We start from the raw sequence: 71,925 nt of genomic DNA on the forward strand, positions 1-71,925 counted from the left end.
TATGGCATCGCTGTCAAGGAGTAATTAGCTGGTGAAGTGGATTTGCTTATTGTAGAGTTAACAAAAGTTATCACGAGCATTGTAATGTTTATCATAAGCATTGTAAAGCAGATGTCTCAACAAATGTCGACCGGAAATTTTTTTACGAGCAGTTCATTCATACCTATACAAGATCGCTGTGAAAATACAGACCGGAAGTCAAAAGACAACGAGTGCAGCCTTGGAAAGGGGCGGGGCTACATAAGGTCTATAGCAGGAAATGAACCAAATCTTTCCTCAGGAAGACAACAATGCACCCCTGATGCGATACTGTAGTAGACAGTTGAATAGTTATAATTTTGTCCCTGATATTATCAATCTTATGAGTGAATAAATTCATAAAGTCATTATTGCTGTGTTGCTTGGACTCTTTTGGGCTTGAAGCTTTCTTTTTCGTTAGTTTAGCCACTGTTTCAAATAGATACCTAGGATTATGTTTATTTTCTTCTAATAGGTTTGAGAAATAAGCAGACCTAGCAGTTTTTAAGGCCTCTCTGTGGCCCCGTCCACACTACTGCGTTTTCGTTTAAAAACGGAGACCTTTTGCTACGTTTGCACCTCCTGTCCACACTAAAACGGGAAAAACGAACTAAAACGGAGAAGTTTAGAAATGCTGCAGCTGCGTTTTGAATATCCGGAGGGCGTTTTAGTGTGGACGAGACAAAACGGAGGAGTTTACAAACGATGACGCAGAGGCTCACGCTCGGCTCTATGATTGGGTGTTATCAGTCATGACATATCCTTCCCTGATTCGTCATTCACTGTTTACACCGGCACGCGCATGCCCAGTGTTGGTGAATGGTCACGTGATCCGCGTTTTCAGTCGTTTTAATGTGGACGGAGATCGTTTCTAATACGCAGATAAAACGCTGGTGTGGACGGAGATCGTATTCGTTTTAATTCTCCGTTTTTAAACGAAAACGCAGTAGTGTGGACGGGGCCTGTATGCAATCGAGCTCTCCTTCCATGAAATCCGGAATACCTCTAGTTTAGTTTTCTTCCAGTTGCGCTCCATTTTTCTGGCTGCTCTCTTAAGGGCCCGAGTGTACTCGTTGTACCACGGCAGTGGACTATTTTCTTTAAGCGAAACAGAGCAACTGCGTCTAAAGTGCTGGAAAAGAGAGAGTTAAAAGTTCTATCATGTAATTGAACAGCAATAGAGAAAGATTAAGGTGCACTGGGTTCCCGCTTGTTCTGTAAACATTTGATAAAGTTACTGTTTTCATAGCGGGCACCCGACACATATCACTGAGAGCTGGTATCAGTTGTTTTTGGTTCACCTCGAGCAGATGGAGGAGGGTGTGGGTCCTGGTGCTGTGGCACCAGGAGGAGGAGGAGGGCGAGCAGTGCCTGCAGGCTTTGATGGTAGAGCGGCCTGCCATTTTTGGTTGGTATCTGGGGGCTTGCAGCAAGAGTGGGATAGTTTGGTTCCAACAGACACCAGTCATGGCCTATGTCCTTTGAAAGTTACTATAACTAATTATATCATGACCAAATACAACCAGAAACAAATGTTTAGTCTTGCTTGTGAAAGATGATTCCTCAAGACCAGTTTTCAGTTGTGTGGCGATTTGTACAGCCGCAAGAAGCACACGAAACAGGCATTTATCTCAATTCTAATTATGAGAAGGATGAGAAAGTTGCCCTCTACAATATGGCGGCGCCGTCGACATGCGCTCCAGCGGCCAATAGGGCGTCTATGTATTTATTATGTCTATGGTTGTTATGACCAAAATATCCTGGGAGCGAACGCAACAGGGAGCGAACGCTGCACGATCTGTCATTCTCGCACCTTAGTTTTTGACTGGAAAAAAGCAAAACCAATGTCTGGCCAGCAAAGTTTTGGTGGATGGGAGTATTAACCCACCAAAACCCAATTAGAGTGATTGACAGTTTACTTAGATTACATAAACAGATTTGTGAAATACAAGTCTATGGATTGTAAGCCGCCTAGGGTGGATGGAGTGAGTAATGCGACGGTGGCTGCCACCTGGATCAGAAAGGAGGCCCCAGGCCAGAGTAAGCTGAGCTCTGGACCGATGGCTAAAGCTTCGGCTCTGGATGTCTGCGTAGTGAATGGAGTGGTGGATGTGAAGCGAAAAAGTCATCTAACTATGTCACCTGAATGGAGTCATTTGATGAAGTAGGGACGCCGGCTAAAATATGTGAGTGAGAACGTAAATATGCACCCCAAATCTCGTCTAAATCAATCAAGAGGGAAGAAACTAAACGGCATTGTTGGAACTTGTCCTGAGGGGAATATACAAGTTGTGAAGACTAAGCTGGTGAGTGTTTTTTTTCTACAAAATTTTCATCCGACTTAGACTCTGAGACATTGGCTAACTATCTCAAGGATATTTCCCTGGTTCGTTGTTTTGCGGTCTCCTCGTGCCAGGATAGATGTCTCTGGGCGGCCAATCACATGGTGTACTGGCAAATGGATGAAAGTCTTTTGAAGTTCGAAGTGCTTTGCAATTAAAACTCGTTAACAAAACTTTGCAGCAAAACTTATCGCAGAACTGAGACTCACAGAAAAGAAAAAAAACTAAGAAAGGAAAGAAAAGTGAGACGAGTTGTTGGATGGCATTGAATGGAAGCTGTTTAATCCATGGATGTTCTCCTGATGTTGTTTGGGTTCGTTTGTCTGCTAGTCTACTATATTGTTACTTGTCTATTTGGTTACTCGTCATGCTTCTCCAGCACAACTTTCAGATAACTCCCAGATAACTCCAAGATGACTCCAACCCTTTGTTCGGGTCGAGAATTTTTAATGCAAATGTTTGTCCCACCTCATTGAAGAGTTCAGACCAATTAGACACTGTGAGGTGGCATTTCCTTCAGCTCTCATCGTAAATCATGCGTTATCTTGGATCCCCATTCTCTACAGCTTTAGCAGAATACAGAGGATACAGTTTAGACATGACTATTATAAGAAAGAACACCAAACAATTTACACAGATTTCACTCAAGCCATTTTCTGAATTAAGAACATATGATCTTACTGATAGGAAACAAGATACACTTTCATTCACACATCTTATAGTTATAACAATTACATGACTTTAATGTGATCTAAGCATAATAGGTTTGTTGGCTAGTGTAGACTAACTGGAGCCGGGATCTTTATGGTTCTGGAATGTTGATCTTAGGTCCGGAGTGTTGAATTCTGTTTGAATGAAACCAATGGGAGATTCATTTGTGTTTAGTTCACCCTCAACTCCTACATGTGTTTTCAGATTTTTTGACACACTGAATATCGTCAGTGTGAACACTTGAAAGGTTTTTCTCCAGTGTGGCTCCTCTCATGTGTTTTCAGATTTGATGAATGACTGAATCTCTTGTCACAGTGTGAACACTTGTAAGGTTTTTCTCCAGTGTGGATCTTCTCATGTGTTTTCAGATGTTCTGACCGACTGAATCTCTTGTCACAGTGTGAACACTTGTAAGGTTTTTCTCCAGTGTGGATCCTCTCATGTGTTTTCAGATGTTCTGACCGACTGAATGTCTTGTCACAGTGTGAACACTTGTAAGGTTTCTTTCCAGTGTGGATCATCTCATGTGTTTTCATAGATGATGATCGACTGAATCTCTTGTCACAGTGTGAACACTTGTAAGGTTTTTCTCCAGTGTGGATCATCTCATGTGTTTTCAGAGTTGATGACAGATTGAATCTCTTTTCACAGTGTGAACACTTGTAAGGTTTTTCTCCGCTGTGGATCTTCTCATGTGTTTTCAGATATGATGAATCACTGAATCTCTTGTCACAGTGTGAACACTTGTAAGGTTTTTCTCCAGTGTGGATCCTCTCATGTGTTTTCAGATGTGATGAGTGACTGAATCTCTTGTCACAGTGTGAACACTTGTAAGGGTTTTCTCCAGTGTGGATCAGCTCATGTGTTTTCAGAGATGATAACTGACTGAATCTCTTGTCACAGTGTGAACACTTGTAAGGTTTTTCTCCAGTGTGGATCTTCTCATGTGTTTTCAGAGATGATGACTGACTAAATATCTTGTCACAGTGTGAACACTTGGAAGGTTTTTCTCCGGTGTGGTTCTTCTCATGTGTTTTCAGATTTGATGAATGACTGAATCTCTTGTCACAGTGTGAACACTTGTAAGGTTTTTCTCCAGTGTGGATCCTCTCATGCGTTTTCAGATGTTCTGACCGACTAAATCTCTTGTCACAGTGTGAACACTTGTAAGGTTTTTCTCCAGTGTGGATCCTCTCATGCGTTTTCAGATGTTCTGACCGACTAAATCTCTTGTCACAGTGTGAACACTTGTAAGGTTTTTCTCCAGTGTGGATCATCTCATGTGTTTTCATAGATGATGATCGACTGAATCTCTTGTCACAGTGTGAACACTTGTAAGGTTTTTTTCCAGTGTGGATCATCTCATGTGTTTTCATAGATGATGACAGATTGAATCTCTTGTCACAGTGTGAACACTTGTAAAGTTTTTCTCCGCTGTGGATCTCCTCATGTGTTTTCACAGATGATGACTGACTGAATCTCTTGTCACAGTGTGAACACTTGTAAGGTTTTTCTCCAGTGTGGATCCTCTCATGTGATTTCAGATTTCCTAACTGACTGAATCTACTGTCACAGTGTGAACACTTGTAAGGTTTTTCTCCAGTGTGAATTCTCTGGTGTATGATTAAATCTTTCCCTGTTGCAAAAGTCTTCTCACACTCGAAGCACATGTACTCTCTCACAGCAGTGTGAGTTTTCTGGTGTTTATGTAAATATGATAGCTGTGAAAAACTCTTTCCACACACAGAACATGAATGTGGCTTGTCCTTCATATGAATTCTCAGGTGTGTCTTCAGGTCTGATGCCCTGAGAAATGCTTTGCCACACTGATCACATGAGAACGGCTTCTCTCCGGTGTGGATCATCATGTGAGCTTTAAAGTGTCCTAATTGACTGAAATTATTCCCACATTGTTTGCATGAGAACGGCTTCTTTCTGTGGATCATCATATGTCTCTCACGATTGTATTTGTGTGTGAAACTCTTTCCAAACTGAGTACAGGTGAAAGATTTCTTGGCTATTGTTTTCTTTAAATATGTCTTTTTAGTCCTTGAGTCAAAAGGATTTTCTTCAGGTTTGACATGATGTTCCACCTCGACTTCCATCAGTTCTTCTCTCTCCTCCTTCACTTCCATCTGTTCTTCTCTCTTCTCCTTCACTTCTCTCAGTTCTTCTCTCTCTTCCTTCACTTCTCTCAGTTCTTCTTTCTCCTCCTTCACTTCTCTCAGTTCTTCTCTCTCCTCCTTCACTTCACTCAGTTCTTCTCTCTCCTCCTTCACTTCTCTCAGTTCTTCTCTCTCCTCCTTCACTTCTCTCAGTTCTTCTCTCTCCTTCACTTCACTCAGTTCTTCTCTCTCCTCCTTCACTTCTCTCAGTTCTTCTCTCTCCTTCACTTCACTCAGTTCTTCTCTCTCCTCCTCCACTTCTCTCAGTTCTTCTCTCTCCTCCTTCACTTCACTCAGTTCTTCTCTCTCCTCCTTCACTTCTCTCAGTTCTTCTCCCTCCTTCACTTCACTCAGTTCTTCTCTCTCCTTCACTTCTCTCAGTTCTTCACTCTCCTCCTTCGCTTCTCTCAGTTCTTCTCTCTCCTTCACTTCTCTCAGTTCTTCTCTCTCCTCCTTCACTTCTCTCAGTTCTTCTCTCTCCTTCACTTCACTCAGTTCTTCTCTCTCCTCCTTCACTTCTCTCAGTTCTTCTCTCTCCTTCACTTCACTCAGTTCTTCTCTCTCCTCCTCCACTTCTCTCAGTTCTTCTCTCTCCTCCTTCACTTCACTCAGTTCTTCTCTCTCCTCCTTCACTTCTCTCAGTTCTTCTCTCTCCTCCTTCACTTCACTCAGTTCTTCTCTCTCCTCCTTCACTTCTCTCAGTTCTTCTCTCTCCTCCTTCACTTCACTCAGTTCTTCTCTCTCCTTCACTTCTCTCAGTTCTTCTCCCTCCTTCACTTCTCTCAGTTCTTCTCTCTCCTCCTTCACTTCACGCAGTTCTTCTCTCTCCTCCTTCACTTCACTCAGTTCTTCTCTCTCCTTCACTTCTCTCAGTTCTTCTCTCTCCTCCTTCACTTCACGCAGTTCTTCTCTCTCCACCTTCACTTCCATCTGGTCTGAAATAAAAGAAAAATTTTCAAATGTTGTTTCAAATGTCAAAAAAGAGAGAAATATATATGGAGATAAAAAATTAACCCAGAACAACAATAATTTATGTATTTTTATAAATTAATTATACATTCATGGAACTTCCCATTAACCCTCTTGGCGCCACGGTCAAGTTTACTCGACAAGATGCGTCACTGAATAACGGACGATTTTGTCAAATTGGGTGTCAAATTTCGTTCGACATCCCCTCCACTGGATGGCAGACATGTCATACTTCATCCCTGACTCAAAAAAAGTCATGTTTCTATACAAAATGTTCGAGTTACAGCGCATTGAATCAATGCGATCAAAAGCGGAGCTAGTGTGAGAGTGAGCCATTTCATCAGAGCCTCTCCGCGATCGCGGCAACAGTATTGTGGTGGAGACTTTGCCTATTATCACTGGGTATGTTAGACAAGGTAGAAGTATTCATAGTACAGATAGGGGGTAACGTGAAGGCAGTAGTGTTGTCAAAAATATCAATATTTCGATAACTATCGATACTGAAATATCTGAACGGTACCAATACTAATTTCCCAAAGTATCGATACTAGCCGAGCGGAAGAGCTGGGCAGATCGATACTAATATCGATACCAACGTTGGTATCGGTATTGATCGATACCAACACGAAAATATTGATACTTAAGTTTCAGCTTCTCTCGTTTTGCGACCTGACCGTTTTTGTCAAAATGCTGCTGCTGTTACAGAGCAGAGCAAACTCTCTGTAATCCTAGTGCTGCTCTCATCCCCCTCTCCTGTGTTGTACCGTCACGTGACTCACCACTAGCGCGCTCTAGGACTACCACCAGTCAGGCGCATGCGGCCGCGCATTTCTAGACTACAGCAGCACAATCAGAGACGGAGAACTTGTGACTTTGTTTTTTTAAGAAAAAAAATCCTGAAAAGAAGTGCACTAAAGAAGATAAACATTTTTTGTTAACATGCTACTTGAAAAGAGAATTTGTTTTTACAAATTTGTTGTATTTTTTATATTTGTGAAGTAATAATTTTGTAACTTTGTTTAAATAAAACAGAAGTATCCAAAAGTTGTTTCTGAACAAAAGCTGTTGTAGTACTGATTTTAACTGATTAATAACCCAAAATGCAAATCACAAAAACAAAAGTCATGAAAATTCATTTAGATTTAGGTTGAAGAGGCATCCACCCTAATTATTAAATAGTATCGGTATTGGTATCGGCGATACTGGCCCGGTATTTACTTGGTATCGGATCGATAACAAAGTCACAAGTTCTCCGTCTCTGATTGTGCTGCTGTAGTCTAGAAATGCGCGGCCGCATGCGCCTGACTGGTGGTAGTCCTAGAGCGCGCTAGTGGTGAGTCACGTGACGGTACAACACAGGAGAGGGGGATGAGAGCAGCACTAGGACTTGGTATCGGATCGATACCAAATCTAGCGGTATCGCACACCTCTACCGAGCGGTTACTTTCACTTCTCTCCAAAGGCGCGTTGACAAACACCACACGTTACGCACTCGTCTCATTCACTCTGGTTAAATAGCAAAAGTGAAGTTAATGTCGTGGAGTAGCGCGGACATGTATTTTAAACACACTGCGAGCGAGCAAGTCAGAGAATAGCGCGGACACGCATTTAAAACACCGCGAGCAGACACGTCGGAGAATAGTGCGGACAGTAGAGATGCGCGGTTGGCGGTTACAGTTGCGCATTCGCCACCATAAACAAAACATGCGATCCAACATTTGCTTCTGAATCTCAGTTGCAGTAGGCGCGTGTGAAGTCCCAGTCCAACTCTCTCTCTCGCTCGCTCTCTCATTCCCGCCGGTTATATGTCGTCTCAACCTACTTACTCACCGCGCGGCTCCGTCCTTTCTCTCCCGCTACAGACTTCGCAAAATCACGCCCCCCTCGCCACAGTCAGGTTTGCCGAAGTGCGTTTAATTTACTTATTTTTATCCTTGCGTGCCGATCAGAGACGGAGTTCACTGCTGATTTTCTGAGAGCTTTCTAGTCTCGCGGCTGTCATCAGCAGCGCCTTGTATTGCCCAATCAGCGGATGGCGGCCGGGTGCGGTTTTGAAAATTGGTCAAAAATGTTGGTGCGGTTGGATGGCGGACGGATTATGAGTTTTGTGATGTGGGTGCGGATGAAATAATAGCCCATCCGCGCATCTCTAGCGAACATGCATTTAAAACACACCGCGAGCAGGCATGTCGGAGAATAGCGCGGACACGCATTTAAAACACACCGCCAGCAGCAGACTGATCTCATGAAGTAGCGCGTGTATGCCACGCCAATTTGTATTTCCATTTTTGCGTGCTATCAAGACGCATAATCGCTTTTCAGCGTGTTTATGAACGCTGTTGACTTAGCGTTATATAAATATATAACTTACCTCAACCCGTCCCTAAACCTAACCGTCACTGGGGTTAATGGCATTTATGACTGGAGATTTGACTGCGTGTACAGACACGCGGAATGACGCGGACGTTAATGGCGTAGACATACACGCATAGACGCGTATACACTCGGATAGCTCAAAATGCGCAGAGACAACACGCCACCTGACTCGAAAGTTGCGTGTATGTTTACGCAAAAGTCATGATGTCATGTTGGCCAGCAGGCATGTTGGAGAATAGCACGGACACTCACTTCACACTGTGAGCGTGCTGCGGGCACCCAAAAGATTGTATCAATATCCCTCACATCACTAAGTTTTTACAATTATTTTAGAGGTGAAAACAGACCTAAAGAACAGGCTCCAGGGGTACCATTTAGCAGCATATATGCTCAGCATCAGGTGTGTTTGTTGTTTGGACAGACCTGCCCCAACTGCTAAAACAAATCTTAAAGGAAACACTGTAACTTTTTCACCGTTTTCTTAAAGTTAACATAATATACTCTTTTGAAATTAAGATGTCAAAATTGAACGTTTTAGGAAAAAACCTCTGGCGCCTAAAGGGTTAATGAGATACACTGCTCTTCCAGTTATTATGTTGAAAAACATTATAGGCAAAAATCCCACGTTTCTGTAGTGAGAACTATTAAAGTGTTAATTGCAGGTTACATTTTTCACGAAGATAATACAATGTGCTTTTGCCGTGTTTTTTTATACCAAAATGGTGGGTATATTATGAAACGTTGGTACTTTATACTCCCCTCCCTTCCACTAGGCTGGGCGTGACGTCATAAAAGGGACACCAAGTCTAGAGTTACCGTTAGTCTAATGGCAAGGAGGCTAGCCATGATTTCTGGCAATTTCCTCCCCTCTCTTACGCCTGACTGGCTCAAAATTATAGGGCTGTGGTCCATCAAGAATTTGATGGTTTCCCACCTCCTCAGTCTCCCGGTCGTTCTCCATAGTCAAGCCACTAACAGTAGGAATCTAGAAGAGTATGGGTTGCTAGTAGGGTTGCCACCTGTCCTGGTTTTACCGGGATTGTCCTTCTTTTTAATAACCTGTCGCGGGAAATTTAAGCAGTCTCCCGGGTCACTGAATGTCCCGGTTTTCGAAAGGCTACGTGAATATGTATGTTCAAACTGTGTAGCGCACAGTCACGTACACGGCAGAGAGGGAGAGACAGAGCCGGAACTTCATCTTTGCAGCGACTCAGAAAACACGAGTTTATTAATAAATCAATATTTAAATTAAATGTCTACTTACTATTTTTTACACATTCACTTTTGCCGCCTCGGGTGGCTATATTATTATCCTGTATAGCCTATTTAAGTTATTAAATCAATATAAAGGGGCGATTTGTCCACTAATGGCTTAATAAACAACTACTAGTCGACTAGAAAAAACTTTAGTCGGAGGCAGCCGTTATTCCAAATATTTTCGAGCCAGCAGGGCTGAGCGCGCGACCCAGAGCGGAATGAGCGAGCTGAGGAATATTCAGAAATGCGCTCTCTGCTCACATGCTCTGATCGGAACAAAGGAATATTGAAATAATTATTCATTAGTTTATATCTCGTACACTGTCCATCATTTTAATCCAATATCAAACACAGTAGCCTATGTTATGTCTATTTTCATTTTTTTTTTTTTAAATAGACCTGCCTTGCCAAATGGATTTCTCTTCTTTTATTTTTTTTACATTTTGATAGCTGCACTTTTATTTTCTGTTTTTTGAATTCCATGCCAGTTATGACACAGCTGCACTTTTATTTTCTTTATTTTTTAACTTGCTGCTATGTTATTTGATGTAGATAGTTAGTTTGTATTTAGATACTACTTGTACATCCTTGTAAATTAGAACATTTTAAGCTTGTTGCGTATTTCATTAGCATTGTGTTGGGGTGATGGGGGCAGTGGGGCTTAAATCCCCCTTGTCCAAAGTTGGGGAGTGACCGAAAAAAATTGAGAACCACTGCGTTAAATCAAACAACCATGTAAACGTTGTAATCCTAGTTGCTGGTCCCTTTTATGACGTCATCACCCAGTAACCGTAAAAAACATGTGACCTTTGAAGAAACCCCAATAAATGTTATTTTAACACATTTTAAGAGAAATGTTGACATACATACTTGAGCACTTTAATTTACACATTAATTTGTTGTGGTGGTTAACCTGCAATTTACAGTTTAAATGTGTTTGATCAATCACATAATTATCTAATGTGATATGAACATTAAAATACACAATACTGGCATATTCTGACACCAACAGATTGATAATTAAATTTCATTCAAAACTTTCCAAAACGTTTGAATTATTAAGGCCCGTTCAAGAAACAAAAGATCAGTTGAATTTCACTGTGAGAAAGAACACAACTGTTTGAAGTAAAGCGGAATAGATTGTACATATTGAAATTATTATTATTTGTTATACAAGTCTGTAAAAATGTGCACAAAATTTAGGTCAACGTTCTGATAACATTAACAAATTGTAAACCATATACAAAATACATGTAAAATAAAGCTATTTAGTTTGACTTGATGTTGACTAGTTTGACTTGAATTAATATGAAACTTTACTGACCATTTTTTGAAGAAAAAAAAAACGACTTTTGCAGCCATTTCATAATTTATCTGTTTATCTAAAAATTAATATATGCTTGAATGTTTCTAACATGAATGTTCTCCAGCATCATGAATGAATGAAGAATAAACACCAACCTCTCTGTTCTTCAGGATCTTCAGTGTGTTTCATTCTGCAGGGTTCTGGATCACTCATGTTCTCACTGTCCTCTTTAATAAACTCAGTCTTTACAGATTTCAGCTCTGCCTGATGCTCGTCTATACTTGTAGCTGATGCGAATTTACAAGCATTTATTGGAGAATGGCAGTGGGAGGAGCTTCACTGACAATGAATTACAGTGGGAGGAGCTTCAATGATGATGAATTACAGTGGGTGGAGCTTCAATGATGATGAATTACAGTAGGAGGAGCTTCAATGATGATGTAATCTGCCAAAATTTCGAAGTTACTGAGTTTATTTATATGCTCATGGACAACAAATTAAAATAATGTAAATTCTTCCAAATATAATAAAGATAAGAAAAAAGTTGAAAGCATAAAAAGAAATAAGCATAGGCTACATTATAGTGACCAACAAATTCTCACAGTCTGTTCACACTAACGACATGAGTTAGTGTCAATTTACAGGCCATCTGAAGACATCAGCATAATAAAAGAGGAGAAAACAAGAACTATTGTCATGAAATAAAGAGTGTTTTCAGCAGATCTGTTAATATTGATGATCCTCAGACTATCAACACTCATTCAACAAGCCATCAGGATCATCAGCAGATCATCTCACTTTATTCTGAGTGTTTGTTAGAAACACAATATTTGAGTCAGGATAAATGATAAAAGCCTGTAAATCTGCTACATATTGAAAGATGTTACTGTTTTTCACAATATAGGCCTTAAAATGGATAAATCATCAATAACAAAATATGTCAATAACCTATCTTTACGATCCTCTACAGGCAATTAACTACAACACCATAATATGTGAATCTAAATATAGTTGGACTTTATAATAACTATTAATTGCAATAAACGGAAGGGTCAAAAGTATTCATATTCATTAGGCCTACTCAAGTAAAAGTAAAGATACTAGGGTTTAAAAAGACTTCTGTAAAAGTTGAAGTATCAACTCAGGCTTTTCCTCATGTAAAAGTGTAAAAGTAGCCCACTGGTTTCAAAACTACTTAAGTATAAAAGTAAAAGTAATGTATGGATAAAAATTCCATTAAGGACAAAGCTTAGACCGCGCCACAGTGGCCTAGTGCACTCAGTTTCTATGTGGGGATATTTTTTGACCCTATAATGTAGTTGCAAACACAAACACACACGCTTTCTCTCTCTATTTAACACTAACATACTCGTCTCCTCTTCTCTCTCTCTCTCTCTCTCTCTCTCTCTCTCTCTCTCACACACACACACCCTCTCTCTCTTTCTCTTTCTCTCTCTCACACACACACACACACACACACACACACTCACGATTATCTTTGCCACTTATCCCGCGATTGTCATACAGTATAGTAAAAACGGCTGTCCTCAAATCAATATTTGACGCGATTTAACCCGTATTCTTGAGCAGAAAACTGTTGATTTCTCCGTCGCTTACCTCGTCTCTAGGTTTCCCAATTCCCTCAGAGGAGTTTTGCCGCTTTGCACAACCAAATATCACTGCAGCCTCTCACAGGTTAGAAGGAAAACACAAAGCCAATCAGTTTAGCGATGTGTGTTCAGGGGGCGGGACTCTATTATTATCCGTGCCTGTTATCGGTCAATTTTTTGAATGACGACAAGCCAGAATGACAACATACCTAAAAGAAATGGTAGTAACGACGAGGCTATTTTTAAAACGTAGGAGTAGAAAGTACAGATAATTGCGTGAAAATGTAAGAAGTAGAAGTAAAAAGTCGGCTGAAAAATAACTACTCCAGTAAAGTATACCCAACATTTCTACTTAAGTAAGGTAGCCTAACGCTGACACCTCTGGCAATAAAGTAATTCAATCACATACAGATTTGTACAGAAACGGACAATGATCATAAAACTCCTTACGTTTCCTGTCACACTTTATTAATATTTGTCTATATTCTCATGCATAGATTTGAAATTCCCTACATTCATTACTCATACAGGGGAAATAAAGTGTTAGAATAGACATTCATTTTAAAGTAATTTTCAGTAAATATAATCTGATCAAAGATAATGTCGACAAAGAAATAAAGGTAAACATGAAAATGGCAACACCAACGGTCCGTGTAACGCTTCACAATTCAATTTTCGGACCATACAATACAAATGCAAAAATGAAAAATGGAAACCAGAGATTATTTTTCTTGTTTTTCCAGTTACATTGTCAATGGACAGTTGCCTTTGGTCCGTGTACTTTTTCGTTCATTCATTAATCTATTTCGGAATGAAAGATGAAATTTAAAAAGGGTGCAGCTTGGTTTTTTGTTTAAATGAAAAAAAAAAAATGAAAAAAAAACCCAGAAATTGCTGTATTTTGTTTTCCAAATGTATTGTTGTCATCAAATAATAGTATTAGAAAACTGGACGACATTTACGATCGTTTTTTTAATCTGTAATATTTATTTGCACGTTTATTGTATTTCATTTGACTCAAAGCCGGCGCCAGCCGAGCGCTGATGAGGGGGCGTTCCCATTAGTTAACGCATGTCACCACTCTTTTGCCATGTTCAATATTCTCCCCAACACTTTTTAAAACATCTTCGCGGCACGGATGTACCAATACAAATTAATACAACATTTCCAGTTAACTTTCCGACCATTCAATTTGTTCGCTTGTCAAATTAGAGTCCAAGGTTCAAAATAGCCCCACACTAACACAGAAACATAATGAGGGTCTATTACATGCAAAACGAAGCATTGAGAACTTTGTAAGTGTACAGACCATTTAATAAGAAGATACTTTATAAAGACAGTTCACTCGAACGACGTGCTGAGTGATCTGAACTGTATGAAGTTAGCGAACTTCTAAACTGTCTGAACGGCGTTTGTGGATCGACTTATCGAGACTATTTTCTAAGATGGCTCCTGTCTGTATACACGAGTTCACCTTTAAGCGTATGGTAATCAATGCATTAAAACAAAAGTAATACATTTGTGAGAAAATAAGAAAAAAAACATTATGGGAGTGACTAACGTTAACTGGCATACGCAGACATGATCAAATCTAGCAAAGAATCGAATGAGACAACAAATCAAGCCCCCCAAAAGGAAAAAAATTAACGTGCAATGCTTAAGTCGCTGCCAGTTCAAGGAGTGCTGAAATCAATCACTCATCATTAAAGTCATTTATTTGGCTTCGTTGTGGCTTATAACTTTTGGTATAAAGGTAAATATTTGTCATTCCTGGCCATAAGATGTTTAAATAAAAGTAACATTAGACATGAAAGTTGTAGGTTGTGTTTGTATAATTCCGTATCTTATTTAGCTGAGGTAAATTAAACTCAATTCTCGCGTATCCTTGCTTGAAGATGAATGAGACGGCCTAGCGGTTGGTTGAAATTTTAAAGGCTGATTTTCTCGCTTCAGGGCGGTGATGAGTACACATGTAGTCCAGTGGTTGTCCAAACACCCTAGGCACAACCTTAAGCAACCAACCTAAGATGGTTGGTTACGTTGTGCCAACGTTACACTAAAATTCATGTCAACGGTCATATTTATACAAATAAATGGATGTCTTTGAGGTGGAAAAGATCTTAGCTTCTCGTCAGGGTCCGATCAGACGTACACATGTTTCCCTCATGCAGAGAGTTGGAGAACTGCAGGCATGTGGAAATGTAAGTAATTCTCGACACTCGTCATTCATGGAGTGATGTGTGTGTGAGATCGGGGCCCTTGAGCAAGTGGCCCTCAGAACCTGTACACGTGGTACGTGCTGATCCATGAGGATGGGAACACCCAGGGCGGGAATCTCTTCAGGAACGACTCCAGCTGCTCGGAGCGCCGGTCTGAACCGGAGAAATAATGAGCTGTGATGGCCAGAGAGATCAAGCCCTCGTCAGGAGACGCGTCTAAGGACTGAGAAACACACATCAACTCTCACAATAAACACCTCCACGCTCCTCATGTTACAGCTGTGCTTCTTTGGCTCAAAATCCACCTGAATCTCAAACCAGAAGTTCCAGGCAGGAGCGTCGAGGCCGTGAGAGTAAAATATGTAGTCTTCTTCGCTGGGGTAGTAGTACAGCTTCCCGTCACCAAATGCTTGGGACATCAAAAACGCATCGGCGCTGGGCAACACCAACAGAGACATGTGACTCGGACCTGAGCGAGAACAACAGGAGACACTGAACATTATTCGTCATTAATAAACACAGGGAGTGAACTAAACCTGTCAAACACACTCACTGGATTATTGAATGCTGCTGATTATTTCATTTTATTCACTAAAAATCAAGGCAAATATTTTTTATGGATAAGAAGTTTAATAAATAACTAAGACAAATGTATATTATAAAATATATGATTTATCTTTAATAAAAAAAATACAACAAATGCTATATATGTAAACATTTATTATATATTTTATAAAAAAATATAAAATTAATTTAATTATAAAAAATTATAAAATTTAATTCTAAATTTACTTATCAAATAAAAATTATTAAAAACAGTTTTTGAAGAATAGTCATCAACAGTCATTATTCTTTTTTATATTTATGCGTGTGTGTGTTTTTTAATATATTTAATTTTAGTCACTGAAAATCAAGGCAAATATGTGTATGGATGTATGGATGGATAAAAAGTTTAATAAATAGCTAAGACAAATGTATATTATAAAATATATGATTTATTTTTAATATAAAAATACAACAAATGCTATATATGTAAACATTTATTATATATTTTATATAAAAAAATATAAAAACAATTATCAAATTAATTTAATTATAAAAAATTAGAAATTAAATTAGAAATTAAATTATAAAATAAAAATTATTAAAATATTAAACTTGTATTTGTTTTACTAGTTTAAAAATGGGAACATTTGTAATATATTAATTTAAACTAAAAGCAGATTTAATAATTAAACTACAGTCATCTGTAACGATTATTTTAGTAATCGAGGAATCGGACGATAATTTCAACGATTAATCTGTAATACATTCTTATGGGTGGTAAGGAAAATCGACCTAAGCAAACAATAGCCTTTAATACATAATTACAATAACAAGTGGTTTAAATAACGTATCAAAAGCAAGTAATAATATCTCTGTTAAAACAGATCATGCAATAAATCAATCATCTTATGTGCATTAGAAATCTGGCAGACATTTGCTTCCTGATGAAATCTCACCTTTGACCTCAAAGGTCATGTTAACTGTTCCCCATTCAGTGTCCTGTCTGGATAAGAGCTGGAACTCCAGCGGAGCGTCAGGAAAGGCTTCAGGAGCCGGAAGATACCAGTTCTCCCTGAAACAACAAGAGAAAGACGTCACGAGGTTCAGGAAGTACATCCTCCAATCCTCCGACACCACACACTCACGTGATGGAGAGCCATGGGAAGGGGCAGTAGAAATTCTGACAGTGTGTGTGGATGCTGTCGTTGATCTCAGGGATATGAGGAGTGATGTGCTGCATGCCGGTGTAATCCAGACTATTGATCCAGAATCCCGAGTCTGAGCTCTGCAGAGATCCGTTCAGCGCGTAGGACCTGCGTGTGATGTGCTGAAAACACACACACACACTCACGATTCATTGGATTGGGACACATTTTACTGAATAATGCTTTGTGCTTTGACAAAAAAAAAAAAAAAGATTAATATCTCTACACAGTGAAAACTCCAGTGTAAAATTAACTTCCCTGGGAGTATATGACACACACTCAAAAGTAGGGGTTTAACGATATTCAAGCAGAACCGAAAAAACGCAATACACCACCCACGATATGTACCCACCACCCACGATATGTACCCACCACCCCATGTTAATAACATTTTATTCACAGCAATCATGCAAATGACCATAAAAGCTTATTATGACACATAAAAACAAACTAATTTCCAGCTAATGCTTACTTTATTTCCTGCTTACTTTATTTGGTTTGTACGGAGCCCCTCTAGTCCCACTTTGGTCAAAAAAATTTATTATAACTATCTTGTGGCCTCAAGATAGTAACTCGTGGCCACAAGATAGTAACTCGTGGCCACAAGATAGTACAGTAACTCGTGGCCACAAGATAGTAACTCGTGGCCTCAAGATAGTAACTCGTGGCCACAAGATAGTAACTCGTGGCCTCAAGATAGTAACTCGTGGCCTCAAGATAGTAACTCGTGGCCTCAAGATAGTAACTCGTGGCCACAAGATAGTAACTCGTGGCCTCAAGATAGTAACTCGTGGCCTCAAGATAGTAACTCGTGGCCACAAGATAGTAACTCGTGGCCACAAGATACTAACTCGTGGCCACAAGATAGTAACTCGTGGCCTCAAGATAGTAACTCGTGGCCTCAAGATAGTAACTCGTGGCCTCAAGATAGTAACTCGTGGCCACAAGATAGTAACTCGTGGCCACAAGATAGTAACTCGTGGCCTCAAGATAGTAACTCGTGGCCACAAGATAGTAACTCGTGTCCTCAAGATACTAACTCGTGGCCACAAGATAGTAACTCGTGGCCACAAGATAGTAACTCGTGGCCACAAGATACTAACTCGTGGCCACGAGTTACTATCTTGAGGCCACGAGTTACTATCTTGAGGCCGCGAGTTACTATCTTGTGGCCACGAGTTAGTATCTTGTGGCCACGAGTTACTATCTTGAGGCCACGAGTTACTATCTTGAGGCCACGAGTTACTATCTTGTGGCCACGAGTTACTATCTTGTGGCCACGAGTTACTATCTTGAGGCCACGAGTTACTATCTTGAGGCCACGAGTTACTATCTTGAGGCCACGAGTTACTATCTTGTGGCCACGAGTTAGTATCTTGTGGCCACGAGTTACTATCTTGAGGCCACGAGTTACTATCTTGAGGCCACGAGTTACTATCTTGAGGCCACGAGTTACTATCTTGAGGCCGCGAGTTACTATCTTGTGGCCACGAGTTAGTATCTTGTGGCCACGAGTTACTATCTTGAGGCCACGAGTTACTATCTTGAGGCCACGAGTTACTATCTTGTGGCCACGAGTTACTATCTTGTGGCCACGAGTTACTATCTTGAGGCCACGAGTTACTATCTTGAGGCCACGAGTTACTATCTTGAGGCCACGAGTTACTATCTTGTGGCCACGAGTTAGTATCTTGTGGCCACGAGTTACTATCTTGAGGCCACGAGTTACTATCTTGAGGCCACGAGTTACTATCTTGAGGCCACGAGTTACTATCTTGAGGCCGCGAGTTACTATCTTGTGGCCACGAGTTAGTATCTTGTGGCCACGAGTTACTATCTTGAGGCCACGAGTTACTATCTTGAGGCCGCGAGTTACTATCTTGTGGCCTCGAGTTAGTATCTTGTGGCCACGAGTTACTATCTTGAGGCCACGAGTTACTATCTTGAGGCCACGAGTTACTATCTTGAGGCCGCGAGTTACTATCTTGTGGCCACGAGTTAGTATCTTGTGGCCACGAGTTACTATCTTGAGGCCACGAGTTACTATCTTGAGGCCACGAGTTACTATCTTGTGGCCACGAGTTACTATCTTGTGGCCACGAGTTACTATCTTGAGGCCACGAGTTACTATCTTGAGGCCACGAGTTACTATCTTGAGGCCACGAGTTACTATCTTGTGGCCACGAGTTAGTATCTTGTGGCCACGAGTTACTATCTTGAGGCCACGAGTTACTATCTTGAGGCCACGAGTTACTATCTTGAGGCCACGAGTTACTATCTTGAGGCCGCGAGTTACTATCTTGTGGCCACGAGTTAGTATCTTGTGGCCACGAGTTACTATCTTGAGGCCACGAGTTACTATCTTGAGGCCACGAGTTACTATCTTGTGGCCACGAGTTACTATCTTGTGGCCACGAGTTACTATCTTGAGGCCACGAGTTACTATCTTGAGGCCACGAGTTACTATCTTGAGGCCACGAGTTACTATCTTGTGGCCACGAGTTAGTATCTTGTGGCCACGAGTTACTATCTTGAGGCCACGAGTTACTATCTTGAGGCCACGAGTTACTATCTTGAGGCCACGAGTTACTATCTTGAGGCCGCGAGTTACTATCTTGTGGCCACGAGTTAGTATCTTGTGGCCACGAGTTACTATCTTGAGGCCACGAGTTACTATCTTGAGGCCGCGAGTTACTATCTTGTGGCCTCGAGTTAGTATCTTGTGGCCACGAGTTACTATCTTGAGGCCACGAGTTACTATCTTGAGGCCACGAGTTACTATCTTGAGGCCGCGAGTTACTATCTTGTGGCCACGAGTTAGTATCTTGTGGCCACGAGTTACTATCTTGAGGCCACGAGTTACTATCTTGAGGCCGCGAGTTACTATCTTGTGGCCACGAGTTAGTATCTTGTGGCCACGAGTTACTATCTTGAGGCCACGAGTTACTATCTTGTGGCTACGAGTTACTATCTTGTGGCTACGAGTTAGTATCTTGTGGCCACGAGTTACTATCTTGTGGCCACGAATTACTATCTTGAGGCCACGAGTTACTATCTTGAGGCCACGAGTTACTATCTTGTGGCCACGAGTTAGTATCTTGTGGCCACGAGTTACTATCTTGAGGCCACGAGTTACTATCTTGAGGCCACGAGTTACTATCTTGTGGCCACGAGTTTGTATCTTGTGGCCACGAGTTACTATCTTGAGGCCACGAGTTACTATCTTGAGGCCACGAGTTACTATCTTGAGGCCGCGAGTTACTATCTTGTGGCCACGAGTTAGTATCTTGTGGCCACGAGTTACTATCTTGAGGCCACGAGTTACTATCTTGAGGCCGCGAGTTACTATCTTGTGGCCACGAGTTAGTATCTTGTGGCCACGAGTTACTATCTTGAGGCCACGAGTTACTATCTTGAGGCCACGAGTTACTATCTTGAGGCCGCGAGTTACTATCTTGTGGCCACGAGTTAGTATCTTGTGGCCACGAGTTACTATCTTGAGGCCACGAGTTACTATCTTGAGGCCGCGAGTTACTATCTTGTGGCCACGAGTTAGTATCTTGTGGCCACGAGTTACTATCTTGAGGCCACGAGTTACTATCTTGTGGCTACGAGTTACTATCTTGTGGCTACGAGTTAGTATCTTGTGGCCACGAGTTACTATCTTGTGGCCACGAATTACTATCTTGAGGCCACGAGTTACTATCTTGAGGCCACGAGTTACTATCTTGTGGCCACGAGTTAGTATCTTGTGGCCACGAGTTACTATCTTGAGGCCACGAGTTACTATCTTGAGGCCACGAGTTACTATCTTGTGGCCACGAGTTTGTATCTTGTGGCCACGAGTTACTATCTTGAGGCCACGAGTTACTATCTTGAGGCCACGAGTTACTATCTTGAGGCCACGAGTTACTATCTTGAGGCCACGAGTTACTATCTTGTGGCCACGAGTTAGTATCTTGTGGCCACGAGTTACTATCTTGTGGCCACGAGTTACTATCTTGAGGCCACGAGTTACTATCTTGTGGCCACGAGTTAGTATCTTGTGGCCACGAGTTACTATCTTGTGGCCACGAGTTACTATCTTGAGGCCACGAGTTACTATCTTGTGGCTACGAGTTACTATCTTGAGGCCACGAGTTACTATCTTGTGGCCACGAGTTACTATCTTGTGGCCACGAGTTACTATCTTGAGGACACGAGTTAGTATCTTGAGGCCACGAGTTACTATCTTGAGGCCACGAGTTACTATCTTGTGGCCACGAGTTACTATCTTGTGGCCACGAGTTAGTATCTTGAGGACACGAGTTAGTATCTTGAGGCCACGAGTTACTATCTTGAGGCCACAAGTTACTATCTTGAGGCCACAAGATAGTTATAATAAAATTTTTTGACCAAAGTGGGACTAGAGGGGCTCCGTAGGTTTGAGTAAACTGTACCTGAACAGAGACACGTTTGGGTCGCGGGCTTGATGGGTCACCAGAATATGGGAAGAACAGACCAGAGCAGACCAGAACAAACATCAGCGTGAACACTGACCCCAGAACAGCCAACATACACTTTGTGCTGCGCCACAGATAGATGAAATGCATCTAGAGAGAGAGAGAGGGAGAATAGCTGGAATAAGTTTCACGTAAAAATCGGTGTATTTTTTTTTTTCAATGTATTCTCTTTAATTATTTAGTTTGGTCCTAAATCATATTTAACTGGTAGAACTCAATGTGTTTCTGTGAACAACCATCGTTCGTTAGTTCTTAATTTACGCACAGGGGTACCACAAGGCTCGATACTCGGCCCGCTTTTGTTTAGTTATATATCAATATAACCTCCTACTGTCATACTTTCTGTCTATCAGCCTATGCTTTTTGGGTCGTTATCTCTAGGCCTACACTTAATGAACGAGTGTATAGACGAGCCAGTGCAGTTTCGGCGATTTGGGAAAATAACAGCCCGGGCTATTATTTGAAGTTTTACGGTATGTCTTTCCACTTTGTTTACGGTGCCGTTGTCTTACTCTATATGCTGTTGATGAAGAGAACATATGCGAGAAAATAATTTCCCCCGGTTGTTGTTTTAGTACATTATGACACGTAAAAGTGACACATCTGTAACGTATTGCTTTCAATGAAAAATGAGAAACATTTCATGTCAATCTTCCACTGAGGCAAAGCGCATGGGAATTTTCATTACAATAATATATTGGGATATAATTTTGTCATCATGACATATGTTGGGGTATTTTCAATTTGAACTAGCGCAGCCTATAAGCGCCTCCTAAACCTTTACAATATCTCCATATAAAACAGTATAAAACACCTAACAGCCAAACAAAAGTGTCACAGTGATTTAAGTTGTTTTGGCCTTATATATAAAACAGAGAGAAATACAAAGGGATGTGATCGAGACCACAAGCTCAATAAAATGTTGTAGCGCTAAACAAGAGCCTGAAATTCGCGTCCGAAATTTTCGCACGTTAAAAAATAAATACGACCACCCGTTATGTCAATCACGCTTCCGAATCTTTCGTCCGTCATTAAAAAAAATGAATTCGAGATTCGATTTTCTGCGTTTTTCGCATCCGTAGAAAGCAGTTTGACTGATGTTTTGACAATTCAGAGCCTCCAAATCACGAATACGAAAAACCGCATATGAAAATTAGGAACTCAGTGTGCACTGGCCTTAAGGCTCAGTAATGGTCATGTGACTCCTGTAATTGACGCCAGAGGAAAACTCGAGGCGCTCTTAGATTCTGTGTATTGACACAAAAAAATATATAAATTAAAATTAGCATTATTTACATATTAAAAAACAAGATGTATATAATTTATATTATTTTGAATAAAATAATAATTGTGTAAAAGGAAAATTAGCTTGTATCTGCTGATTGTATTAATCTGTGTTAAAATTAATAAAAAGAAGAAACCGCATCTTCCATATTTCACTTCTGGTTTAAAAAAGGAAAAATTACATGAAATTTAAAATGATTTAATCTCTGGTTGTTATACTTTTTAATGTTTGGATTTAAATGTTTGAATTCAAATGTTTGAATTTTGAACGTTTACTGTGTTAGTCTGTATGACTCACGAAATAGGTAGACAGAATCACGGTTGCCAGGGTAACGATTGACCCCATGAAGAAGTCGGGTCGGATTTCCCTGGTTCCACTGCGGCCCTGAATGGGTGTAAAGATCTCAAAAACCACCCAGGTGAGGAACATGATGTGGACGTACGGCACGGCAAGACCCATCAGGTACAGGACGGTGTACAACAGAGATGCTCCTGCACACACACACACACACGCCACTAAATCATGAATGACCTCATTTAAACTACTGCTGACCAGAGACCTGAAACGCCATAAAAAGGATGGCAAAATAAAAGTCCAGTTTTAACACACATATTATAAAGTAATTGTGACCAGTTCTACAAAACTATTTAAAACAAATTTTACAAATATATATATATTAAAAAAAATAATTTTGCTAAAATGTTAAGTCTGTTTTATATTTGCATACAGACATTATACATTCCAGAATCAAGTAATTGTCTTTTGTGTTGACATTGTATTGCATTGAAGCCAAAGCAAATTACTGGAATATCAGTAAATGTACTGCGTTGTGGTTTTGTTTCAACTTTTAGTTCATGTCTCTTATTTTGTTATTCTCCTGTGCTTCACTCTCTGATTGGTTCATTGTTTGGTTGTTCACACGTGTGTCTTGTTGTCATTGGTCTCTGTGTATTCAAGCCCTCATATTTGTCATGTTTCTGTGTTGTGTATTGAGGTTTGAATGCTGGTCCATGTTCCAGGGTTATGGTTTCTAGTTAAGTATCTAGGTCATGTTTATTTTGTGTGTCATGTTTAACTCATGGTTTATGTTTCACATTTTTTTGGATTTTCAACATTATGATAAACTGTATTTGGGTCCTCGGCATCATGATTTTAATCTGCTTCCATTATATATCAGCATTGTTACAGTGAGAGCATCTCATTTTTTTCTACACAGTATTAATCTGCATCCCTAACAAAAACATTTACACTTATTTAAAAAAAAAATGTATAGCACCTAAAAAAAAACAAAAAAACAAAAAAAATAATAATATACAATTAACAGTGCTGGGAAAGTTCACTTTCTACATGAACTAGTTCAAAGTTCATAGTTCATACTTCACAATTTTGAACTAAGTTCACAGTTCCAAAAATGAACTGGTTCATAGTTATTTTTTTTCATATGTTGCTGCAAGCTATTTTTTATTTATTTATTTGTAATTATTACCACAGCCCATATTCAACCACAAACAGTAATTATTTCATCGGCAGGCAACGTCTTGAAACTGTCGTTCAATGAACACGTTCAGGCACAACACTGACAATTAATATCTTAAGCAACTGTAAAAACAGATATGCTTCAAGTACACCAAATAAGCTTAATCTCAGAGGAATACTGTAGACACGCACTGTTTTACTGTACTGATAACAGTCCACTAGTGGAGATGGGGCGAGTGAATGTGAATCAGGTGTGTGTGGCGTGACCTCTGACCTTTGGCTCTGATGAACATTCTGAGAAGCAGTTTGCTGACGAGAGGAAACACCACCATCATCATAGGCACGTACGCTGAACACAAGCCACACACAGTGAGGAAGAGCAGCAGACAACACCACAACAGCAGACTGACGTCGAAGAAGAGCTCGGCCAGATCCACACGACTGGCGCTCTGAACACACTAGCGGAGAGACGAAGAGAGAGAGAAATATTAAAATTTATAAAAGCATTAAAATTTTAATCACATCATATTTATAGAAATTGTGAAAAATGTTTTCCATAACAGAACACAACCATATATTTTCAAACGTTCATTAACGTTTAAAAAAATCAATTAGCAGTCTAGATTTCAACATTATAATCACCTTTTTTTCAATTATTTTCTTTCTGCTAACATATATTGCCATTTTTGCCTTGCCTACACTAACATTTATCAATTGGCATTCATATTGTCTTCTTCGGGTATATTTAAAACCAAAAATAAAAACTGGTACTGTACATTTTTCATCAAAACAAATGAAAACATCCTTCAACAAGTTTGAGCGGGACATAAACACATGAAAAACAGTTTCTCTTTGAGAACAAAAATGCCACTTTTGACTAACATTTGAATTTATGATAGAAATAAAAGAATTAACCGTAGCTATACCATGTATAATTCTCCACTGTAAGTCTCAATATATACTCCTCCGCCATTGACGCTGACTGGTAGGTGCGAGATGCATTCTGGGATAATCCGGGATTTGAACTGTATTGGCTAGATCAGAAGTGAACTTGGGCATCGACTGATGACGTTTCACAAGAGCACTGTCATGTGTGGTGTGTTTTGTCCCCTTACTCACCCTGTAGTACAGGCTCTTGGCTAGCGTGTGTATCAGCAGGATCATGCTGGCGGCAGCGGATCCGTACAGAGAGACGGCAGCGTAGAAGTGTGTGTACCAGAACATGGAGCGACCCATGAGTGTGACGAGCCAAGCCACCAACAGAACCGTCAGCAGAGCCATGACCCAGCTCAGGACCACCATAACCACCGCACACACTAGATCACGCGTGTACCGACAGCCTACAGCAATACACACACGCGCCAGATCACGTGTGCACCGACAGCCTACAGCAAAACACACGTAACGTCAGAGCTTTAGAGAGGCTAACATCAAATACATCAGTATGAAGCTGATGACATCAGCTTCACCCTTTAGGTGATGCCTGTTCGACACACGACTCAACACATTCATGATGAATAAACTGGTCATGTGACCATCACGTACCCACAGAGCTGTTCAACATGCACTTCCAGCCCAGGTAGATCACCGTGGCGACGGCAAACACATAGTTGATGATGGTGCCGACGTGAGCGGGATACGCCACCATCGTCAATCCCAGCAGGTCGAAGAACACCATGTTACCATGGCGATGCTCCGAGGAATCCGCCAGCTCATCTGACATCACCAGGTGCTTGAGCACAGACAGGATGTTGTCGCCTAGTGACCGAGAGAAACAGGAAGTTTATCATTCTCAAAACAACTGATAGGCAAAGCAAGGCACCCAAAGAGATGGTCCTCACTGCAGAATACGAAATGCAGGGGGAGGAGTTGGACCCATATCCAACTCCTCCCACCTTACATATACCTAATCCTACCCCTGATCCCTAACCCCACCCCTAATCCTACCCATCTCCGACCCCTGATCCCTAACCCCACCCCTAATCCTACCCATCTCCACCCCCTGATCTCTAACCCCACCCCTAATCCTACCCATCTCCGCCCCCTGATCCCTAACCCCACCCCAATCCTACCCATCTCCGCCCCTGATCCCTAACCCCACCCCTAATCCTACCCATCTCCGCCCCTGATCCCTAACCCCACCCCTAATCCTACCCATCTCCGCCCTGTGATCCCTAACCCCACCCCAATCCTACCCATCTTCGCCCCTGATCCCTAACCCCACTCCTAATCCTACCCATCTCCGCCCCCTGATCCCTATCCCCACCCCTAATCCTACCCATCTCCGCCCCCTGATCCCTAACCCCATCCCTAATCCTACCCATCTCCACACCCTGATCCCACCCCTAATCCTACCCATCTCCGCCCCTGATCCCTAACCCCACCCCTAATCCTACCCATCTCCGCCCCTGATCCCTAACCCCACCCCTAATCCTACCCATCTCCGCCCTGTGATCCCTAACCCCACCCCAATCCTACCCATCTTCGCCCCTGATCCCTAACCCCACTCCTAATCCTACCCATCTCCGCCCCCTGATCCCTATCCCCACCCCTAATCCTACCCATCTCCGCCCCCTGATCCCTAACCCCATCCCTAATCCTACCCATCTCCACACCCTGATCCCACCCCTAAACCTACCCATCTCCGCCCCCTGATCCCTAACCCCACTCCTAATCCTACCCATCTCCACCCCCTGATCCCTAACCCCACCTCTAATCCTACCCATCTCCACCCCCTGATCCCTATCCCCACCCCTAATCCTACCCATCTCCACCCCCTGATCCCTAACCCCACCCCTAAACCTACCCATCTCCACCCCCTCATCCCTAACCCCACCCTAATCCTACCCATCTCCGCCCCCTGATCCCTATCCCCACCCCTAATCCTACCCATCTCCACCCCCTGATCCCTAACCCCACGCCTAATCCTACCCATCTCCGCCCCTGATCCCTAACCCCACTCCTAATCCTACCCATCTCCACACCCTGATCCCTAACCCCACCCCTAAACCTATCCATCTCCACCCCCTGATCCCTAACCCCGCCTCTAATCCTACCCATCTCCACCCCCTGATCCCTATCCCCACCCCTAATCCTACCCATCTCCACCCCCTGATCCCTAACCCCACCCCTAAACCTACCCATCTCCACCCCCTCATCCCTAACCCCACCCTAATCCTACCCATCTCCGCCCCCTGATCCCTATCCCCACCCCTAATCCTACCCATCTCCACCCCCTGATCCCTAACCTCACGCCTAATCCCACCCATCTCCGCCCCTGATCCCTAACCCCACTCCTAATCCTACCCATCTCCACCCCTGATCCCTAACCCCACTCCTAATCCTACCCATCTCCGCCCCTGATCCCTAACCCCACGCCTAATCCTACCCATCTCCACACCCTGATCCCTAACCCCACTCCTAATCCTCCCCATCTCCGCCCCCTGATCCCTAACCCCACCCCTAAACCTACCCATCTCCACACCCTGATCCCTAACCCCACCCCTAAACCTATCCATCTCCACCCCCTAATCCCAAAATATATATTGCGCTTATTTGTATTGGTTAAAATAACAAATAAAAAAATATGTGTGTGTTTGTGTGTGACTTGACTTGTGTGTGATCTTCTCTCCCTGAGCATCTGGAGTGTCTTGAACAGAACATCAGCTCAGATCTTCAGCAGATGTTTTATTCCTCGGGTGCTCATATGAGTCTGTGGATCAGGAAGCATGAGTCTCACCTGCTCTCTGGATGGAGTCGATGTGGATTCGCTCCGGAGTGTCATATTTAGTGTGATAAAGGTAACCGTTCTCTATGAACGCAAGATCAATCCCTATAGAAGAAAAAGAAGAAGTCGTCGTCTTTAACATGACGTGAATCTCACAGTCCCAATAAAGACTCCTGATTTTCTTATTACCAATAACTTTTCTGTTTGTATTAACACCATATCACTGATATACCACTAAATATATCAAATGTAATAGGTATTTTTCCTATAAATTGAAGTTTAATCTCTAACTTGTTAATACTGTATTGTTGTATGTCGACGTTCTGCCAATCAGAGCTGCTGCTGTTTTTTTTTTTACAGTGTGCATTCCATACCAGGAATATTCCCGAAGTCCCTGAAGATGCGGAAGTCTGTGTCTGAGGGAATGAATCCGCTCTGGAAAACCTCCTGACCGACGACTGAGGCGAACGGGTGAACGGCGGCTTGCACATACGCCTGGACCAGCCACGGGTTCTCTGGACCTGACACACACACAGGCTCATTCTTCATTATTTCCTCGTTTAACCCAGTTTTTCAAGACTATTTAAATCATGGGGTGAATTAAAATAAGAAATATTTGGATTTTAATCTGTTTTAGCTGATTGTCATGCTTGCTTTGTGTTCTCAAGGCAGAGAACCTGTGACACAAGATGAGGTGAATCTCTTTAACTCTGCCACTTGTTCTACAACGCAGATTCTCCTGCTGTACACATTTATTATTTACCTGTCTGAAACACCAATTCTTTCCCTCCCACTCCTGCTGCGTCCAGGTTCACAAACGCTCGCACCTGCTGAGCCCAGGGATGCTTGGTAATGAAGCCATGACTCCCCTGAGAGAAAGGCATATGTTAAAAGAGATCAAACTACACTTTAACATGCATGTGTGTGGCAAACACACTGTGAGACCATGAATGATGAAAGTGATGTGAGCAATTTACATCAAACCGCCTATGTAAGATAATCACATGCTCACTGAGGTCATCCTGCTTGGACAAATTCAGCCCCCTGTCATCCACCCCAGCCCACGTCACCCCCTCTGTCTTCTGGCTATCTAATTTTCTCCGCCAACATCACTCTTGGTAGCCTAGAAATCAGGACGCACCCTAGCGGCAGCAAAAATTATTTTGCAGCAACTCTCCGTTGGCTTTCGAAGTGGAAAACCCAAACTCTGGTCCGGCCAATCACATCGTGTATAGAGTTGGTGGGCGGGCTTAACACAATGACGGTAGAGTTGTGACGGTTCTGCGCCGTGATTTCCATAGGTGATTTCCCTGCTATTTAAAAACAAACAAGATGCAGCTGGCGAACAGCGGTCTTTCGATTCGGCTTTGGCCGCGACTCTGGAGGACTTGGAGTTAAGAGAATTTCACTTAAGTCACTCTTAAAAAAGGAAGATGTTCAGAGTTTTGACGACAGGATATGGCAAACGTTTAATATATCAACTTGCTCTGCTGGAGGGAAAACGCATTGGACTCACTCATCCACAGCCGTTCGTTGCTCTGGTTGGTTGTGGGGCTATCCTATTGCGTGCAGAGGGATATTGAAAGACAACCTTTTATCCCGCCCCTCGGATTGAGTTATGCCAATTGTGAGTTCCCAGACCTAACATCTGGCTAGACCAGGCTACACTCTCGGGTCTGCAGAGAGAAAGTGGAGCAAATCGAAAGATCCTACTGACCTTGGTCTTTATCAATCCCTCCTTTCTTCCTTCCCTGCTAATGTCTCTACTGCTGAAATAACTTACTATCACAACAAAATTAACAATTCTTCTGACTCTTGCAAAACCTTCTCCTCTTTTCTCAACCCGTCTCCATCAGCTGATGATTTTCCACATTCTTCAGAAATAAAACAACCACCATCAGTGGCCAATTTGTCACGCAACGACACACACACATCTTAACAACTAAAACACACACATTATCCCCTCTTTCTCTCTGCTATCAGAGGCAGAAGTCTCCAAACTCCTCCTTTCCAATCACGCCAATAACTGTCCGCTTGATCATTTTCCCACTAATCTACTTCAAGCCATTTCTTCCTCAATTGTACCAGAACTTACTCATTCATAACAACACTTCTCTTCACACTGGTATCTTTCCCACAGCATTTAAGCTGGCTCGGGTATCCCCACTGCTTAAGAAACCCAATCTAAATCCAGCATTTCTAGAATACTACAGACCAGTATCCCATCTTACTTGTACATTCATGGCTAAAACACTTGAATGAGTTCTTTTCGAAGAGATCTCTGCCTTTCTTACACAGAACAACCTCCTGAGCAACAAGCAGCTTCAAAAGTGACACTCTGAGACTGCCCTGCTCTCGGTTCTTGAAGCTCTGAGACTGGCAAGAGCAGTTTACAAATCCTCAGTCCTCATCCTGCTGGATCTGTCTTTTGCGTTTGATACAGTTAACCGCCGGATCCTCCTGTCAATCCTCAAGATGAAAGGCATCTCAGGAACCGCACTCCGATGTTTCAAGTCTTACCTCTTAATAGGTCTTTTAGGGTGTCATGGAGGGGATGAGATGTCAAACATCTAGCTACTGGAGTGCCTCAGGGCTCAGTACTGGGACCGCTTCTCTTCTCAATCTACATGTCATCACTAGGATGGTTTTTCCTCTCACTGCAATGCTGATGACACACAACTCTACCTCTCATTCCAAACAGATAATCCGATGGTAGCTGCTTGCATCTAAGCCTGCCTGACAGACATTTCTGGCTGGATGAAGGACCACCACCTTCAACTAAACCTTGCGAAGACAGTGGTCTCTGCCAACCCAACACTACACCATAACTTCTCCATTTAGCTGGGTTCATCATCCATAACTCCTTACAGGACAGCCAGGAATCTTGGAGTTGTAATTGATGATCAATTGAACTTCACTTACCACATTACTAGAACTGCCCGGTCCTGCAGATTTGCCTTATACAACATTAGGAAGATCAGACCCTTTCATATCAGAGCTACACAACTCCTTGTCCAAGTGCTTGTTCTATCCAGATTGGACTGTTGTAATGCTTTCTTATCACTGTCAAACCTCTGCAACTGATCCAGATGCTGCAGCAAGAGTTGTCTTTGACAAGCCGAAGAGAGCACATGTCTGATCTGCCCAACTCAACCTGAGCTGATGAGTCTTTAGCCATCTTCAAGAAATGGCTGAAGACTCATCTTTTTTGGCAACACTTGATCCATTAATATTAGCACTTTTTCTCTTCTCTTCTTAACTTCTATTGCTCTCCTCATTTGTCGATGTGGATAAAAGTGTCTGCTAAATGATTAAATGTAAATGTCAAAGGTCAGCCATGTCGTGACCTCTCACCGTCAGCATGTTCTCCTCTGCCCCGTTGAACAGGAAGATGACACCGTGTTTGAGAGGTGTAGAGAGATTAGCTAGAGAACGTAAAATCTCCAACATCACTGAACAGCTGACGGCATCATCACTGGCTCCTGAAACACATGAACACTATACATTATCGATCACACAGTACCTGCAGTACTGATACACTAGACTAGAGTAAAGAATGCACACAAATATAGAAACATGACTCAAAAAAAATAAATAAAACATGCTATGGATACATACAAATACATAAAACCATTCATTACAAACAAGATGCTGATAATGCAGATACACAATTACAATAATCCTGTCAATCAAATGCATTCAAATCTGTCTGTAACCAGACAGTTTCTGGTCTCATTGACTTCCATATGTCAATGAGACCAGAAACTGTCTGGTTACTAAGATCTGGCTCTGTGATGGCTCTCTAGCCTGTGGAAAAGCAAACTGGTTCTTTGAAAGCTCATCAATCGAACCAAATCTGAACTGGCCCTAGCTCTAGCTCTGAACCAGCACCTGGTTCTTGTTGGTGGAAAAGGGGTATGAGTGGAAAACACACTGAGCGACAGAAACATGACAGAACAACAACACTGTTGAGGAACTAAAATAACAAAATAACATTCTGACTAAAACCACAACACTTATAAAGGTTATGCGTGTGACATCACCATTGGCACTGCGGTCACGCCCACTGAGAGGCAGACAGACAGAGTGGAAGAAGCTGTTTTGCCACTCAGTCCGGCTGAAGGGGGAGTGATCCGGCGGGAAAGTGACGTCAATGCATAACCTCTATTAAGCACTCATGCATATGCATCTTTTGCATGCAGATCACTGAGACTTACAAACACACACTCACACATCGATGTTCCTGCTTTTCACTTTCACTTCCTGGTTTTCTAAGGATCAGAATTTCACAACACAGATGATGTCAGAGTGTGATAGGAAATAATGCGTTGAATAACGGAGGCCAGCTAGTAAGAGCTGCGTGTAAACCTCACTCCCCTGATCTCAAGAGAGGGACTCGAGTGATTGCGGCCTTTCGACCCGAGTTTGAGTCCCGCACAGAGCAGTGTGCCCTGAGGGGTTACATATGCATAAATATTGCAAACAATAATAACATGCCTGTCGATTCACACCCACCATCAGACACAAAACACAGTGAAAAATAAGAAAGCCCTGAGATCTGACTCAAAGATCACTGACTCCAAACCTTAAACTGCTCGATCTGATCGCTTAGCAAACTAAACGAACAAAGCTGAGATAAAGGTCACGCAATAAGAAATATGGAATGAGTTCTCCATTAATTCTCACAAACTCTAGAGAAGGAATTAAGAAAGAAACAGCACACAAACTCAAAGTCTGCTGAGGAGAACGCCAGCAGGATGACGTGTGAAGGGTTGTAGAAACACACCCGGGCTGTCGGCCACCGTGTCGAAGTGGCAGTTAGCGAGCATGAAGTGCTGCGCGCCGGTTTTGGGCTCGAGTCTGACGGCGATGTTGGTCAGGTGGTCGTAGCAGATGAGGAAGCCGATACTGAAGGTGCCGCTGGGCCGCTGGACGTCCACTGTGATGGAGTGAGAGCCAGCTTTACTCTCAGACCGGATCTGCTCTATCTGATCCTGAAGGTAGTTCACCGTCACCTCGATCTCTGGGCTTCCCACGGTCCGCGGCCCGACGCTGGTGATCCGATCCAAATGCATCCTGAAGCACATCGTAACACATAACTTTACACATCTGAGCACAACTCTGCTGCTCTGTTTTTATTTGATTGTTATCATTATAGTTTTGATTCTATCGAGTTTTTGCAGTGAAGCCAAATTCTATTCTATTCTACTTTATAATAACCTACTTTATTCTGCTCCAATCCATTCTAATCTACTCTATTCTAGTCTGTTTTATTCTATTCTTGTCTATCCTACTATATAATATTATTCTATTTACTTTTCTATCCTACTTTATTCTGTTCCATCCATTCTGTTCTATTCTATCCTACTATCTTCTACTCTATTCTTTTCTATCCTACTTCATTCTGCTCCATTCCATTCTATTATATTCTACTCTACTCTATTCTATTCTAGTCTGTTTTATTCTATTCTAGTCTATCCTACTATATTATTCTATTTTCTATTCTATCCTACTTTATTCTGTTCCATTCCATGCTGTTCTATTCTATTTAGTTCTATTCTATCCTACTATATTCTTCTATATTCTACTCTATTCTTTTCTATCCTACTTTATTCTTCTCCATTCCATTCTATTATATTCTACTCTATTCTATTCTAGTCTGTTTTATTCTATTCTAGTCTATCCTACTATATTATTCTATTTTCTTTTCTATCCTACTTTATTCTGTTCCATTCCATGCTGTTCTATTCTATTCAGTTCTATTCTATCTTACTATATTCTTCTATATTCTACTCTATTCTTTCTATACTACTTTATTCTGCTCCATTCCATTCTATTCTGTTTTATTCTATTATATTCTGTTCTATTCAATTCTATCCTACTATCTTCTTCTATATTCTACTACTCTATTCTTTTCTATCCTACTTTATTCTGCACCATTCCATTCTATTATATTCTACTCTATTCTAGTCTGTTTTGTTCTATTCTAGTCTATCCTACTATATTATTCTATTTTCTTTTCTATCCTACTTTATTCTGTTCCATTCCATTCTGTTCTATTCTATTCAGTTCTATTCTATCGTACTATATTCTTCTATATTCTACTCTATTCTTTTCTATCCTACTTTATTCTGCTCCATTCCATTCTATTAGATTCTACTCTATTCTAGTCTGTTTTGTTCTATTCTAGTCTATCCTACTATATTACTCTATTTTCTTTTCTATCCTACTTTATTCTGTTCCATTCCAGTGTTCTATTCAGTTCTATTCTATCCTACTATATTCTTCTATATTATACTCTATTCTTTCTATCCTACTTTATTCTGCTCCATTCCATTCTATTCTGTTTTAGTCTATTATATTCCATTCTATTGTATTCAATTCTATCCTACTATATTGTTCTATATTCTACTCTATTCTTTTCTATTTATTCTGCTCCATTCCATTCTATTCTACTCTATTCTAGTCTGTTTTATTCTATTCTAGTCTATCCTACTATATCATTCTATTTTCTTTTCTATCCTACTTTATTCTGTTCCATTCCATTCTGTTCTATTCAGTTCTATTCTATCCAACTATATTCTTCTATATTCTACCCTATTCTTTTCTATTCTACTTTATTCTGCTCCATTCCATTCTATTCTATTCTATTATATTCTGTTCTATTATATTCAATTCTATTCTATCCTACTATATTCTACTCTATTCTTTTATATCCTACTTTATTCTATTCTACTCTATTCTGTTCTATTAAACTATTATTTTATATTCTACACTATTCTTTTCTATCCTACTTTATTGTGCTCTAATATATTATGTTATATTCTATTCTACTCTATTCTATTCTTCACGGATGTATGAAACATTTACAATAGGATGAAAGATTTAGAAAGATGAACAATTTTCATTTAATGATAACTTTAAGCATCATTAGTAGAGAGATCCGCAGTGATATATAAATAATAATGCAAATATCCTCTTATTTGAATGTTCATAAACTGTATCACATTACAGCATGTTTTTTAATATTTTCCCCAGACAAATCAAACCCAAACAGACACATATTACTGATGTTTTAAACCTCATGTTATTAAGTTGTAATCACTTATATTATTTTACCATGGCTTGGACGTTTTGTAAGAATTAAAGTCATGCTAACACAAACACGAAAGTATGATGCAATAGTATACTATATGCTGTACTTTTTCCAGCAATGAACAAACTTAAGTTGTTTTGATTGGTACTGTGAACCAGCTACAATCTGTATTATGAAAAGCGCTATATATATATTTGACTTGACTGTACTACTACTATGGTAAATTGTACCTGGCCCGAGTGGCGTTGAAGTGTCCTGTGCTTCTGCTGCGGATGATGATCTGCTGGACTGAGACCAGAACCAGAACCCACATCAGACTCAGGAACCCGAGCAGCAGAACCACAGCGCAACTCTCGCGCAGAAACTCTCTCTTCTTCACTGCCGTCGACGTGTGTTCGCGGATCCGGGGGCCGTTCAGCGCGGCTTCCTCGTCGCCATCGTCCGGCTCTTGGTTCTCCTGGGTCTGCAGGGTCTGGTTCTGCTGGGTTCTGATTCTGCGGACAGTAGTAGAGTCTCTCTCGCTCATCTCCATGTCTGGATTGCTCATGAGATTCCACTAAGATCTGCTGTGTGTTCAGAAACGTATCATAAATCCTTCTTGAAAGCTTTTTCCTTCATTCTCCACTGATCGCTGATTGTTTGTCTTTTGTCTGGACACAAGGGATCAGTTTGACAGAAACGAGGAATAACGAGTGATTTCCTGGAAGTTAGTAAAAGGGCGGAGTTAATGATCACGCACTAAAAAGTTACACGCTCACAATCAGGATTTCTTCAGGTTATTTTAAACAAAATTTAAACCCCCAGGTTTAGCCTAAAGGCCATTGCACACGGAGTCCTAAATTCGCATCCGAAATTTTCGCACGTTAAAAAAAAAAAAATCGACCTCACGTTATGTCAATCACGCTTGCACACCGCCTCCGAAACTTTCGTCCGTCATAAAAAAAATCGGATCAGGTTCGATCTTATGCGTTTTTCGCATCCACAGCCAGCAGCTTGATTGTTTTTTTTTTTTTTTTTTTTTTTTTGACAATTCAGGGCCGGGGGGAGCTCGTTACTGTCTATGAAGCTCGTTCCGCACATCATTGAACATATGCGCAGTGCTTTCAGTTTCAGTTTCAGTTTTCAATTCGATCCTAGCCTATATGCTCTCTTCTCTCGATTGGATTATGAATAACCTCCCCTTTCAATCAGATTGAAATTTCGGGTCGATTAATGTGTGATTGAGCACCCAATACGATAACTAATGTATTATTTTGGGTACAATATAACCTGTAGCCTATTCAGCTGGTCTGCCCAGCGCTTCCACCGGGCCGCGCGCGTGCGTGCGTTTGTGTGTCTGTGTCTCCATACCTTAGACATACTGACAGTCTCTGTTCAGAATCGATTGGTTCACGGAAATTGGTGGTCTTGTTTTTAAAAGGTGGCTCCAGAATCGCAAGCAAAGCATCAAACTGTCCCACTGACATTCTGAGGTAAATTTTGAATCGCTCAGGATAAATTCGAAACTCCTTGATAAGGAGGTGCTTCCTCTCAGCGCAATTTCAGGATTGGATGGACGTATATTTTCTCTTTCTTCTCTTTTCAATAAGAGAGAGGACAACAAAATCGTCCTCACTGCTTGACGAATCCATTTTGAATTTTTGCGTTTTTTTCCCGCAAAGGTTTAATAAATACGCATCGGACTCAGTGTGCATGTGCAAGGTTTCTCTGCGTGACGAATTTTTAGGCTGACGAACACGAAAAAACGCACACGAAAATTTCGTACTCAGTGTGCAATGGCCTTAAGTCCCAGTTTCTCAGGTGGGGCATGTTGTCACTGTCACAATGATCCCCTATTAGAATATTCTATTCAATACTTTTATGGATTATATCGATAAAACATGACAAAAAGGTGAAGTCAATGATTGGGAATTATTTTTATAATTAATTATTTTACTGTGTTGAGTTGTGTTTTCCAGTGTGTTCATTGCCAAACTCAAAAAATATTTTGTTTACAAGTTATTATTTTTTTTAAAAATCCATTATTTTATATGAAAAAGTAAACAATTGTAAATATTTTAGTTTGTCTTGTATATTTTATGATCAGAGAATAGCATGATCATATTGTAGGCCTCCTCCTCCTATGGGGCATGCTGTCACATTTCATTTCCATTCTTTCAGAGTAAATCGGGAAAAAAATATGCACTCACTGCATTAATAAAACAAAAAAAAAAACACATAATTGTAGACATATGGGAAATTAATGTTGGAAAAATAAATACTCTAAACCCTAAGATTTACACAAACTGAGAAAGTCCTTACTAGCCTACTGTCTGACATGAAAAAACAGTTCAATGGCCACACCAGCCTTAAAAATTAAAAATAATTATAGAATCTCTAGGTATGGTAAAGGGTGTGTGATGATGCAGGGCTTTTTCAATTCCAAAGGCCAAGGGAACTTTATCAGGATGCATAGTATCCTGGATCCATGAAATAACTGGCCTTTAAAAAATAAAAATTTGTCTGAATCTATGGGAATTTAACATAGGGGTGCCCTGACTTACACAGCCTGGAACATTTATCTACTGTATGTATGATACATTATTCATTCAGAAAGAAAATTGGTGTCCTTAAAGGTTGGATTTTTCCAAAAAAAAAATTTTAATTAAGGCATTAAGACCAATTTCCAAGAGATGATTTTTTTTTATCCAGGGCTATAAATGGCTGAGATTCACTGGGGGGGACTCTAGTTGGGAAGATTTTTTATTTTTAAGGACTAGATTATTTAGTACTTATATATAAAATATGATATCATCTAAAATAACATTAAACGATTATCGCAGTAAGCCTATTTCAGAACTAAAATTATTCCTGATCCAAGTATAATCAGCAAAAACAATAACTGGACAAAAAACATGAGTTTTTAATAAGTTTAATTAATCATTACTCAAATCATCACTTGACGTACCATGATGGTGACTTAAAAGTTATGTTTTCTTTGTTGTGTCTCTTGTTGAAGCTGATTATGACAGATTTCTATGGAAGAGATGCTTTATTGTGTCTTGTTACCGTGATCGTGGCAATAGACTAGATTCTGCTGTCACTCCTATTGAAGGGGTGAATCTCTAAAACACCAAGAGTGCAAAACAGACGTAAAAAACCACACACACACACACACACACACACACACACACACACACACACACACACACACAGAGAGAGATTTTCTCTCAAAACACCAAAGAAAAGAAGAAAAATATTATTGAACAAAAATACATTTCATTGACTTTACTGAAAAAAAAAAAAATCTGAATCCCGGCCCCGCCCTCCGGGTCATTTTACCCCTGAGAAAGTAACTAATTGCGTTAGTTACTTTTAAGAAAAGTAATGCATTATGTTACTTTTGCATTACTTTTTCCCACCTAGGCAGAGCTTTTTAGTCCACAAAAAAAATGTAAGACCCTTTCACAAAAAAGTGAAATAGTAAGCCTGAAGCTGAAGGAAATGCCAATTTACGCGTGTACGTGCCAAAAAACAGCGATGCAGATTAAGACTAGGCGATTCAGACATTGACTTGGGACTAAATTGGGGTGAAGCACAGGCGAAACACTGCTACTTGGCCACAGCGATATCACGCAACACCTGAAATCCCACCGGCGTGACCTGCACCGAGTATCTTCGCATTTGGATTGTGTTGAGTTTTAGAATTTACAGCTACAGTAACAGCAAACATGGTAATTCCCTGCGTAGCAAAACGTTGTGAGAACGAGCAAAGGATATACACTCACACCACCAGTTCGTGTTGGCTCTCATCCTCACGTTCTCTGGCTGTTGAGCAATCGCAACCTCCTCCTCCTGTCGTTCTGTTTACAAAGCACGTAGCTCCTCTTCTGAAAACTCTGGCTCATAGAGGTATGGTTCTGGATCTTTACAGTCGGAGAAGTCACTCTTCGTCTCTCACAAAATCAGCCATGTTCATCGCCATTCTCTATGTCTACTGTAGGAAAAATAGCCAGCTACTATTCAGGCCAGTATGTTGACGGAAGTTGTGGGATTTCAGGTGTTGGGTGATATCTCTGCGCCCAAGTAGCAATGCTTTGCCTGTGCTTCACCCAAATATAGTCTCAAGTCAATATCTGCCAGTGTTGTAGTGAAGACCAGCTCACTCGAGTCCGAGTAGAGACCGAGACCGTAGAGGGTCAAGTCCGAATCGAGACCGAGACCAAAGAGAGTCAAGTCCGAGTCGAGACTGAGACCATAGAGGGTAGAGTCCGAGTAAAGATCTAGACCATAGAGAGTAGAGTCCGAGTCGAGACCTAGACCAAAGAGAGTCGAGTCCGAGTCGAGACCGAGCCCATAGAGGGTTGGGTCAAGTCCGAGTCAAGACCTAGACCATAGAGTGTAGAGTCCGAGTCGAGACCGAGACCCAAGAGGGTCGAGTCCGAGTCAAGACCTAGACCATAGAAGGTAGAGTCCGAGTCGAGACCGAGACCAAAGAGATTCGAGTCTGAGTCGAGACCGAGACCAAAGAGAGTCGAGTCCGAGTTGAGACCGATACCAAAGAGAGTCGAGTCCGAGACCAAAGAGAGTCCAGTCCGAGTCGAGTTTGAGTCGAGTCCGAGTCGAGACCAAAAAGAGTCGAGACCGAGACTATAGAGGGTTGAGTCCGAGTCAAGACCATAGAAGGTAGAGTTCGAGTCGAGACCGAGACCATAAAGGGGCGAGTCCGAGTCAAGACCTAAACCATAGAGGGTAGAGTCCGAGTCGAGACCGAGACCATAAAGGGTCGAGTCCGAGTCAAGACCTAGACCAAAGAAGGTAGAGTCCGAGTCGAGACCGAGACCAAAGAGAGTCCAGTCCGAGTCGAGTCCGAGTCAAGACCATAGGGTCCAGTCCGAGTCGAGACCGAGACCATAGAGAGTCGAGTCCGAGTCGAGACCTAGACCAAAGAGAGTCGAGTCCGAGTCGAGACCGAGCCCATAGAGGGTCGAGTCCGAGTCAAGACCTAGACCATAGAGGGTAGAGTCCGAGTCGAGACCGAGACCCAAGAGGGTCGAGTCCGAGTCAAGACCTAGACCATAGAAGGTAGAGTCCGAGTCGAGACCGAGACCAAAGAGAGTCGAGTCCGAGTCGAGACCGAGACCAAAGAGAGTCGAGTCTGAGTCGAGACCAAAGAGAGTCGAGTCCGAGACCAAAGAGAGTCGAGTCCGAGTCGAGTCCGAGTCGAGATCGAGACCAAAGAGAGTCGAGACCGAGACCATAGAGGGTCGAGTCCGAGTCGAGACCATAGAAGGTAGAGCCCGAGTCGAGACCGAGACCATAGAGGGTCGAGTCCGAGTCAAGACCTAGACCATAGAAGGTAGAGTCCGAGTCGAGACCGAGACCAAAGAGAGTCGAGTCCGAGTCGAGACCGAGACCAAAGAGAGTCCAGTCCGAGTCGAGTCCGAGTCAAGACCATAGAGGGTCGAGTCCGAGTCGAGACCGAGACCATAGAGAGTCGAGTCCGAGTCGAGACCGAGACCAAAGAGAGTCGAGTCCGAGTCGAGACCGAGACCATAGAGGTTCGAGTCCGAGTCAAGACCTAGACCATAGAGGGTAGAGTCCGAGTCGAGGCCGAGACCCAAGAGGGTCGAGTCCGAGTCAAGACCTAGACCATAGAAGGTAGAATCCGAGTTGAGACCGAGGCCAAAGAGAGTCGAGTCCGAGACCAAAGAGAGTCCAGTCCGAGTCGAGTTTGAGTCGAGTCCGAGTCGAGGCCGAGACCAAAGAGAGTCGAGACCGAGACCATAGAGGGTCGAGTCCGAGTCGATACCATAGAAGGTAGAGTCCGAGTCGAGACCGAGACCATAGAGGGTCGAGTCCGAGTCAAGACCATAGAGGGTCGAGTCCGAGTCGAGACCTAGACCATAGAAGGTAGAGTCCGAGTCGAGACCGAGAGCAAAGAGAGTCGAGTCCGAGTCGAGTCCGAGTCGAGACCGAGACCAAAGAGAGTCCAGTCTGAGTCGAGTTCGAGTCTGAGTCGAGACCATAGAGGGTCGAGTCCGAGTCAAGACCTAGACCATAGAAGGTAGAGTCCGAGTCGAGACCGAGACCGAGACCAAAGAGAGTCGAGTCCGAGTTGAGTCCGAGTCGAGACCGAGACCAAAGAGAGTCCAGTCTGAGTAGAGTTCGTGTCGAGTCCGAGTCGAGACCATAGAGGGTCAAGTCCGAGTCGAGACCGAGACTAAAGAGAGTCGAGTCCGAGACCAAAGAGAGTCGAGTCCAAATCGAGACCGAGACCAAAGAGAGTCGAGTCTGTTTCAATCAAACAACAATTTAAAGAAATATTAACATACCATAATAATCATGAGATATTTTGAATGGGACTCGAGTAGACTCGGGAATAAGTCCGAGTCCTAATATGTTCGAGTACGAGTCAATTCCAAGTCAAAATGCACACGAGTCCATGACGAGACCGAGACCACTCATGTACTTGAGACTTGAGAACAAAACACTGATATCTGCCTAGGAAATCGCCTAGTCTTAATCTGCATTGCAATTTGTACATGTTGTGAATACGCAGGCCACAAGAAGTAAATAGTTTTTTTAATCACTTTTACTCAGCACATGCTAGCTGGCAACAAAGGATAGGCCTTTTTCACGCGTAACCGGAAACTACGTCACGCCGGGTAAACTGATTTCCGCCACAGCAGAAACTACGGTGTTTGAACATGGAGCGTTATTTCACAACTTCTCTCTCGACACTTCCACGGCTAAGATTTGAGGATGTTGACAGAATTGTTGGACAGCACTCAACAGTTAAAGAAACGAGGCTGAGCAAAGGCTATAAATTCTTTGTTGAGGAATTTATTCACAATTGTCAAGGTAAGTTGACAACTATCTGGCGCTAGCACTTGCAACATTATGAATGCTAATTGCTAACCATTTGTATGTGTTCAGTCTCCAATGTTGTTGATCGCAAGGTGGTAGTAAGAGCTAGGTGTTATCGGTCTATGAGGAAAAATGAGGAGCCCCACACTCTTGAGGTTATATGTAACGCTAACGTTAATATGCTGGTTGGCTAATATGAGTTAGTCAGACTGTTCTGATATCAAGTTACTGCGGTTGCAGAATTTATTTTCCTTTATTTTAGTTTCACCTGTCTTAAGTTTTTCTATGTTGGTTTTTAGTTATGTCTCTTTCATTGCTTCTGCGGTTGCAGACTACAGCTGTATTTCTTGCTTTTGCTGCTGTTTGCAGCTTTCAATTAAAGGATTAGTTCACTTTTGAAAAAACTTTTGCTGATAATTTACTCACCCCCATGTCATCCAAGATGTCCATGTCTTTCTTTCCTCAGTCGAAAAGAAATTTAGGTTTTTGATGAAAACATTCCAGGATTTTTCTCCATATAATGGACTTCAATGGGAACCGGATGGTTCAGGTCCAAAAGATAGTGTTAATAACAGTTTCAGATGCAGCTTCAAATGTCTTTAAACGACACCAGACGATGAATAAGGGTCTTATCATGCGAAACGATCGCTTATTTCAAAATTTATTCCAAAAATGTAACTTTTCTAAGGACAAATGCTAGCCTTGCTCTATTCTGTGAGGCGCGTTTGCAACGTCACGTAGTACGTAATTACGTTCAAAAGGTCACGGGCGACGTAGCCAGAAGTATAGAGTCAGTGTTTACAAGTTGAACGCATAGGTTGAACATGCAAACTAACTCAAACGCCGTTTACAAAAAAGGAATTAAAAGGTAAAACAACGATGTCGGACGATTTTGATTCTGTACTTCCGGCTACGTCGCCCGTGACCTTTTGAACGCAATTACGTATTACGTGACGTTACAAACGCGCCTCACAGAATAGAGCAAGGCTGGCATTTGTCCTTAGAAAAGTTACATTTTTGGAATAAGCTTTGAAATAACCGATCGTTTCGCATGATAAGACCCTTATTCATCGTCTGGTGTCGTTTAAAGACATTTGAAGCTGCATCTGAAACAGTTATTAACTGTCTTTTGGACCTCGGACCGTCTGGTTCCCATGTAAGTCCATTATATGGAGAAAAATCCTGGAATGTTTTCATCAAAAACCTAAATTTCTTTTCGACTGAGGAAATAAAGACATTGACATTTTGGATGACATGGGGGTGAGTAAATTATCAGCAAAAGTTTTTTCAAAAGTGAACTAATCCTTTAACAGCACTTAAAGGGATAGTACACTTCAAAATTAAAATTCTGTCATCATATACTCACCATTAAGTTGTTTTTTAGCCTGTAAGAATTTCTTTCTTCCGCTGAACACAAATGAAGAAATTTTGAATAATAATGTTAGTAACCAAACAGTTTACTGGTGCCATTGACTTGCATAGTACTTTTTTTCTACAATGGAAGTCAATGGGATTTAAGGCATAACTCAAATGTCTTTCTCAGGGTAAATGATATCAAAAACGGAAGCCTTAGTGGGTATTGACACATATTTTAAGGCATAATTCAAATGTCTTTCTCAGGGTAAATGATATCAAGACAGAAGCCATAGTGGGTATTGACAAATATAGCAACAAATACTATGAGGACAACAGAAACTTTTTCGGTATTATTTTGCAATTTTTAAGTGAACTATCCCTTTAATGTAGCTCACAGCATAAAATTACAATTCATTAGCTAAACGATTGTCTTCTCAAACAGGTGTCACTGGAGACAGAAGAGGTTGTTTGTATTTCTTCCTATATGTGCAGCTGTGCAGCTGGTCAAGGGTTGTGCAACCATCTGACAGCACTTGTGTATCAGACGGCCCACTTTGTGCAGCTGAATTTACAGTCTGTCCCACCATCACTGGCCTGCACGAGTGAGCCACACAGATGGCATCGTCCAACACAGGCATGTATTTTTTCTTTACTGCAATTGGTAAGAACACTATAGTATCAACTCTAACAAGCAAGTAAGTAGGCTACATGTTAACATCAAAGCATTATGGACTAATAATGCACAAGAGTGCAGATTAAGTAACAACGGTATAAATGAACATCACCCAAGATTAAAGGATTAGTTCACTTTTGAAAAAACTTTTGCTGATAATTTACTCACCCCCATGTCATCCAAGATGTCCATGTCTTTCTTTCCTCAGTCGAAAAGAAATTTAGGTTTTTGATGAAAACATTCCAGGATTTTTCTCCATATAATGGACTTCAATGGGAACCGGATGGTTCAAGTATCAAAAGACGGTTCATAACAGTTTCAGATGCAGCTTCAAATGTCTTTAAACGACACCAGACGATGAATAAGGGTCTTATCATGCGAAACGATCGGTTATTTCAAAACTTATTCCAAAAATGTAACTTTTCTAAGGACAAATGCCAGTCTTGCTCTATTCTGTGAGGCGCGTTTGTAACGTCACGTAATACGTAATTACGTTCAAAAGGTCACGGGCGACGTAGCCGGAAGTACAGAATCAAAATCGTCCGACATCGTTGTTTTTCCTTTTAATTCCTTTTTTTGTAAACGGTGTTTGAGTTAGTTTGCACGTTCAACCTATGCGTTCAACTTGTAAACACTGACTCTGTACTTCTGGCTACGTCGCCCGTGACCTTTTGAACGTAATTACGTAATACGTGACGTTGCAAACGCGCCTCACAGAATACAGCAAGGCTGGCATTTGTCCTTAGAAAAGTTACATTTTTGGAATAAGTTTTGAAATAACCAATCGTTTCGCATGATAAGACCCTTATTCATCGTCTGGTGTCGTTTAAAGACATTTGAAGCTGCATCTGAAACAGTTATTAACCGTCTTTTGATACTTGAACCATCCGGTTCCCATTGAAGTCCATTATATGGAGAAAAATCCTGGAATGTTTTCATCAAAAACCTAAATTTCTTTTCGACTGAGGAAAGAAAGACATGGACATCTTGGATGACATGGGGGTGAGTAAATTATCAGCAAAAGTTTTTTCAAAAGTGAACTTATCCTTTAATAAAATCTGTTAACTGTTATTACTCATTATTTCATATTGACTAAATGCATAAACTAATTGAAATGTATGAAACCTCAAAGTGTTTTGAGAATATTTGAACTCTGCATCTGTTTGTTTTATGCTAAGGGAGTCCATCCAGAGGCAGTGAGTGAACTTGTTGTCCTGAAGCCAAAGTCATCTGGGAAGACTGGAATCAAGTCTACCCTATACAGGGCTTACACAGGTAATACACAACACCATATGTGTACAAGTCGTGTACTCAGCTACAACTTAATGTGTTCAAAACTAATAGTTTGTATTAATTTCTAGATTCTGATGTATTGGCTTCTGGTACCAAACCATCCCCAGCCTTTGCTGGCACACATACTAGAGGGCATGTCAGAAATAGAGTTGGTCCCCTCACAGTTTACTCCGCTTTCATACCAATGTCCCCCTATAGCTGTGGATGTTCCTTTTGTTAATTTCCCCCCACTACCTGTGCTTGGCTATCAGTTTGGCTGTAATTTTAAATCTGTGCCCACACACCATCAATCACTTCATCTTGAGTCTATAAAGGTTACCCATTGTTCCGCTTGTCAGATTGAAGAGGCCACAAGACTACAGTCAAAATGTACTGCTTGGAGACAAATGCGGCAATCAAGAGTTACTGCAAGCAGGTTCCGAGAGGTTTGCCACGTAGTTGGTGGTTCAGCTGGTCAGTCATTATCAAGGGCACGAGGCAGACAAGTGCTATGAAACGTGGCATTGAACTTGAGCCAGATATTTTGAGAAAATATTCTGAGATAGCCAGTGTTAGTGTCCTACCTTGTGGTTTTATTATCAACCCAGAAGCACCACATCTAGGAGCAAGTCCAGATGGACGAGTGCATGATCCATCTGAAACCTTCCAATTTGGACTAGTGGAAGTAAAAAGCACATCTGCTGATAACATTGGCCAGGTTCCGTTTATGAAACTTCAAAGAGGACAAGCCAAACTCAAAGAGTCCCACAAGTACTACTGGCAAGTTCAAGGCCAGCTTGCAGTAACTGGTCTACAGTGGTGTGACTTTGTGACTGACACAAAATCAGATTTCACAATACAGAGGATCTGGCGAGATGATGCCTTCATAGCATCAATGAAAGACAAGCTAGACGTGTACTATTATTATGTTTACATGGATGTGTATCTTTCAGTGGTTTAAATGTACGGTAACACTTTACTTAAAGGGGTGTGCGTAAAACTGACATGACACCTTCATAATCATGATATGACACATGTCATGAAAATGAAGGAGGTTTTATGAATGTTTATGACAATTGTCATTCAGTGTCATTCACTCAATTATGACATGTTTAATGCAAATATGACATTGTTTAAGATGTCTTTATGACAACTTAACATAAATCAATACATCATAACCATTAAATTACATTAAACTGTCAGGTGGTTGGTTTTGACATTGCCTGTCATGAAGCCATTATAACTTTTTAATGACAAATTCAATGTGTACCACTGTAGTTGAGGTCACGAAAAATATTCATGACACAGTTATAATGCCTCATGATGACAGCCAATGTCAAAGCCAACCACATGACAGTTTAAATACATTTAATGTCAAGTTCATGACAAAGACACTGACAGCTTATGATGTATTGGTTTATGTCAATGTGTGATAAAGACATTTCAATGTCATATTTGCATTAAAAATGTCATAATTGAGCGAATGACACTTAATGACAGTTATCATAAACATGCATACAAGCTCCTTCATATTCATAACATGTGTCATGTCATGATTATGAAGGTGTTGGGTTAGTCTTATGCACACCCCTTCAAGTAAAGCGTTACCAAATGGGGTAATAATTTGAACAGAAACTGTCCATGACCTTTTAAGATTTATTCTTATACTTTTATATACAGTACACCCACATTTATTTACATAATAGTTAATACATTATTATATTTTGAGCTTGATCTTGTGTAACATATATGTATGTGTAACCCTTATTACTAGATAGTAGAAATAATGTACATAGGTTTAATAGTCTAAAATAGCACAGAGGTTATTATGAATACGATGTGGACCAGAATCAGCAGACGCTAGATTTTTAAGAGCCTGAGACTTGAACATCAAATAAAAGAATACCACACCAGAATGACAGTTTAGATAACCTGTATTAAACTCACAGGGTAGAACATACATACAAAAAAAAACACATTTATGAAAAATAACAAACTAAAATAATAAAGTGCGCACATAAAAAAAACAAAACCCTCTTTTTCAGTACTTTTGAGCTCAGTTTGTCCTCGGTTCACCTTGCCTTTGTAGACAAGAATGCAGTTTCAACGTTGGGGCCCTTTATTTTTAGGTTGAGTTAGTGCTTGTCCTACCACAAAGAAGATGAAGAGGATGATCCGGACAGTTCATCTAAAGCGATTTGATTCGGTGTCAAACACGGTTGGCTCGCCACCCAGCCACCTGGACTGGGAATCAATGAGTCTCTCGAAGAACGTTCGGAACGTCTGGATCTGTATCTCTCCAGGACCTCTGCACGATGTTCCCCACTCTTTACCAAAACCTGACCTATAAATAAGGCCAAATCATTTCTTTCAAATTCCATTCAGTGAGTAAGTGAACTGCTACAGGCTTCAACAAAATAAAATGAGATAATATTTCAGTACACCTTTAATAAAACATAAAAATCTCTTTCTTGTTGTACAACAGCTCTTTGTTTTCTTTAGTTTTCTTTTTCAAGTATCAAAACTATGTGAATTTCTCTCTAGTATCAAAAGTAAATTTACATAAATTGCATCCTCTCTGCATGTCTTCATAAGGACAATTCAAGATTCATGAAACCGTACGGTAGTAACATTAATGTTTACATGCAATTCATGTAGTTTTGTTAATCAAATTGCATCACTTTTAAATTAGAGGCATTAAGGCGTTAGTGTGCATATTTATCCCCCTCTGCACCGGTAACAGTGGAAAGAATGCACTAAAAATTTACCTCTTTAAGCTTCAGTGACCACAATTAAATCCACACTTTTTAACATCACTATTTAACAAACTAACAGTATGAAAAGTTAACATTTCTTCTTTTATAACCCACCACTAAACTTATTGATTTCAAAGACATTAAGCAGTATTTCACTAGCCTATTATGGCTAATTATCTTATTAACATATACACACTGTAGGCTTTACACTTTTAGCTTTACACAAAGAACACCTTTGCATTGATTCACACATTGACACAATTAACACAAATGCTAGCGATCTCAGAGTAAACTCAGTAGGCTATGTTAAATACAAAAAAAATGGCCATCACAAGCCTGGCCTGTTAGCATGAATATTAGCGAACTCAGATGCCTAGATAAACAACTCACCATTTTAACGGAATCCATTGCCTTTAGCTCCGTGACAACAGTGGATACAGGCACAGCTTTCGTTTACACTCTATATTACAACAAGGTATAATCAGCATAAGCAATAATGAACTTAATTTGCTCTATGTTTTTTTTTTCTTTCATCTTACCAAGCAGATAACGCAGCCTTCTATGCTCAAGTGCAAGCGCCAAAAGAACGTGCAGTGACGCGAAACTAGAGGTGTAACTGTAACAAAGCCTAGCGGGCAGCTGATTGGTCCGCTCACTATCTCACAGAGCTCACCCATTTGCTCACTTACATGTCCATCAAAGAGAAGAAATAAAAGTTAACCCTTTTGTGACTGGGTCAGACGGCTAAATAGTGTTTCTCATTATTAAGCCTGGCTACACTCTCCCCCCTTGAACTCATGTACGTCCCTGTACATGGCAATGGTTGAACTGTTTGTATCTCAGGGTACAGGACAGAAGGATACGCGTCATCTTCACCCTAACTTAAAATGTCAGCCACAGCTGTAGTTAACCCCTGAAAAAATGATTTAACAACTGTGACAAAGGGGTTTCCGAGCTCAGTATAGTCAAGTCTCTTTGATGGCTGACGGTTTCTTTCTGATCTCCTGACTGTTTTATCCTTTGTTTCCTCATCTGGTTCTTTACTTCCACTACGACTCATCTCCTTTCCACTCTCTAACATGTCAGAGAACACTTTAAGCTGCTCAGTTTGGATGTCATCATCAAGTAAGTTTTGTTCCTCCACAGGGTTTTTACTGCCAGGTGAGTTACTTTCGGTCATAACAGTTTCCTCAACTTGTTCATCAAGCAGGACTCTTTTGGTAAGCAGGTCCTCAGCGTCGTTGTGGTGACAGTTAGGATCATTAAGTGTGAGGGGACTATCTGAGGCACCATTGGACATATCAGGTGTTTCGTTAATTTCAGCAGTGAAATCCACATTTTGAGCATTTACAGGACTCTCAACAGGACAATTTATTGGAGGTTCAGTATGCTGTTTATCCTGCACAGTAGACATAGTTGGATCAGGCTGCACTAGACTGTCATGGATTGTGGGAAACTGAGCATTTGGGGGTTCTCTGAAACAGTAAACAGGAATGATTTCATCTTCATCATCTGAGAGTTGATTCTCATCCACAGTAGGATTTGCCCGGGTTGCTGGCCTGCGCCTTGCGGGCTGCTGGTCAGGCGCCTTGTTGACCTCTGTAGGCAAGTAACCACATGGAAGGAGTAAGTCCCTATGCAGTGTTCTCAAAGGACCATCCTGATTTTCAGGTTTGACTGTATAGACGGACAGGGTACCTGCTCTCCTCACCACCACATGGACAATTGACTCCCACTTGTCTGAAATCTTATGTTTCCCTCGAATGCGAACGTTTCCGACCAATACTTGGTCTCCAGCTTCCAAGTCCGAAACAGTCACATGCCGGTCATACCTCATTTTGTTCTTGTGTGCTATCTTTGCAGCATTTTCAATTGCTTTCTTGTAGCTGTCTTCAAGTCGTGACTTCAGGTTTTGCACATACTCTACGTGTGATGTTTGCTGACCCCCTTGCACTGGCAATCCAAACGCCAAATCAACCGGCAGACGAGGCTGACGTCCAAACATCAGTTCATATGGTGTAAATCCTGTCACCTCATTCCTGGTGCAGTTATAGGCGTGGACCAGGGGTTTTACAAAATCACGCCAACGAGATTTCTCTTGGCTTTCAAGAGTACCTAGCATGCCTAGTAAGGTGCGATTAAATCGCTCAACGGGGTTGCCCCTAGGGTGGTATGGGGTTGTTCTTACTTTGTGTATGCCAGCCACTCGACAGAGTTCCTTTATTGTGCGGGACTCAAAATCACGTCCCTGATCACTATGTAACTTTTCTGGCATTCCATAGTGAACCATAAAGTTCATAAAGAACCCACAGACACTTTGCCACTGTGCGGGCCTTTTGGTTAGGTGTTGGTATGGCAACCGCAAACTTAGTAAAGTGATCTGTAATCACTAGTATGTCTTTGGTCCCACTCTTGTCAGGTTCAAGGGAGAGGAAGTCCATACAGAGGAGCTCAAGGGGTCTGGTGGTGTTAATGTTTACCAAAGGTGCAGCTCTTTCAGGTAACGCCTTCCTCCGTACACACCTACCACATGTTTTGACTTTTCTCTCGACATCCAGAGCCATCTTTGGCCAAAAGAATCTGGTCCTTACAAGATCCAGTGTACGGTCAACCCCCATATGACCCATGTGATTGTGTAGGCTGGTCAAAACTGTGTCACGCAGTTCAGCTGAGAGCACAAACTGATAAAAGGTCTGAGAGCCCACTTGGCGCCTCCAGTACAAGATGTTGTTACGAAGTTCAAGGCGATTTAACTCCCTCAACAACAGTGGAAGCTCAGTGAGTTCATGTCGCAAGGTTGGGGGTGGTTTTTCTCCCTGCTCGATCTGGGAAATTACATGCTTTATACTTTGATCAGCTCTTTGTCTACTCGCAAGCTCTGCCACAGTTAGGTGGGGGATAACCGGCAACCCACCAAGGTGATCTTCCTGCCCATAACTGTCAGGCACAGCAGTAGCTGAGATAGCCAGAGATTCAACTAAAGCAACTCCACCTGAAGAATCTTTGCCATCATAGCCGACACTGTAAATGAGCTGTCTCTCACAGATTGCTTGCACAACAGCTTGATCTACTGCATCTATATTTTCTGGATCAGAGAGGTGACTCTGAGTAAACTGTCTTATACGCTCTCTTTCTTTTTGAGATTTACAATCATCAGCCAGTTCCCCATGAGGCCTGCGCGACAGTCCATCTGCATCGCCATTTTGCTTTCCTGGACGATAGAGAAGTTTGAATGAGAACGTGGACAGTGCTGCCAGCCACCTATAGCTTGTCGCATCAAGTTTTGCTGATGTCAGTATGTATGTCAGCGGATTGCTGTCAGTAACAACGGTGAAGTGGTGGCCGTAGAGATAATCACTGAACTTTTCTGTCACTGACCACTTGAGTGCTAAGAATTCCAACTTGTGTGCTGGATAGCGACTCTCACTCCTTGACAATCCTCTGCTTGCATATCCTATGACTCGACACTGACCCTCCTGTTCCTGATACAAAACAGCACCGAGTCCAGTGGTGCTTGCATCGGTGTGGAGTACATAGGGCTTCTGAGGATCAGCAAAACCTAACACAGGGGCGGAGGTAAGGCTCTCAATAACCAGGTCAAATGCCTGCTGGCAAGCGGGTGTCCAGCGACTCCCAAAGACCTCCTTTGGATTTCGGTACTGACCTGCTTTCTCATCTGACTTTAATTTCTTGTGAGAAGGTGGGTAACCAGAGGTTAGATTGTGGAGGGGCTTAACGATGTTAGAGTAACCCTTAACAAACCTCCTGTAGTACCCAGCAAATCCAAGAAAAGATCTCAGCTCTCTGAGGTTTTTTGGGACTGGCCAAGTCTTAAGAGCAGCAATCTTCTCCGGATCAGTCTCGACTCCATTCCTGGAAACTACATGCCCAAGATAACGGACTGACGTCTGGAAGAAGACACACTTTTCAGGTGATAATTTCAACCCAAACTCTCTAAGGCGTGTGAGCACCTTAATCAGCCTTGCTTCATGCTCCTCTAGAGTCTTTGAGAACACAATCAAATCATCAATAAAGACTAGAACATCCTTTAAATGCATGTCCCCCATGCACTTTTCCATGAGTCGTTGGAATGTACTCGGTGCATTAGTCACTCCCTGAGGCATTCGGTTAAATTCTCAGAACCCAAGTGGACACACGAATGCAGTCTTGGGTTTGTCTGCTTCCTCCACTTCGATCTGGTAATAACCAGACTTTAAATCAAGGACAGAGAACCACTGGGAACCACTGAGCGCTGAGAATGTGTCTTCCAGCTTTGGGAGCGAGTATGCATCTTTTATGGTCTGAAGATTCAGACGCCTGTAGTCTATGCACAACCGGACTTGGCCATTCTTTTTCCTGACCACCACTATTGGTGACGAAAACGGTGACTCTGACTCTCTGATGACTCCTGCATCAAGAAGCTCCTGAATGTGCTTGCGAACAGCTTCAATGTCTTGTGGGTGTATCGGTCTTGCACGCTGTTTAAAAGGAGTTTCATCTGAAAGTTTTATGTTGTGTGCCACTTTATCTGTTCTGCCAAAATCCAAGTCATGTTGTACAAACACGTCAGGCATGTTGTTGAGCTGCTGAGTGATGCGTTCTCTCCACTTAGATGGAATTGGGGACTCACCGAAATTGAAGTTTAGGTCCTGCCTGTTGTTTGACTGTGCCTCTGGTGACTTTGAGAGGGGTTCTGATTGTTTTACTACACTGTGCTCCTGTAACAAGATGATCTGGTAAGCACTTATCTCTGCAATCGCACATTTAGCAGGAATGACTATATCATGGTCAGACTCATTGCTGATGACCACTGGTAGCTTATAGGGCCGCTGCTGAGGAATGTCGACTAAGCTAGTCGTTACCAGCAAGCCACCCGGCAAGGAGGGTAAAGATGGCTGCTCAATGACTACAAACTTCTCATTCTGCAAGCAACAGGCTACAGCAACTCCCTCAACTACTACAGTTTCACCAGCTGGAATGATTTTAGAACTTCTGCCTTGCAATGTTACTACACTGGGTTGACTGTTGTTGATCTGTTTTCGTCTGAGCTCAAGACATTTAAGAACTGCTTTAAAGCCATGTGGGATTGGTTGATGGCGGGTCAATCCGGCTTCAAAGTACATGTCATACAGTACATCCAGCGTATTGGTGCCTATAAGAACAAGAGACTGTGAAGTAGCTTGAATGTCAGGAACAACCAAAGCGAGTGTATTTACATCCATTGACGCTCCAATGAACTCTTTTGGAAAGGTTATAGTCATTTCTATGTAACCCAAGTAGGGTACGGACTGTCCATTCGCTCCTTCCACCTCCAAGAGATTATATAGTGGCTTAATCTCTTGCTCTGGAAAGTGCTGTTCGTAAAATGACCGGGGGAACTGTTGTTACTTGGGAACCCGTATCTAGTAAGCAGCTGACTTCTTCACCTTCTATGTTGACTTTAGCAGTACTCTTTGTACCGACCAACCCCTTAGGGAGTCTAAAAGGGTGATTCCTACTTGAATGCTTTAGATTAGCACAAACTTCAGCCTCGTCTTTACTGTTTACGTATGAGGGACGTTGTTGACTCTCTTCAGTCCCTGTTTGTCCCCAGGAACTGCTAGTCGTTTAAAGGTAAGTTGAGACTGTTTTGTGCGTCCCACATGCGCTGCTTCTCCTCTAACTGTTTCTTCTTTTCAGCTACTAAAGCAGGGTTTGCCCTGTCTGTGCAAACTGGGGCAATGTGCCCATCCTCCCCACAGTTAAAGCAGTACCAAGGCCTAGGTCTGTAAGTCTGCTTTTTCTTGGCTTGTTTTAGCATGTCTGTGTTAGCACTGTCTGGTTTTTGTACTTTGCTTGGACTTTTCCCCGCTGCTCCCCTGTTATCAGCGCCCTTTGTCTTTTTCTGTGCCATCAAATAGGTTAATTGGCTTTGTAAACTGGCCACTTGCCTCCCCAGATCCTCGATAACACTGAGACTGACCTCTGACTTCTCTTTTGGCTCTGCACAGGCCCACGCACTTTGGAGCTGAAGCTGGCCACGTTGCCTGGTGGTGCCCATGTGTTTCTTCATGTGACTAGCTTTTGCTAACTGCCTGTCTTCTTCTGTTCTCAGTAACAGCAAGAGGTCAGCAAATGAAGGGGGGTTGCTTTTCTTCTGCTCAAGTTGCAGGCAAGAAAGTAAAGAATTGTCCCAGCATCCTCTACAAAATTGTTTGAGTAGGTGTTTATCTACATCGGCTGGTGCAGCCCCACCCCTTCTCACAGCTAGGTTCAATGCTAACTGCAATCGATGGAGATATGTGGATGGTTTCTCACCCGGGTCTTGAAGGGTGTTCATAAACTGGGCAAAAAGTTCTTCCCCATCCTCAACAGTACCAAAGGCTGAGTCCAAAAGCTGCAGATAAGCGATGGGGGGTGAACCAGGCCGTAACCCTTTGACCACATCTGCGGCAGGCGAAAGTAGACATTCCAGAATTCTTCGTGAAATCTGAAGATGGGACATGCTGGGATCGTTCAAAAGCAGTTCGATGTGTGAGCGCCAAGTGTCGTAATCAGCTTCATTACTCGGTCTGGGAATCTTTCCAGAAAAGGAACGAAGCCTCATTGGAGATTGCAAGTGTGGGCTAACATCTTCCCTCCGTACAATATGCTCAACCACCACCTTCTGTATTTCTGCTGGGTTTATGTCACTCACTGAAAGGGACGAAGCTTTGCCTCCATTAGTGAACAGGACTGAATCAGTGGTACTTGGGCAATTGCCTCCCCGTGGGGCATCCATAAGTGAGACGAGGGGTGGTTGACCTTCAGGGGTAGGAGGTTGGAGTGTTGCAACAGGGGTTTCAACATGTGAAGGGGAGACTTCTCTACCTATGGGTTTCATAGCTGCAATATCTTCACCAATCTGAGACATCATCTCATTTAACACCTCCCCATAGTCTTTGCCACTTAGCCTGGCTAAGCCCTTTAACTCAGCTAGATATGTTTTTGTAACATTACCGCCAATCTGCGTAGTGTACTCACTGCTTAATGCTCTTACAACATATCTAGCACATGGATCACCTTCGACTGTGTGCGTATATGGCAAAAGTGGCTCTAAGTGTACTAAAGCTGAACCGCTCGAAAACTCAATGATCAGGTTTTGGTAAAATTCGGAATTAGAATCATCAACGAGAAGGGCTTTTTCAACGGAACCATACTTCTTAAGGAAGTCAACAACTTGCTCATCCTGATCTGCTACCTGGGTTACCCCACTAACGATCACTGCATTGGGAATTTTTACACCTGACTTCTGTATGAAATCCATTTTGCATATTCTTTTAATATTGATATTCAATGTCTCTGGCTCCTGGCTGGCTCGCCAATAATGTAACCCTTATTACTAGATAGTAGAAATAATGTACATAGGTTTAATAGTCTAAAATAGCAAAGAGGTTATTATGAATACGAAGTGGACCAGAATCAGCAGACGCTAGATTTTTAAGAGCCTGAGACTTGAACATCAAATAAAAGAATACCACACCAGAATGACAGTTTAGATAACCTGTATTAAACTCACAGGGTAGAACATGCATACAAAAATAAAACACATTTATGAAAAATAACAAACTAAAATAATAAAGTGCGCACATAAAAAAAACAAAACCCTCTTTTTCAGTACTTTTGAGCTCAGTTTGTCCTCGGTTCACCTTGCCTTTGTAGACAAGAATGCAGTTTCAACGTTGGGGCCCTTTATTTTTAGGTTGAGTTAGTGCTTGTCCTACCACAAAGAAGATGAAGAGGATGATCCGGACAGTTCATCTAAAGCGATTTGATTCGGTGTCAAACACGGTTGGCTTGCCACCCAGCCACCTGGACTGGGAATCAATGAGTCTCTCGAAGAATGTTCGGAACGTCTGGATCTGTATCTCTCCAGGACCTCTGCACGATGTTCCCCACTCTTTACCAAAACCTGACCTATAAATAAGGCCAAATCATTTCTTTTAAATTCCATTCAGTGAGTAAGTGAACTGCTACAGGCTTCAACAAAATAAAATGAGATAATATTTCAGTACACCTTTAATAAAACATAAAAATCTCTTTCTTGTTGTACAACAGCTCTTTGTTTTCTTTTGTTTTCTTTTTCAAGTATCAAAACTATGTGAATTTCTCTCTAGTATCAAAAGTAAATTTACATAAATTGCATCCTCTCTGCATGTCTTCATAAGGACAATTCAAGATTCATGAAACCGTACGGTAGTAACATTAATGTTTACATCCAATTCATGTAGTTTTGTTAATCAAATTGCATCACTTTTAAATTAGAGGCATTAAGGCGTTAGTGTGCATATTTATCCCCCTCTGCACCGGTAACAGTGGAAAGAATGCACTAAAAATTCACCTCTTTAAGCTTCAGTGACCACAATTAAATCCACACTTTTAACATCACTATTTAACAAACTAACAGTATGAAAAGTTAACATTTCTTCTTTTATAACCCACCACTAAACTTATTGATTTCAAACACAAATGACCAGTATTTCACTAGCCTATTATGGCTAATTATCTTATTAACATATACACACTGTAGGCTTTACACTTTTAGCTTTACACAAAGAACACCTTTGCATTGATTCACACATTGACACAATTAACATAAATGCTAGCGATCTCAGAGTAAACTCAGTAGGCTATGTTAAATACAAAAAAAATGGCCATCAAAAGCCTGGCCTGTTAGCATGAATATTAGCGAACTCAGATGCCTAGATAAACAACTCACCATTTTAACGGAATCCATTGCCTTTAGCTCCGTGACAACAGTGGATACAGGCACAGCTTTCGTTTACACTCTATATTACAACAAGGTATAATCAGCATAAGCAATAATGAACTTAATTTGCTCTATGTTTTTTTTTTCTTTCATCTTACCAAGCAGATAACGCAGCCTTCTATGCTCAAGTGCAAGCGCCAAAAGAACGTGCAGTGACGCGAAACTAGAGGTGTAACTGTAACAAAGCCTAGCAGGCAGCTGATTGGTCCGCTCACTATCTCACAGAGCTCACCCATTTGCTCACTTACATGTCCATCAAAGAGAAGAAATAAAAGTTAACCCTTTTGTGACTGGGTCAGACGGCTAAATAGTGTTTCTCATTATTAAGCCTGGCTACATATGTATGATATGTATGCATACACATTTACTAATTGTTTATGTATTTGTATTGTGTAAAATAACAATGAACAGCAGAACTGTTTACACACATGTTTTTATTAATTCTTATTAAAAAGGACTCTTGTCAACTATTTCAATACGTCTGTCGAATTACTTTCAGGAAACTTAGTATAAATAATGACAATATGCATTTGATCAAATGTTACAGTAAAAAGTAAAAACAAGATATTTAATGTTAAATATTGAAAGTTACTACTATTGTAAAAAATCACACGGTCATTGTAAATATCTATTATTATTATGCATATACTTGTATACTGTACATTCACTCCTCAAGAAACATCGGCCCCTGGTAACCATAAAACAGCAATTGATGCTTCCTGAGAAGGTGAGTGGCACAACAGTATCCCAAATGTGGTTTTCCTTGACCCTTCGAATTACCCTTTCCACCAGAATTCTGAGGCGTGCAATGGCCTGTGTTTTTTCACAGTCCTGTTTGCTGAACTGCTTAGCACGCTTGAAAGGTGGAACGATCAGTCTAGCACCAACACTGGAGAGCATATCCTCGATTGTGAATCCTTTGTCTGCCATGACCTCATCTCCAGGTTCAAGCACGTCCAAAATGCCGGACTTCTTTGTGATCTCTTTGTCGGAGATTGAACCTGTGTAAAGCTGGGAGATGAAAGTCATTGCACCACATGGAGCTACTCCAACCAGACCTTTAAATGTTGTAGTGCCCTTGTAGCTGGAGAAGATCTCTGAGTGGAGTGTCAGAGATGTGGGGCTTTCACAGCGGACTTCTGTGCAGGATGACTCGCGGTTTTGGACAGAACAAACTGTACTTCTTAGGCATGGAGGAGCATATTTGTTGCCTGGACATCCAAATGGGTACTGAACCCAACACAAAGAACAGGTAGTTAGCCCAGGTGATAATGGCCCTACTCGCCGTGGCCACGCTTACCCCGAAAATGTCAGCGATTACTTGTTCCCTCAGTCCAGCAGCTACTCGACAGGAATACATGAACAGTTCATCTATGAGCTGGATCTTCCATGCAGGGCTAGGCCTTGGGGATGCTTCCTGTCCCATCCTCTGTGCCTTAGTCCAGTACACAAGATTGCTGGCCGATGGACAAACAGACTCCCAGAACACCTGGAAAACTTCCTGTGAGGGAAACGTTGTATAGTATTTGATTGTGTGATCTCAAGTGACATTTTCTGCAGTCTAGCCTCCAGTTCTTCAATGTACTGCAGAGCCTCATCTAATGCACCTATAAAAATGTAAATAATATAGTTAGCAACTAATTAAGCTGTTTTTTTTGTTTGTTTTGTATTTCATGTCACAGCACAGTCTACACTGTTTTTTCACACAAGCAAAATTTAACACAAGTACTTACCGGCAGGTGGGCGTGCCGCGTAGTCATGTTCCTCAACATGACTGGATTCAGTGGGTGCATCTTCTGAGACCACCGGTTGCTCCTGAACACGTACATCCACGCCAAGTCGAACGGCAGATCTCTCAAAAGCTGACAGCCTTTGAGGGGGTACATAGAAATTGTTCCAAGGGAAACGACTGGGAATGGCTCCAACCTTCAGCCGCGAACTTCCTGGAATGTAGTCGGCAGCGGTAAAATGCTGACTGCAGACATACGTGCTGCCTCTCCGAATGACGAACGTAGACCCTTCGTCCCATCTAATAGCGATAACCCATTTCTTTTTTTGGTCTTCATTCAAAGGATACCCGTGAAAAGATAAATAAGGTTGTTTTTTTTTTTACCCGGCGTCAGTGAGCACCGGAAACACAAAACCCGGAGGTGTGAAAAAGGCCTATTCCATTCATTTTGCTAAGCTAAGCTAGCGGCGACCCTGCCAAACTAAAACAATGCATGCACTGAGACAAAAATGCGTTTGCCCACCTATCTTAAAGGATTAGTTCACTTTTGAAAAAACTTTTGCTGATAATTTACTCACCCCCATGTCATCCAAGATGTCCATGTCTTTCTTTCCTCAGTCGAAAAGAAATTTAGGTTTTTGATGAAAACATTCCAGGATTTTTCTCCATATAATGGACTTCAATGGGGACCGGACGGTTCAGGGTCCAAACGACAGTTAATAACTGTTTCAGATGCAGCTTCAAATGTCTTTAAACGATATCAGACGATGAATAAGGGTCTTATCATGCGAAACGATCGCTTATTTCAAAACTTATTCCAAAAATTTTACTTTTCTAAGGACAAATGCTAGCCTTGTAATATACTGTGAGGCGCGTTTGCAACGTCACGTAATACGTAATTACGTTCAAAAGGTCACGGGCGACGTAGCCGGAAGTACAGAATCAAAATCGTCCGACATCGTTGTTTTACCTTTTAATTCCTTTTTTGTAAACGGCGTTTGAGTTAGTTTTCACGTTCAACCTATGCGTTCAACTTGTAAACACTGACTCTGTACTTCCGGTTACGTCGCCCGTGACCTTTTGAACGTAATTACGTATTACGTGACGTTGCAAACGCGCCTCAGAGAATGGAGAAAGGCTAGCATTTGTCCTTAGAAAAGTTACATTTTTGGAATAAGCTTTGAAATAACCGATCGTTTCGCATGATAAGACCCTTATTCATCGTCTGGTGTCGTTTAAAGACATTTGAAGCTGCATCTGAAACTGGTATAACTGTCGTTTGGACCTGGTTCCCATGGAAGTCCATTATATGGAGAAAAATCCTGGAATGTTTTCATCAAAAACCTAAATTTCTTTTCGACTGAGGAAAGAAAGACATGGACATCTTGGATGACATGGGGGTGAGTAAATTATCAGCAAAAGTTTTTTCAAAAGTGAACTAATCCTTTAATGTAGGAAAGACAGCGAATAAGCCGTATTTATAAAAAACGGTGGAGTGTTCCTTTAATCAGCATGTCCTTTTGTTTTAGTTGTCTGTTAGGATGTCTGGTAATTTCCTAGTTCCTCCTGTTTTTGATGCCATTGAAACTGTTCCTGGAAATGACGTCCATGTGCTTCTTACGTTTTAAACAAACCCTTGTCCTTTCTCTGACTTTTATGCATATTAGAAGACAAATATTCAACGTTTTTTATTATAGTTTATTTCAGTTTACAGCTGGATCTGAACTCGGTCTTCTGGCTTCGGCCCAAAACTTTTCAACTCTTTTCAACTTTTCTACCTAACCTGACAATAAAAAAAAAATATATATGATGGGTGTCAAATTTCCCACCGTAAAACAAACAATGAACAAAACTGCATTTGTATTAACTAACTTTACCAAAAATAAAATGAAGTAAGAAATATCTTGTCCAGTGGGAGTTAAAATGTCAACTAATGTTAACAAATGAAACTGTATTGCAAATATTGTGAATTACAAATATAGTGAATGTAAAAATGAATAAAAAAAAAAAAAAGATATGGTCAAAACATCTGATCTGTGCATTAGGACTTGCAGTGTAAACGCAGCCTAAGTGGTTTCTCCACTGCATGGACCTTCATGTGAATCTCCACGTAGCGTTTCAAAGCAAAACTCTTTCCACACTGATCACACGTGTGCGGCTTCTCTCCAGTGTGGATCATCTCATGTGTTTTCAGATATGATGACTGACTGAATCTCTTGTCACAGTGTGAACACTTGTAAGGTTTTTCTCCAGTGTGGATCTTCTCATGTGTTTTCAGAGTTGATGTCTGACTGAATCTCTTGTCACAGTGTGAACACTTGTAAGGTTTTTCTCCGGTGTGGATCCTCTCATGTGTTTTCAGATGTTGTGACTGATTGAATCTCTTGTCACAGTGTGAACACATGTAAGGTTTTTCTCCAGTGTGGCTCCTCTCATGTGTTTTCAGATTTGTTGACAGACTGAATCTCTTGTCGCAGTGTGAACACTTGTAAGGTTTTTCTCCAGTGTGGACCCTCTCATGTGTTTTCAGATGTTGTGACTGATTGAATCTCTTGTCACAGTGTGAACACTTGTAAGGTTTTTCTCCAGTGTGAATTCTCTGGTGTATGTTTAAATCTTTCCCTGTTGCAAAAGTCTTCTCACACTCAAAGCACATGTACTCTCTCACAGCAGTGTGTGTTTTCTGATGTGCATGTAAATATTGCAGATGTGAAAAACTCTTTCCACACACAGAACATGAATGCGGCTTCTCCTTCATATGAACTGTCAGGTGTTTCTTCAGGTTTGATGACCCAATAAATGTTTTTCCACACTGATCACATGAGAACGGCTTCTCTCCGGTGTGGATCATCATGTGAACATTAAGGGAAGATGAATGACTGAAACTCTTCCCACACTGATCACATGAGAACGGCTTCTCTCCAGTGTGGATCCTCATGTGAGTCTCAAGATATTGTTTGGTTGTGAGACTCTTTCCACACTGAGTGCAGGTGAAAGATTTCTTGGCTCTTCTTTTCTTTAAAAATGTCTTTTTAGTCTTTGAACGACTCAAAGTTTTTTCTCCAGGTTTGACATGATGTTCCTCCTTCACTTCACTCAGTTCTTCTCTCTCCTCGCTCTCTTCCATCAGGTCTGAAATTAAAAAAAAAGGTGTAATTTTCAGTACATCAAATTCATTCTAAGAGAGGAATATGAAATGAGGATATAAGTAATGTAATAGACAACTGCTATTAAATATAATGATCACTTTGTTACATTTTGACAAAGCTAAAACGTAATAAATGAATTCCATGCTCCTGTATTTATTTTACTAAAGACTGTAATACCTGAGGGCCGGTCACACTGGACTGTTTTTGTTCCAATGACTTCCATTCAAACGCAAGATCAAGTGATTTCTTTTTTTTTTTAAATTATTATTAGAATTATTGGAAGGGCTTTAGATTCTAAAAAGTTCTAAAATACTTACAGTACAAATCATTTGTTAATCCTCCTGGTTGTTCCCCCTTTATTTCCAAAACCTTACATATTGTTCCCTTATACTTACACGCAAGAACTTTATAGGTACGCTATAATTACAGAAAGTTACACTGTAAATTCATCATTTAAATTCATCATCTTGGTATATTCCAACATGGCTGCAAAAAAAAAAATGTGAACCACAAACCAGAGCTAAAATTATACTTGGTTTGACTTGAAAATGCAGTACCTATTCGATAGTGTAATTGCATATTCAAAATTGATGAAGAGCTTGAATGTTTGTAACATGAATGTTCTCCAGCATCATGAATGAATGAAGAATAAACACCAACCTCTTTGTTCTTCAGGATCTTCAGTGTGTTTCATTCTGCAGGGTTCTGGATCACTCATGTTCTCACTGTCCTCTTTAATAAACTCAGTCTTTGCAGATTTCAGCTCTTCCTGATGCTCCGATGCTCGTCTTCACTTGAAGCTGGTGGAAATTTACAGCATTTATAGGAGAATTACAGTGGGAGGAGCTTCACTGATAACGTTATTGTTGTGGGAGGAGCTTCACTGATGATGTGACTGCAGTGGGAGGAGCTGATCTGCCAAAATCAAAAATATATCAGTTAGTGAGTTTGTTTTTATACTAAATGGCACTTCTAAGCATTTATATCTGTCTGTCTATCATAAAGTAACTGATGCTCATTAAACCCATAACCCTAAAATGATTCTCCTTCATCCAGCGCATGAATTGCTGTGTCACTTTCTTTAAAATCAATCGTGAAGTCTTGGGGATTTGATGCCAGAAAATATACTTTATTATCCAAGTAACAAAGCCAAAAGCAACTCCAGAGTCTAGTTTCGAACATACAGTATAGTCTACACCTCAAATGTAATCACATATCCCAGCGTGAAATAGACAGCCGTAAGTGTTGTATGCAACGCATTCTCACCCCAAGGCGTCACCTTTGACCATGCTTCAATATTTGACGTTTTAGGCGCCCTTTAGCGTCACTTATATGACGCGATCCTACGGCGTCATCTAACTGACGCTAAAGGAAAGCGTCTGTTAGAGGACGCGGTTAGGTTTAGGTGTGGGGTGGGGGTAGGGTACACGCGATCCTAGGGCGTCATCTAACTGACGCTAAAGGGCGCCTAAAGCGTCAGATATTGAAGCATGTCCAAATGCTTCCCAAGGCGTCAGTTAGGTGACGCCTTGGGAGTGAGAATGGGCTGTTGTATAATAACCAGCAGGAAAGCTAAAGTTATTGAATGTTTTTTATAGTATAAAATATGCAAAAGCACAATTGATCAAACTAAGTGTTTAAACCAGACGTGTGAACTGAATTTGGTTACACTGCAACGTTTAACATTGAAGTTAATGACTATTTATATTGTAGCCTAATGCTTTTTGGGGTTTGGCACTTTGCAGACTTTCCCTTAAGATGTGTCCCTCCGTCGCTCAAAGAGATCATTTGGAAATAGCTGGCATCTGTGTTTGTTTAAACAAAGTTTAGCTCAAAAGATGTTTTTCTGGGAAGTTCAGATCTGTGAATAGACTATATTACCAGCTTTACTGAACTCCATGAACCACACATTGTTATTTAAGGTCTATAGAAATGAGCTTTAAGTGTCAATTCACAGGAGATCTGAAGACATCAGCATAATAAATGAGGTGAAAACAGGAACTATTGTCATGAAATAAAGAGTGTTTTCAGCAGATCTGTTAATATTGATGATCCTCAGACTATCAACACTCATTCAACAAGCCATTCAGGATCATCAGCAGATCACCTCACTTTATTCTGAGTGTTTGCTGTTAGAAACACATTATATTATGCCCAATAAGAAAACTTGATGAAGTTTGATTTTATGAAATACATTCATCACAATAAAGTAATTAGATCATTAAAATGTGCAGAAACTGAAAACAAACTTTTAAATATAAAGAGCACAAGAAACAATATTATTCCAAGTGTAATAGATACAATGTTATTTATGTATGGATTAAAAATGTCTCACGTGACTCATAGCCTCGATGTAAAGTATTTAGCAGTATCTGTTGAACTTTATTTTTTTTAACAATGTAAAGTAACAAACGTAATCCAAATGTGTCAAGAGTATAAAATGGAAACTGACCATTAGAGTTTAAACAGCCCTAATGCGAACCAATGACAGCAGCAGTACCATCCGTACTAGACGTGTCACACAAAACATAAAAATTAATAAACCGAACTTAAAAAAAAGACAAGAGGAAGAAGGGTTACATGTTAAAAACAAGTCACAACCTTCAAACGAAGTAAGTCATACTGACCTACCTCTAGAGCTGATAAGTCCCGCCCCTTCCACTAACCCCGTTGGACCTCTAGGTTGAAAAATCGTCAAATGCAAGTGAAGGAGAGAAAATAATTATTTTCTAATCCCATTTGAATTTTGCAATGAATGTGAACATATGTTGTCTGTGAATTTCTTATATAATTTCTCGTTTAAAGGGAACCCCGACTAGTGAGGCATGTTGGCCTTATAAGATTAACGAGGGCGTCAGAAATAAAAAGGTGATACAAAAATGTTTTTGATTTTATTAAAAAAAGTCGAAAATCCATTCACTCGTAGTCCATTTACGTCTCAATGCATTCTGGGTAGTGACGTGTAAAGGTTGTTGCTAGCCCAGTTTTGACAGTAGCGAGATGAACACGTCTGCCGTTCAGCCTTTTCAGTTTGAACCCGAGCGCACGGTAGGCTTAAATCAAGAGAATAACGCGGGAAACGACAGGCATACTCAAGAGTTAAGGCCATTGCACACTGAGTACGAAATTTTCGTATGCGTATTTTCGTGTTCGTCAGCCTAAAAATTCGTCACGCATAGAAACCTTGCACACCGAGTCCGTTGCGTATTTATTAAACCTTTGCGGGGAAAAACGCAAAAATACCAAATGGATTCGTCAAGCAGTGAGGATGATTTTTAGAAAAAATTAGAAAATATTACGTCCATCCAATCCTGAAATTGCGCCGAGAGGAAGGAGAGTTCCACCTTATCAAGGAGTTGCGAATTTATCCGATTATCCGAATTTAGCGATTCAAAATGTACCTCAGAATGTCACCCAGATAGCAAACTGACATTGAATCAACGTGGAAACATGACATCGAAACAACGTTGATCTGACATTGTTTTGCTCATCGAATTAACGTTGAACCAACGTCAGACGCGTCATTCTTTCAAAACTAACGGAAAATCAACTTGAAATCAACGCGTTATGAAAGCAAACCAATTTTCGATTTTCATTTAGCTTTGAAGAATGCCGCGTCTGACGTTGGTTCAACGTTAATTCGATGAGCAAAATCAACGTTGTTTAAATGTCATGAGAGACATCGTTTCCACGTTGATTTAATGTCAGTTTGCTGTCTGGGTCAGTGGGACAGTTCGATGCTTTGCTAGCGATTCTGGAGCCACATATTAAAAACAAGACCACCAATTTCCGTGAACCAATCGATTCTGAACGGAGACTGGCAGTGTGTCTGGTATGGACCAGGTATGGACACAAACACCCCCGCGCGCGGCCCGTTGTAAGCGCTGGGCAGACAGAACAGCTATAGGCTGTTATTGTGTATATATTGTGCCCAAATAATACATTAGTTATCGAATAGGCTGCTCAATCACACCTTATTCGATCCTAAATTTCAATCTGTTTGAAAGGGGAGGTTTATTAATTTCATAATCCAATATAGAGAAGAGAACATAAACACTTGATCGAATTGAAAAGCACGGCGCATATGTGCAATGATTTTAGGAATAGCTCCCCCCGGCCCTGAATTGTCAAAAGACCTCTCAAAATGCTGGCTCTGGATGCGAAAAATGCAGAAAATCGAACCCGATCCGATTAATTTTATGACGGACGAAAGTTTCGGAGGCAGTGTGCAAGCGTGACTGACATAACGTGAGGTCGAAAATTTCGGATGCGAATTTCGGACTCAGTGTGCAATGGCCTTTACGTGAAAATTAAGATTATCAGAGAGTTGAAGAAGCTAGAATAGCTGGGGCAAAATAGATGGTGTCTGCGGCGGTGGCCAATGCCAAGCGAGAACGAGAGCGTTTGCTGTAAAGAGCTCCACTTTTGGTCAGCAGCTGTCCAGGGTAGGCTAGATTAGACGATCGTACAATCAGTATAAATAATTTAATAAGTCATCTACCGCCGTCGAGTGCTTCCCTAAGCAGTCACTCACTATGTTGAACGCGTAGAAATAGCTGCTCTAGAGTCACCCCCCTCCGTCCCCCACTCAATTCAGCCCAGCTTATTGACTTCTACATCCCTCCTGCTGCTGAGACCTAACCACAATCTCTCCGCAACCCAACCATACGCGCCAAACCGTTTGAATAAGGCTGTCGAGTCCCACAGGTGCGTTAATAGGGGATTATCACGCTTCTGGGTTTCATGGGCGGGATTTGTCAACTTTGTGCACGTCCACTTCCGACGCAGTTCAACAATGGCCAAAACGAAGGCTAGATGTCACTCCTCTGTTCCACTTTGTAAATCTAACGAACAACGCCAACCCTACTTAAGTTTTCATGGATTCCCGACTGAATTGAGTATAAGGAAGAAGTGGATTAAAGCGGTTCGCCGGGATGAACGTCCAAACTTTAAAAATAAAACAAGGCAGCGTGTTTGTTCAAGGATTAGTTCACTTTTGAAAAAACTTTTGCTGATAATTTACTCACCCCCATGTCATCCAAGATGTCCATGTCTTTCTTTCCTCAGTCGAAAAGAAATGAAGGTTTTTGATGAAAACATTCCAGGATTTTTCTCCATATAATGGACTTCAATGGGAACCAAATTGAAGCCACAGGTAATAACAGTTTCAGATGCAACTTCAAATGTCTTTAAACGACACCAGACGATGAATAAGGGTCTTATCATGCGAAACGATCGGTTATTTCAAAACTTATTGCAAAAATGTAACTTTTCTAAGGACAAATGCTAGCCTTTCTCCATTCTGTGAGGCGCGTTTGTAACGTCACGTAATACGTAATTACGTTCAAAAGGTCACGGGCGACGTAGCCGGAAGTACAGAGTCAGTGTTTACAAGTTGAACGCATAGGTTGAACGTGCAAACTAACTCAAACGCCGTTTACAAAAGAATTAAAAGGTAAAACAACGATGTCGGACGATTTTGATTCTGTACTTCCGGCTACGTCGCCCGTGACCTTTTGAACGTAATTACGTATATACGTGACGTTACAAACGCGCCTCACAGAACAGAGCAAGGCTAGCATTTGTCATTACATTTTTGGAATAAGCTTTGAAATAACCGATCGTTTCGCATGATAAGACCCTTATTCATCGTCTGGTGTCGTTTAAAGACATTTGAAGCTGCATCTGAAACTGTTATTAACACTATCGTTTGGACCTGAACCATCCGGTTCCCATTGAAGTCCATTATATGGAGAAAAATCCTGGAATGTTTTCATCAAAAACCTTAATTTCTTTTCGACTGAGGAAAGAAAGACATGGACATCTTGGATGACACGGGAATGAGTAAATTATCAGCAAAAGTTTTTTCAAAAGTGAACTAATCCTTTCAGTTTGTACGTCCATGCCAATTTCATGACGGTGATCAGACTTTCCTTATTCCAGCTGTTCTCTTTTTCTGCTGATTGTGTAAAGTTGTGTGGTGAGATAGAGATAGTAATTTTAGTTTATTTAGCAAAATCTATGTGTTGATTAAAGTTCATAGTATTTGTTCTGACTTCATGAAGCCTTATGATGTGCCTGAAACATCAAACTGACTAGAACAAACTGTATATGAGATGTATATGATACTGGATATCAAGGGTGAAACTGTTATTAAAGTAGACAGACAGCGATTTCATTCAGTGTCAGTCATGTGTGGGTGAAATCTAATTTAGTTAGGCATTTAAAAGCCCTATTGAGAAAATTAAAACATGGAAAGTGGAAAAATGAGTAAATGGTTTAATCAAGCATTACTTAAATACAAACATTTAGTAAAAGTAAAAGAGACCGAAGCCATACAGCCAAAGCATCTCAAAAGAAGAAAAGTGTCCAGGTTCAAAGACACATGAAAGTATATCTTGCATTTACATGGGAGAGTGGAAGTGGAAGAGAAACTAGATTTTATCATGAAAATAGAGTTAAAAATGTAAATCAGATTCATGTCTCTCTTAAAAGGGTTATGGCCTTCTTCTCCAGTTATCACAGTTCACAGTTAAATGCTCTTTCTTCAGAATGAGAAGATCTGATTTCAGAGCGAAAGCCTGAGCCGCTTCTTCCCAGACTTGATTTACATTGGTTTTCCCGACACTCTTCTGGAGACAGATTTATATGCTTCTGTTTTTCCTTTGTTCACGTCCATCAGGTCTAAAAGAAACATTAAATAAAGTGAGATTTCAAATGAGAGACACATGTAAAATGAAAAGTGAATCCAAAAGTCAAGATCACTGATGAGTTCATCATAAAATCTGGTGCACAACTCAATTATAATCTATTTTAATGATGATTTGTGTTACAAGTCACTAGTTTGGTCATGAAACAATGTAAATCTGGTGAGCAGAAGCATGTTCTTCAGCAATATGAATGAATGAATGAAGAATAAACACCAACCTCTTGGTTCTTCAGTATCTTCAGTGTGTTTCATTCGGCAGGTTCTGGATCACTGTCGTTCTCTCTGTCCTCTCCTTCCGGATGCTTTCTGGTAGTTCTGCCAAAAATGATAATATGCATGATAAATATTTCAAGAACTAATAAATAACAAGAATAATAGTGACATTGATCTTGTGTTACCAACGGTTGCAAGGAACACACAATGAAGATGAAGACATCAAGGCTAGATTATTGGGTAACACTTTAGAATACGGTTCCTTCGTTAATGAATAACTACACAAGAACTAATGAGTAACACAATATTAACAATCTAGTAACTATTATTAACTAACAAGAATCTCTGATTAACGAACTAGTAAGTAATAGCGCACAGACGAAAGTGGTAGTTCACTATTAACTAATCAATAACTACTGTTTTTTTAATACTTCCCAGAGAACTACTGAAAACGTTTATTAATAATCTAGTAACTACTATTAACTAAAAGAAACTCTTATTAACGAATTAGTAAGTAATAGCTCACAGATGAAAGTGTTACTAGATACTTCTGTGGGAATTACTAATTATTTGGATTCGTATTATAAAGTGAAGATCATTGGAACTAACTAGTAATTACTCAAGTGTTATTACATGATCTAGTCATGATTTGTGCAAATGTTTGAGATTTTTTGGTGAACTTTAGTAACTTTTAGAAAATGTCTTTAGTAACACTTGAGTAATTACTAGTTACTTCCAATGATCTTCACTTTATAATACGAATCCAAATAATTAGTAATTCCCACAGAAGTATCTAGTAACACTTTCATCTGTGCGCTATTACTTACTAATTCGTTAATAAGAGTTTCTTTTAGTTAATAGTAGTTACTAGATTGTTAATAAACGTTTTCCAGTAGTTCTCTGGGAAGTATTAAAAAAATAGTAGTTATTGATTAGTTAATAGTGAACTACCACTTTCGTCTGTGCGCTATTACTTACTAGTTCGTTAATCAGAGATTCTTGTTTGTTAATAGTAGTTACTAGATTGTTAATATAGTGTTACTCATTAGTTCTTGTGTAGTTATTCATTAACGAAGGAACCGTATTCTAAAGTGTTACCGGTTATTGAAATGCTCCACTGGGGGGTTAATAAACAAACTCCAGCTAGTTCAAAATACAGCCGCTCGAGTTCTTACCAGAACGACCATATTAGCCCGGTTCTGTCAACCCTGCATTGGCTCCCGTATACATTTTTAAATATCGCTGATTACATACAAAGATCAGCGTTCTCACAGGTTGACGTTTTTTTTAAAGTTTGCATATAGAGAATGTAAGAGTTTTCTGTTAAAAAAAGTGTCGTGTTAGCGGCCACTAAGCTAATACCTAATGATCTCTGCGACGGAAGAGAATCATCTGGAACTTTAGCGGGAAAACAACTTTATTCTAGAGCGGCCATTAAAGGGTTAGTTCACCCAAAAATGAAAATTAAGTCATTAATTACTCACCCCCATGCTGTACCAACCCCGTAAGACCTTCGTTCATCTTCGGAACACAAATAAAGATATTTTTGATTGAATCTGAGGGCTGGATGACTCTTCCATAGACAGCCTGAGGGACTGCCTCTTGACGGCCCAGAAAGTCATTAAAAGAAAAGGTTTAAATATTCCATGTGCCTACAGTGGCTCAACTATAACTTTATCAAGCGACGAGACTACTTTTTGTGCGAAAAAAAAAACGTAAATAACGACTTTATTCGACTTTCCATTACTTCCTTATGGGCGCATGCACGAGAACTGAGACGAGACCGTTCTTCTTCGACTACTTTTTGTTACCGGCTGCTCACCGCTTAGGAGTTTTACCGCCCCCTACCGTATAAGATGACGTACTGATATAGCCGGAGGCGCAAAACGTTCTTTTTACAAGCAGTACGTCATCTTATACGGTAGGGGGCGGTAAAACTCCTAAGCGGTGAGCAGCCGGTAAAAGTAGTCGAAGAAGAACGGTCTCGTCTCAGTTCTCGCGCATGCGCCCATAAGGAAGTAATGGAAAGTCGAATAAAGTCGTTATTTACGTTTTTTTTTTTCGCACAAAAAGTAGTCTCGTCGCTTGATAAAGTTATAATTGAGCCGCTGTAGGCACATGGAATATTTAAACCTTTTCTTTAATGACTTTATGGGCCGTCAAGAGGCAGTCCCTCAGGCTGTCTATGGAAGAGTGATCCAGCCCTCAGATTCAATCAAAAATATCTTTATTTGTGTTCCGAAGATGAACGAAGGTCTTACGGGGTTGGTACAGCATGGGGGTGAGTAATTAATGACTTAATTTTCATTTTTGGCTGAACTAACCCTTTAAGCCAAAACAATCTGTTACTTTAATTTAGTTTGATCTATATTGTTAAAAGCACTATATAAATAACAAGATGCTTTCTCATAATAACGACTTAACATCTCATAATGAGAAATGATCTCATAATAATGATATATTATAACTCAAAATCTCATAATATGTTAAAAATTGAAACAGATGGCAAGCAACCACCAAGATGACCTGTTGCTCATCGTGGCTGTTAGGAAACTAAATTACACAGAAGAGACTTTAATGCTCAGCACATAAAGATGAACTACTTACTGTGATCGCGGACTCTGTTGATGTGGTTTCTCCACTGTATGGATCTTCATGTGTCGCTTCAAGTGAGTTTTAAAATAGAAAACCTTTCCACACTGATCACACGTGTTTGAGTTCTCGGCGCTGTGGATCTTCATATGTGTTTTCAGATGTGATGACTGACTGAATCTCTTGTCACAGTGTGAACACTTGTAAGGTTTTTCTCCAGTGTGGATCTTCTCATGTGTTTTCAGATGTGATGAGTGATTGAATCTCTTGTCACAGTGTGAACACATGTAAGGTTTTTCTCCAGTGTGGATCCTCTCATGCGCTTTTAGATCTGATGACCGACTGAATCCCTTGTCACAGTGTGAACACTTGTAATTTTTTTCTCCAGTGTGGATCCTCTGGTGCAGTTTTAATTGATCAGCTGTAGTAAAAGTCTTCTCACACTCAAAGCACATGTATTCTCTCACATCAGTGTGAAATTTCTGATGTACATGTAAATATTGCAGCAGTGAAAAACTCTTTCCACACACAGAACATGAATACGGCTTCTCCTCCGTATGAACTGTCAGGTGTTTCTTCAGGTTTGATGCATTAAGAAATGTTTTGTCGCACTGATCGCATGTGTACGGCTTCTCTCCGGTGTGGGTCCTCATGTGAATCTTAAGGTATGATGATTGACGGAAACACTTCCCACACTGATAGCATGCGTACGGCTTTTCTCCAGTGTGGATCCTCATGTGAACATTAAGACTTTCTTTTCGTGTGAAGCTCGACCCACACTGATCACATGTGTGCGGCTTCTTTCCAGCGTGGATCATCATGTGAACATTAAGATGTGAGTTTTGTGTGAAGCTCGACCCACACTGATCGCATGAGAATGGTTTCTCTCCAGTGTGGGTCATCATGTGAAGCTTAAGAGTTTTTTTGTGTGAGAATCTCTTTTCACACTGATCACATGTGAACGGCTTTTCTCCGGTGTGGATCCTCATGTGACCCTTAAGGTTTGCTAATTGTGTGAAACTCTTCCCA

At 41.1% G+C, this 71,925-nt stretch overlaps 5 protein-coding genes across 7 annotated transcripts in view; 1 reads left to right on the plus strand and 4 right to left on the minus strand.

The window, feature by feature from the left end:
• Positions 1 to 2,642: 2,642 nt before the first annotated feature.
• Positions 2,643 to 6,166, minus strand: LOC120486266 (uncharacterized). The gene is given in 2 exon segments (XM_039682182.2): positions 2,643 to 3,301; positions 3,304 to 6,166. Coding segments are annotated over 2 exon segments (3,021 nt in total). The 3' UTR covers positions 2,643 to 3,143.
• A 5,432-nt stretch (positions 6,167 to 11,598) lies between these two features.
• LOC120486259 (endoplasmic reticulum metallopeptidase 1) lies at positions 11,599 to 35,931 on the minus strand. Of its 2 annotated transcripts, XM_039682158.2 has the most exons (16): positions 35,041 to 35,931; positions 32,501 to 32,790; positions 31,069 to 31,196; positions 28,478 to 28,583; positions 28,089 to 28,235; positions 27,727 to 27,819; positions 25,533 to 25,745; positions 25,107 to 25,372; positions 24,914 to 25,021; positions 24,262 to 24,445; positions 22,809 to 23,002; positions 21,164 to 21,316; positions 16,665 to 16,846; positions 16,476 to 16,591; positions 15,279 to 15,442; positions 11,599 to 15,196 (listed from the first exon to the last, which is right to left on the minus strand). In XM_039682158.2, exons 1-16 carry the CDS (start codon positions 35,355 to 35,357, stop codon positions 15,029 to 15,031), a joined length of 2,829 nt encoding a protein of 942 aa, XP_039538092.2. In that variant the 5' UTR covers positions 35,358 to 35,931; the 3' UTR covers positions 11,599 to 15,028. The 2 variants fall into 2 exon arrangements, with proteins under 2 accessions (XP_039538092.2, XP_039538100.2); XM_039682166.2 differs by lacking the exon at positions 24,914 to 25,021 and having other exon boundaries at positions 35,041 to 35,926.
• Positions 35,932 to 38,520: 2,589 nt separating this feature from the next.
• LOC148981871 (uncharacterized) lies at positions 38,521 to 45,862 on the plus strand. The gene is made up of 4 exons (XM_089127502.1): positions 38,521 to 38,820; positions 43,458 to 43,649; positions 44,867 to 45,013; positions 45,080 to 45,862. Exons 1-4 carry the CDS (start codon positions 38,521 to 38,523, stop codon positions 45,473 to 45,475), a joined length of 1,035 nt encoding a protein of 344 aa, XP_088983628.1. The 3' UTR covers positions 45,476 to 45,862.
• A 13,812-nt stretch (positions 45,863 to 59,674) lies between these two features.
• LOC120486205 (uncharacterized) lies at positions 59,675 to 62,626 on the minus strand. Its single transcript, XM_039682076.2, has 2 exons — positions 62,043 to 62,626; positions 59,675 to 61,365 (listed from the first exon to the last, which is right to left on the minus strand). Exons 1-2 carry the CDS (start codon positions 62,098 to 62,100, stop codon positions 60,275 to 60,277), a joined length of 1,149 nt encoding a protein of 382 aa, XP_039538010.2. The 5' UTR covers positions 62,101 to 62,626; the 3' UTR covers positions 59,675 to 60,274.
• Positions 62,627 to 67,643: 5,017 nt separating this feature from the next.
• The window catches only part of LOC120486139 (uncharacterized), a 128,190-nt gene continuing 123,908 nt past the window's right edge, over positions 67,644 to 71,925 (minus strand). For both annotated transcript variants that reach the window (XM_089129153.1, XM_089129154.1), the window contains 3 exons: positions 70,912 to 71,925; positions 68,310 to 68,406; positions 67,644 to 68,066 (listed from right to left, as the gene is read on the minus strand). The exon at positions 70,912 to 71,925 is cut by the window's right edge and continues 157 nt beyond it. In XM_089129153.1, the coding sequence (XP_088985279.1) occupies positions 68,340 to 68,406; positions 70,912 to 71,925 (1,081 nt within the window). In that variant the 3' untranslated portion in view covers positions 67,644 to 68,066; positions 68,310 to 68,339. The remainder of the gene's footprint in view (positions 68,067 to 68,309; positions 68,407 to 70,911) is intronic.

This window comes from Pimephales promelas, chromosome 3 (genome assembly GCF_988280905.1).
Source record: "Pimephales promelas chromosome 3, fPimPro1.hap1.1, whole genome shotgun sequence".
In the NCBI taxonomy this organism is placed as follows: Eukaryota; Metazoa; Chordata; class Actinopteri; order Cypriniformes; family Leuciscidae; genus Pimephales; species Pimephales promelas.

Bases quoted from the DNA above. Each gene is read 5' to 3' on its own strand.
- LOC120486259 (XM_039682158.2), bottom strand. From the start codon at position 35,357: ATGAGCAATCCAGACATGGAGATGAGCGAGAGAGACTCTACTACTGTC. The intron at 27,820-28,088 runs GTATGGAATGCA...TTTCTTCTATAG, and splicing joins GGACTTCGGGAATATTCCTG to GGATTGATCTTGCGTTCATA. The intron at 16,847-21,163 runs GTACAGTTTACT...GTGTGTTTTCAG, and splicing joins CCAAACGTGTCTCTGTTCAG to CACATCACACGCAGGTCCTA.
- LOC148981871 (XM_089127502.1), top strand. From the start codon at position 38,521: ATGGTAATTCCCTGCGTAGCAAAACGTTGTGAGAACGAGCAAAGGATA. The intron at 38,821-43,457 runs GTATGTTGACGG...CTTCTCAAACAG, and splicing joins GCCAGCTACTATTCAGGCCA to GTGTCACTGGAGACAGAAGA. The intron at 45,014-45,079 runs ATGTGTTCAAAA...CTGGTACCAAAC, and splicing joins GTGTACTCAGCTACAACTTA to CATCCCCAGCCTTTGCTGGC.
- LOC120486205 (XM_039682076.2), bottom strand. From the start codon at position 62,100: ATGAGTGATCCAGAACCCTGCAGAATGAAACACACTGAAGATCCTGAA. The intron at 61,366-62,042 runs GTTGGTGTTTAT...TTTTAATTTCAG, and splicing joins AGATCCTGAAGAACAAAGAG to ACCTGATGGAAGAGAGCGAG.